The 72,089-nt window shown below is 43.4% G+C and overlaps 1 protein-coding gene across 1 annotated transcript; it reads right to left on the bottom strand.

Annotated features, from left to right (window-relative positions):
* Nucleotides 1-29,161: 29,161 nt before the first annotated feature.
* Nucleotides 29,162-66,371, bottom strand: LOC147701309 (von Willebrand factor-like). Its single transcript, XM_086930030.1, has 4 exons — nt 66,301-66,371; nt 51,010-51,094; nt 48,194-48,220; nt 29,162-31,539 (listed from the first exon to the last, which is right to left on the bottom strand). Exons 2-4 carry the CDS (start codon nt 51,050-51,052, stop codon nt 31,190-31,192), a joined length of 420 nt encoding a protein of 139 aa, XP_086786156.1. The 5' UTR covers nt 51,053-51,094; nt 66,301-66,371; the 3' UTR covers nt 29,162-31,189.
* Between the last annotated feature and the right edge of the window lie 5,718 nt (nt 66,372-72,089).

Raw genomic sequence — 72,089 nt, 5'->3', positions numbered from 1 at the left:
TCCTCTATTTCTCGGACCACCCGCTACGTCTCTGGGGTCCCTATTCCTATTCATATCCAACAGCACCGGACACTGGGATTTCCAGTGGCCGAATCCCTTGCAGAATGCACACTGGTCTTCGCTAATATCTTTCCGTCCAACATAGGTTGCGGGAGCACGGTCCTTAGGGGGTGGATTCCTAGGGGGATTCTAATGGTAATTCCCTTTGTACTGCTCTCGACCTGCAGTCACCCCTTGCAACTGTGCCATCATCACCCTCTCTTTCAGGTCCTTTTTCTTTTTCTCGGTCGCCCTATCATTTTCGTTTTTCTGATGCTCATAATATTGGGCCATCTGAAGGATAGCCGCAGGCTTGGAGGCTGCCCAACTACTCTCGCTGGCTTGCAGTTTCTGAGAGACCGCCTGCGACAGACCTTTGACAAATAGGTGGTGTCCGGTTGCTGAGGTCATGTCCTGGCCACTGTAATCGGAAAACACCGTCTCAAACCGGGAGAAATATTCTGAGATGTCTTCCTGGGGTTTCTGGCGACAGGCCGTCACTATCGACCAGTCTACTTTCTTTTCTGGGATCAGGGTTTTCAGTTTCTGTACAATTTTGTCTGGGAGTTCTAAAATGGATTTCAAAGGCTTCTGTCCAGGCTCTCGCTGTCTGTCTATGCCATCAAGTTGTGACCAGGTATGTCCGAACAGCTCAAGGTGGTCGACTTTCCGGATTTGCTTCCACACATCAGCTGGCAGACATAACCCGAAAAACAAGTCGATGTCAGCTAGGGTCATAATCGTTGAACCTAAGGCTGTCCCTAGTTCAGTGTAGAAGGCAGTGGGATTTTTCCGCAAATCGGGCAGAGAGTTTCGGAACATTAGGATGGCTTGCCGATCCCATGGTTGGTAAACCCAGTTATACATTACCCTCCCTCTTGCATCTTGGTGGTTAACATCATCGTGTGTTCCCTGACCTCGTGGCGGGACCCAGTAGGGAGCAGCCTACTCGTGGTTCGGTCGCTACAGGTGTCGTAGGTTTAGCTTCCAACCCCTGTTCAGTGAGGTAGCGGAAAACCTCGAGCGTTCGCACAAGGAGGTCCGTCACATCACTCTCACCATCACTCTCACCTTCATCCCCGATATCGACCTTTCTATATAGAGTCGTTAGGTTCTCAGGACCTTTGTCTCGATATCGGTCCTCATACGCATTTAGGGCATGATAACACAATCGTACACCAAAGTGTCGTCTGTGTCTCCCAGCATATTAGTTGAACATATCCATGACGTGTTCCTCACTCTCCTTTCGTTCTACTAGTGTCCTGACTACCTTGTCAATCCCTGCTCGCTCATCTTTGCTCAACCTGTTCGTTCTCGTGGAATCTATCTTTTGGGTCTCAGGATCATCTAACATGGTTGCTTGTGCTGTTTCTAGTACAATGGGTTCGGCCGGCGCGGAGGCCATGGGGACCGAGGTCCTGGTACTACTTTCATCTGTGCTTGGGGGCGGCGGGTGCCGCGCTAAAGGTTGGGAAGGGGCATATAGAGGGGGCATGTAGATGATCGGAGGACCTAATAAAAGGTCATCCTTGGCTCGCTGTTTCGAGGGTAATTCAGGGTAGAGCGTAGAGGGCGTTCTAACAGGACACTGACTCGATGTTTCGGATTCTTGTTTCCGTTTGGCTTCCTCTCTCTCCTTAATCTCTTCCTCTAGTCTTCTAGCAGCTAGGTGAGCTGCTTTCCGTAGTTCTTTCTCTAATATGATCTTGTTTCTTTTCTTGCGTTGTTCTGTTTCTTTACGCCACATGCCGAAGCTATCAAGCATAGTGGGCGTTGTCTTATTGTTACGAAGGGCTGTTTCTAGCGTGCTTATTTTATCTTCATCGAAGGATCCTATCAGTGGCCACTGACTTTCTCGATCCTTTTTGGTGTATTTATGCCACAGCCTACTATAGGCTAAAGCGACTAGTCCATGCTTTGTGTACATGTCCTTATTAGGGGTGCCTTCCAGTGGAGCCGGATGGTTCATCTCTAATAAGCGGTCCGGGCTGAACCAACTACCAATCAGTGGGGAGAAGATGGGCATGACGGGTTACAACGGGAGACAAAAGTCTGCACTACCTATCTTTTCACTGCTTACAAAGACTAGATAGAATATCTCTATTCCACGTTATTTGTAAGCAGAGAATACCTCCAAAGAACCAATATCGAACAATTCAATGTTCGGACAATCAAACAATCAATGGCGAGAAAGAGATAGGCACGACGGGTTACAACGGAAGACAAAAGTCTGCGTTACCTACCCTTCACTACCTGCAAAGGAGGATAGAATCTTTTTATTCTTCTCCGTTTGCAGACAGAGAATCTCCAAAAGGAACCAACAATTCAAAGAGTAATACTAGTATTTTCCAATCAAACAATCGTTTCGCAATTTGTCGTGTTACACGACCTTACCCGGACCGCATGGACAGTTTCTTGTCTTCCGAATCCAGCGCCCGATCGTCCTCTATCTTCTGTTGCGGCACTCCTGATGGTTCCCAGTCAGGACCGTAGATCACTCGAGAGAGGTCTGTTCGGAACCAGTGAAGTTCGGATGATCCGCTGTCAGACGAGGGTCTATCAGACAGGAGTTCTCCCGATCGTTGCAGTCGTTCACTCTGTCGTCAGGACCTCTCCCACTGGATCCCACTGGATCCACGTGTCGCTGATGGGCCCCACGTTTGGGACGCCAATTGTGTAAAGGTAGGGCCGATTTCGACCAAGAACCCTTCAGTATTTGCCCGGCGTTAGCCGCCTCTCATACCATTCAATATTACCAAACAAAGAGGCAGGCGCTGGAGACTGGAAGGCAGAAAACAGGAGTTTATTCCGACGGAGCAGAACACATCAAATCAGACAACAGGGTATCTTCTCGAGGTGCTCTAAATGCATCCTTGAGGCCTGGCCTCTTATACACAGTTTTATGGCTTTATTACATGAAACACATTCCTGTCAATGCTTTGATGTACGGAAAGGCGTCTTCGGAATCCCCACTTCAAGCCCGTTCCCACATACATTTACAGTAAAAGTCCCCACCCCGGCCACAGTAGGTGATGGCTAGTGCACAGCAGGACATTCCGTCGATTCCCGGAATGTGTGTGTCTGATCGGATCTCATGGGGTGGGGGGGCCTTGATCGGTCAGAGATCCTTTGAATTGGGGCAGCTGCTTACTGTAAGGGGGCCAATAAATGGCATCCGCAGGGCCAGGTGGCGGCCTGGGAACGGGCAGGACAATTGGGCACAGAGGAAAGGGGGTTTATCAAAGGATGAGGAGGTGTTGGCCGGGTGAGGAATGCGCTTCCGAGGTAGAGTCGCGCTGGAAGGGAGGTTTATGGTTCAGGCATGAGAGAGCGGGGGCTGTCAGCGCACGGGGGGATGCTTGCGAGGTCAGAGGGAGAGATGCGCTAGCTAGCGGCACTGGGCAGGGAGACCATGTTTTTCAAAATGGTTGCTGCTCGCGAGTGCCTACGAGCCTGAAAGGGGACAAGATGGTGCCGATAATGTTGACATTGAAAACCAGATTTTAACACTATTTGATACCAAGTTGTCATTTGAAGATCAAATCAATCACACCACTTCTTCTTGCTTGTTTTTTCTCAAAGTTCTAAGGAAGGTACTTCCTTTTATCTCAGTGTCACTGCACTAATTTCATCTAGGCTAGACTACTGTAATTCAATTCAATTCAAAAGTGCTTTATTCGAGTATTACTCATAAAAGCAGACAAACAAACACATAATAAAATACAATTAAATTACAAGATCGAATATGACTTAAGCACATTACACAATAAAAAGACAATTAGAATTACATTTCATCCTACTTTATACAATCCAAGGTGCAAAGTTCATATGATAAAAAACAGATTAAAAAAAAAGCAATCCAGTATCACTATTAAAAATCAATGTGATTTTTAAAATTATTCATCAGATAAGACACCTCGCGTGGGAACAGAGAATAGATAATCTAGCAGTCTCTGTTCAACTAAGCAGAGAGTAGTTACCCTACTAGCAATCTCTGCCTAATTACCCACGCCCACCCCAAATACTTTGCAGTCGCTATTATAATCCAGATTAAGGAGGTAGATTTTACAATGCGTAGAGCTACCATACTACTTTTAGTACCCAGGTTTCTACACATAGGAGCCAACCAAACACGTCTGGGAGCGGAATATGCATAACAAGAGAACAAAAAGTGACCCAACATTTCCTTTCCTTCCCCACAAACTGGGCAAATAGCTGGACCTCCATCTCTCCATTTTGATGTTAAGTTACGTAGAGGAAGAGAGCCAGCCCTCATTTGGAAAAACAGTTTCCTATCCATGGGTTTCGTTATGAAATCCCAATACATTTCATACGTAGGAAACAGCTTAGCTTCAAGGAAAGCAGTCATCATAGACCCATTGTTATTGCTAAGGAGACTCCTGTTTTCAACCTGTTCCCAGAAAAGATTTTTTATAAATAACTTGGATGGAAAGGATGACCCGGTTGGATCGGACCACAGTTCGTTTAACCCTAGTTCACATAATGCTAATTTTAATGATCTGAACCATCTGATTTTATGAAATCGGTCTGCTTTGATGACATCAGCAAACCCTGCTGCATAATGTGACAACTCAGGGGTGGTCCAGATTCTACGCCAATATAATATTGGACGAAGTTTGCACATTGCCGAGATTTCTTTCCTGCCAAGGTCATATCTGAGAGGCAAAAGGGGGCTGCTCTGTGGGGTGCCTGTTAGTTTCCGAAGGAAGTTATTCTCTGATGTCTGTAACTCCTGGAGGTTTTCTTGCCCCCACATCTCTGCCCCATACAATGCTGACCCTATTGCCTTTGCCTCATATATGATCAAAGGAGGTTTAATTGGTTTGGTCAAAGATTTACTATGCTCCTTAATGATGGTACCAGCCAATTGTTTGTGTCTTAGTACTGCAATGTTTAAATGTTGGTTCCATCTATTATCATTAGAAATGTGAATCCCCAGGTAAGTAAAAGAATTTACTACTTCGAGGTAACGCCCACTCATGGATATTTTAGATTTAAAATTTCTACAAGGATTAAAAACCATGGGGCAGATGTATCAAGAAACCATTTTGCACTTCTCTAACAGCGATTGTTAAGGAATCGCTATTTGAGAAGTGCAAAATGGTATGTATGTAGAATTTCGCTATTTTTTAGCGATTCCTTAAAATTCCTTAATTGCGATTAGCAAATTGCTAATCGCAATTAAGGAATCATTTTCCCATTCATTTCTATGGGCCAGGAGGCCCATAGGAATGATTGTGCAGTAATTCTCAAATTGCGAATTCGCAATTTGCTAATCGCAATTTGAGAATTATTTCAAGGGTGCAGGGGTGTCTCAAAGACACCCTGCTGCACCCCTCAAATCTACATGTGTGTGCATGTGGCACACATACATGCCCTATGGGCATGTATGAGTGTCACATGCCACCCTTACAAATGCCAATTAGGGCATTTTTGAAAAAAATCGCAATTTACCACCAACTACAAGTTGATGGTAAAATGCGATTTTTTAACACAAATTCGCACACCAAAAGTGTGTCATACATATCATTTAAGGAATCGCAAAATTTGCGATTCCTTAAATGCTATGCAAAAGAAGGAATCGCAAATAATTGCGATTAAATACATTGCGATTATTTCATACATGTGAAATATCGCAAAACGGCCGTTTGCGAGTCGCAAAGGCCGAAATTCTGCGATTTTCACCCTTTGCGAGTCACAAAAGCCTTGATACATCTGGCCCCATGAGTTTTGTTTTAGCTGCGTTTACCTCCAAGCCGTGGTCACTACAAAACTTGTCAAAAATTACCAGTGCCTTTTGCAGACCGCTAGGGGATTTCGATAAAATTAAGGTGTCGTCTGCGAACATTAAAATAGGAACTTTTACACCTGCAAGGGAGGGAGCATCCACAGACTGGGATTGCATGCGGGAAACAATTCCATTAATAAAAAGTGTAAACAGTGTTGGTGCCATTGAGCAACCCTGTCGAACCCCACGCTCAACAGGAAAATCGATAGTGTTGTTACCGTAGCCACCCCATTGAATTTTAGCATAAGTGCCCTCATGGAGTCTCATGATCAAGGTCAGAATGGTCATTGGGACCCCCAGAGCTGCCAGCACCTCCCACAATTTTGCCCTCGGCACCAGGTCGAATGCAGCCCGTAGGTCCACAAATGCTGCGTAAAGACTGCATCCACCCAGTACCACGGTCCTCCACTGTATCAATTAAAAACGGAAGACCTGGTCCACAGTGCTGGTTGCTCTGCGAAACCCAGCCTGAAAAGGAGATAAAACATTCTGCTCCTCTGCCCAATCAAGCAAGTTGTTAATGATTACACGCCCTACAACCTTTTGAACCGTGTCAATTAAGCTGATTGGGCGGTAATTGCAAGGTTGGGCACGGTCTCCCTTTTTATATACTGGGATAATAACAGCACCCCGCCAGGATACCGGAATTTCAGCGCCCCTAAAATCACACCACTTCTTCTTGCTTGTTTTTTCTCAAAGTTCTAAGGAAGGTACTTCCTTTTATCTCAGTGTCACTGCACTAATTTCATCTAGGCTAGACTACTGTAATGCATTATTTACTGGTGAAAACAAGCAAAGTATTCGTAAGCTCTAGATGACACAAATCGCAGAAACTCAAGTTTCTGCGATTTGATTTGATTCTGCCTCCAAGGCCCGGGTACAATTGCACTGGTTGCCAGTGGCGAAGAGTATTCAATTTAAAGCCTTATGCATAGCTTTTAAATCATTGCATGGACTTGGTCTGCTCACACTATTTGAAGCTTTATACCCCAACCAATCAGGGCAGCGGGCTGAGGGAACTTTATAACTCCCAGATCGTGTACAGTTAAATGGAGGTGGGGGAAAAGCTTCACTTACACCACAACTAGACTTTGGAATTCCCTACCAACAACTCAAAAAAAGAAACAAATCTGTTAAACTTCAGAAAGGGTCTGAAGACTTGATTTTTCAGATGGTGATTCCAAGCTAACCTTATATAAATTCAATTGTTTTGAAAGCAGTGCCTAGACACTTTTGGGTGTATGTAGCACTCTATAAAAGCCTAATTTGTTTTCATTTCATGTCACAAATTTCAGAATCAATGGGATCAGACAATTCAGCTGTTATAGCATGTAAAATAGCTCCACAACTGTTTCTAGGATGAAAGATAGATTCATCAGTATAACTAAGTCAATCTTTGTCCTGTAGCAAAGTCAAAACCTGAAATCTGTTAGACAAATCTATAGGTCAAGTATGCTGGGGATTACACCCAGACATCGGTTGGTTCAATCAATCAATCAGGGGTTTGTAAAGCGTACTACTCACCCGTGAGGGTCTCAAGGCGCTGGGGCAGGAAGGGCGGAGCTCCAGATCAGTTGAAGAGCCAGGTCTTGAGGACCCTTCTGAATGTGTGCAGGGTTGGGGAGTGTCTGATGTTCACAGGGAGCTTGTTCCAGGTCTTAGTTGCGGTGTGGGAGAAGGCTCTCCCACCTGTTCTGTTTCTTTGGGTGCAGGGGACCTCTGCCAGGGCGAGGTCGGCCGAGCGGAGATTCCTCTTGGGCACGTGGAAGGAGAATCTTGTTGAGGTATTTTGGTCCGATGTGGTTGAGGGATTTGTAGGCGTGGGTGATGAGTTTGAAGGTGACCCTCTTCTCGACAGGGAGCCTGTAAAGGTCTCATAGGTGTTGTGTCATGTCATGTGCTCGTGATGTGGAGCCTGGAGGACGAGTCTGGCAGCGGCATTCTGGATGGTCTGGAGCCTATGTGGGAGAGATCTGTTGTTTCTGGAATAAAGGGCGTTGCCGTAGTCCAGTCTGCTTGTTATGAGTGCATGGGTGACGATCTTTCTGTAGTGGGGGGGATCCATTTGAAGGTCTTGCAGATGATGCACAGCCAGTTGAAGCTGGTGGAGGCAAAGGCGTTGATCTGGTGGCTCATGGAGAGGAAAGCGTTGAGGAAGATACAGAGGTTTCATGCGTGATCTGTAGGCATGGGTGAGGAGTTTGAAGGTGACCCTTTTCTCAACAGGGAGCCAGTGGAGGTCTTGTAGGTGTTGGGTCATGTGCTTGTGGTGTGGAGTCCCGAGGATGAGTCTGGCAGCGGCATTCTGGATGGTCTGAAACCTGTGTAGGAGAGATCTGTTGGATCTGGCATACAGGGCATTGCTGTAGTCCAGTCTGCTTGTTATGAGCACCTGAGTGATGATCTTTCTGCAGTGGGGGGATCCATTTGAAGGTCTTGCAGAGGATGCACAGCCAGTTGAAGCTGGTGGAGGTGACGGTGTTGATCTGGCGGTTCATGGAGAGGGAAGAGTCGAGGATGATGCCGAGGTTTCATGTGTGATCTGTAGGGGTTAGGCGGAGTTGCAGGGTCCGGGGATGAGAACCTCGGTCTTCTTTGAGTTGAGCTTCAGGCAGCTGTCTTTCATCCAGGCTGCCAAGTTCTTTATTCCCTCCTGGAAGTAGAGTCTGGTGTCCTCTGGATTCTTCGTGAGTGAGAGGGTGAGCTGGGTGTTAACCGCTTATGAAACAATGCTGACTGAGCTCTTGCTGTCTGATGATGGCAGCGAGAGGGGCCATGTAGATGAGCGTGGGGCTGAGTTATGAGCCTTGGGGCACATCGCAGTTGATGTTGGTGTGTTCGGAGAGAATAGGAGAGAGTCTGATCCTCCTGGTTCTGCCGGAGAGAAATAATCTGATCAGTCAAGGGGGGCTCCTTGTATCCCAGCTTTGTGAAGTCTGGCTGTGAGGGTGCGATGAGAAACGATGTTGAAGGCTGCGGAGAGGTCTAGAAGGATGAGGGCCGCATTGTGCCCCTGTTCAAGTAGTATGCGGATGTCGTCTGTGGTGGCGAAGAGGGTGGTCTCGGTGCTGTGGTTACTGCGGAATTCAGACTGAGAGGCGTCTGGGATGGAGTTCTCTTTGATGAAGGTGGTCAGCTGAGCCTTCACAAGTCTCTCTGTGACTTTGGCTGCAAAAGGGAGGAGAGAGATGGGCCTGTAGTGTTTCAGGTCCGTTGGGTCGGACGTGGGCTTCTTGAGGAAGGGTTTCACCTCATCCCACTTCCACTTGTCTGGGAAGATGCCGGACGTGAAGAAGGAGTTGATGGTAAGTCCATGTTCTGGTACGATGGTGGCGGCGGCTCTGTGGAATATGTGCGGTGGCAGGGGTCCATAGGGGCTCCTGAGTGGGTTTCATTTATGGTAGTGGTGATGTGTTTGACGGTGGTGGGCTTCCAGGTCATGATGGTAGGCTTATCGGCCAAGATGGGGGGGGGTGATGTCCCACGTCGGTTCGTTGAAATATTCATAGAGGTCCTTGATCATCCAGTAGAAGTATGAGCTGAGCTTCCCTCAGAGTTGCTGAGAAGGTGTGACGTCCGTGGCTTCGCTGAGTGGTTTGGTGAGCTGCTGTATGAAGCTGAACAGTTCATTGGTGTTTGTCCCGTTGGTATGGACTTTGTCTCTTATGAAGGTCTGTTTGATGTCCCTTATGCGCTGGTGGTATTCCTTCAGGGCACTCCTATGGTTGTTCCATGCTTCCGTGGTTTTCTGGTTTCACCAGGCTTTCTCTAGGTGTCTGCAGGAGCGTCTGGCTTCCGGTAGCTCAGTGGTGAACCAGGCGGCTTTCAGTGGGCATTGATTGGTGGGGTACCGGAGGGGAGCATGTCAGCCGCTTCACGCAGCATTCCTTGGCCTCTTCACACCAGATGCTTGGATAGTGGATGTCTTGTCTTCTCCTTCTGCTTTCCGATTACTCACTTTTCAACTTTCTTTCTTCTCCCGTGAAGGAATCTAGCGATGTTGGGTTTGTTTGTGGCGTCTCTCCGCGTGATCGTCGCCAGTGAAACAAAGTAAAGGAGACACTAAGGTAAAGTCTAGGAGAGAATTTATTCAACAACCCCAGCCATCATAAAGCTGGGCCAACTGACAAACCTAGAATCCAGAGATGCCATGGTTCCACGTTAGAACATAGAGCATGGAGCCAGGCTATGTCACACCTTGCTCTAGTTTCTTTGATGCAATCATGGGGCGGGCTTGGAAGCGGTGGCGGTGTTGAAGGTGAAATGAATGCAGTGGTGGTCTGTCCAGGGCGGCTGGGTAATGTGGCTGAAACGGATGTTTGTTCCTCCCGCAAAGATGGGGTCTAAAGTGTGTCCAGCTCTGTGCGTGGGTGTTTTTACCAGCTGCCTCAGTCAGAGGTTGGCGAGGCTGTCGAGGATAGTGATGGAGTGGGGGTCCTTGCGGTTGTTGAGGTGGAAATTGAGGTCCCCGAGAAGAATGTAGTCCATGCCGGTGATTGCGTGGAGTGCGGTGAGCTCGGCGATAGTGGTTGCAGACTGGTTGTGAGGGCCCCGTGGTCTGTAGATGAGGGTGCCGCATAGCATGGTCCTGGGGCTGGTCTGAATCTGGAAGTGGAGGTGTTCTGCGTTGGAGTGGGGGTCACTCATGCTGGATGTGGAGAGTCGAGGGGGTCTTGTGTGCAATGGGGAGTCCTCCTCTAGGGCGATAGGGGCAGTCCTTTCTCTGGAACTTGTAGCCATCAGGGATGGCCATTGCAATGGCGGTGCCGGAGGTAGCGTTAGTCCAGGTTTCAATGAAGAAGGCGACGTCGGCGAGAGAGTATCAATCAGGTGCCAGATCTCTATGGCATGTCAGTGTAGGGAGCGCACATTGAGGAGGTGCGTGCGTCGGGCGGGCCTTCGGTGGTGGTGGGGGTATTGTCGATGGTGAAGGATCTGTGGTAAGCTCTGCACGCAAACTCCCCATGGGTGGTGTTCGGTGAGGCTCTTATGCAGTCGGTGTGCCTTCCGGGGTTGAGTGCGTTGAGGATGGTAGAATCCTAGCGGTTGGTCGTGGGTGAGCCAGGGTTTGGATCGCAGACGGGCTTGCCTTAGGCATGCCTTTAGCTCTGCATTTTGTAGGGGAGGGGCGGGACGCTTAGCTGGGAGGTGGAAAAACGGGCACGGGTAGAGGAGAGGGGCTGGGTGAGCAGTGGTGGGAAGCGTTGGATGGGGACAGAGTGAGGGGGCAAGAGCGGGTACTTTGGCACAAAATTAAAAAGACGGAGGCAAACATAACCAACAGTGACAAAAAAATACTGTAGCAATACAGGCAGGAGTAAATACAAATAAAAAAATTAACAATACCCTGAACAGCAGCAGCCTTGAACACACAAGACAGGGGGCTCAGCATCAGCAATGGATCGCAGGGGCTGTCGGGGAGAGTGCAGTCCTTTGACCGAAGTCCAGGTCCATGTCTTACCTTGGTTGGTTGATCAAATTACCATTGCCCAGTAAAACATTAACTCCTAAATGCTGATAGAAAAAACCCACAGGTAACAAAGCAATGTTCTTTACAGATGGTGCAATTGGCATTAATCTTGAGAAAGCCTCCTCTGCAAATATGGGATGCTTAAAATTGATAATAATGAAATCCCCCGAGTAAACTTTCCTTAGAGGGCCAATCTGCCAATCTATCCCACTCGCCTAGTCAACACAATTTGATCAGCCTTACTTACGGGGAATGTGTGTTTTGAATGCAACCAATTATTAACCTTATTCTTCAACAATTCCAGTGGTTCATATGTGCCGGAAGACAAAGCAGTGACATTAATCAAACCTGCTATACAATGACAATATGCTGGTGGTAAATTAATGGTTATTGGTGCGCAAAAGTCCTCAAAACTATTTCTCTTGGGTGTCAATGACATCATCTGATTAAAGGAAGGAGCTTCCTGAGATTGATAACCATTAGAGGCAGTCAGTGACTGAACTGGTAGTTGTGTACCGTCCGTAGTGTTCTTGCTTGTTGCACCATTGTGAGTTTTGGCATTAATGACTACGCTTGTTCCAGAACCTAAACCAGTATTCTGGGAGGGGGGAGTCTCGTACACATCACTACTGTGGCACTTGAGCCTCTACATCATCTACAGCATCATTACGCATGTCCCTTTGGTGAAGCAGCAGGTTTTCAATGTTCCTAGTCGCTCAGTGACAGGCAGTAACAAGTCATGCATCAATCTCCTGACACAAGGTTCTATTAGGAAATGACCAAAGTCTCCAAGTCAGTGGATGTAGGTGCAAGAGCAGGACAAACAGTATCTTCCATAGCATTGACAAAAGGTTGGAGCGCAGTTGAAGGGAGTCCCGTTTTTTTACCCCTGAATCCTTTTCCTCTTGGCTGTAGAGGCTCTTTCTGGAGGAGATGCTGCAAGATAAGAGCAATCCTGCTTTTGTTCATTCCGGCCGCCTAATGAGTGAAATCTCACCCAGCCGTGAAATAGCAGGTAAGTATAATGGGCCTCGGACATCCCAGCACTGGTAAATAATGAACCCTAGAGTATCAGTCTTTATTAGGTGCAATAAATATCACACGTGTATAGGGGTACTCACAGTCATGGCCTAAATGTGATTAAATTACACTATTTGCCTTAAACTTTTCACAAAATCCTTTTGAATACTGTACCATACGAAGGTGTTTTAAAATCCCATTGCGTTGTGTAGAATGTTATTGTTGGTTTCTTTTATTAGGTACTATTTTCATACTCTATTCCATCGGAAAGAAGAATGCCTAAATGTAAAAATATATTTATTTTTTAAAACCCCAACATGTTGCACTGGCATCTTTAAGCAGATTTGTGTGATGGGATTAGATATTATGTATGTTCTGCCACACACCATTTTATGCCACAGTAGCTTTTCACTTCCTTTGGCTTCATTACAAATGCATGTCAATTTGGAATGTAAGAATATGTTATACTTCTTTTTTTTCTCTGTATCGTGTGAAAACAATATTATGCAATACAAAGTTGTTGTATGAAATGTAACCTGCTTTCATGACCGGTACTACGCTCGTTTGTAGTTTATTTTTATTTCATGTTTTCCATGTCTGTGGAAAAAGGTAGGGCTATGACCTTTTTCAAGATTTGCCCGGCGCTAACCGCCCTCGTACCATTCAAATTACCAAGCAATGAGGCAGGCGCCGGAGACCAGAAGGCAGGAAACAGAAGTTTTATTCCGACGGAGCAGAACACATCAGATCGGACAACAAGGTATCGTCTCGAGGTGCTCTAACAGCCTCTCGGAGGCCTGGCCTCTTATACACCGGTTTATGGCATGTGACCTTTCTTTATTACAATCATAACATTGTGAAGCAAGGAAAAAGACATCCCCATAATCCTCGTGTCAATCCCACCCCCATATACCTTCAAAATAGAGGTCCTCAACCTGCTGATAAGAGGAGGGGGTCATCACGCAGCTGAGTGTTTCGCCAAGTCTTAGGATGTGTGCGCCTGATCATATCCCAGGGGGTGGGGAGGCCCTGATCAACAGTGTGTCCTTTGAAGAGGGGCGATTCCATACAATGAGGGGCAGTAAATGGTATCTCCCGGCTTAGGCAATGGCCTCGGACCTGTGTGGACAGTCGGACATGGGGTAAGAGGTCATCAAAGGAGTGGTATTCATGCCGCGTGGACAATCCAGCGCGGAGGGAAGGTTTATCAACAGAGAGGCATTCATGGGGGGAGAGGAGGTGCTGGTCAGGCGCTGGCGTGACTCCCAGGGACCGGGTCATGCAGAAGGGTTACGCTCATGAGGGGGAGGGAGGGGGAGCCAGGGTGCGCGGAGGATGCTTGCTGGGTCAGAGGGGCGTGCCGGCAATCGATCGTGGACAGGGAGACCATGATACCTAAAATGGCTGCCGTGCACGTCGTACGTGGGTGACAAGCTGGCGCAGATGATGTTTAGCTCGCAAACTAAAATTCCACAGTCCTCCCTTTTAACATGTCTCGCCAACTTGTCAGTTCGGATTTATCCCCATAAGGTCACGTATTTCTACTTCGTAGAGGGGACTCATGTGCTCAGTTCGGAAGTCCAAAGTCTTTGGGCACATACAGTTAGAAACAAGGCCGCACAAGGATGGCAGACATTGGATACCTAAGCAACACCCACATAATATTACAAAAGGTATCAGTATGAAGGAAAACAACCTCCAACCCCAGTTCCTCAAAGTGTCCCAAAACCAGCTTCCAAGCGACCATCCTTCTTGTTCTTGGTGAACCTCTGAGGAAAGTCTGTGGAGGTGTTCAATTGCCTTGTAGACGGAAGGCGAGTTGTCAGGCACGTAGGTGCAGCAGCTAGATCCGATGATGCGGCATGCTCCCCCTCGGTCGGCTAGGACCACGTCTAGGACAAGGCGGTTCTGAAGGGTCACAAGGCGGACCGCCTGAAGCTCCGCCGTGTTGTTAGCGAGGATGCCAGCCGTGATGTTGATTGTCGTTTCTACTGCCTGGGTCAGGTGTCGGATAGCGCGGCTGTTTGCCATTGGGCCCCACAGAGGAACAAATCCCTTTGCCGCATCCAAGAACTGAGCTCCAGTGGAGTCGGCTTGTTCCATGTCATCTGCACGCCTCTGCCGGTGATGGTTAGCAGGGGCTACATACGTGGGGGGGAGGATGAAGGCAATGTAGCAGATACCCTTCCAACCTTTCGGGAGCCAGGTGTAAGCTTTGGTGCCACACACAAAGTACATGTTTGGAGAAGCAACAAAAGAAGGGGGGTCAACTGAGTTCAATGTTCTGTTGATTCGGCAGGAACTGTGACCCACCAGCTGCGTTCCCTGGCCTTCGAGACACACAAGACCTGTGACATTGATGACTGAAAGAGCCACGGTCAGAGTGGCGGTAGCTTGTTTCTGCAGATGAGAGAACGTGGATCTAGCCGGATTGTGGAGTACCTGTACTTCAACACGTTCTTTGGCTGGAATGTCTTTAAGGAAGGTGGCGCCGGTGAGCGCAGGACACAAGGCAGCAGAGGTTTTTTCGGTTTTGTTCAGCCAGAAACCAGAGTAGAAGTGTGACACTGTCTGGCTGGAGGTGGCGTTGTCCTTGTGGCTCTCTTGCATGAGGATCAACCAGGCGAGGCAGGAGCCGTGAACTGAGAAAGGAGAAGGGATGAAGGGGATGGAGTGTCCAGTGGCATGCGGGAGCAACCCGCAGATCCAGCAGTTCGTGGCATTTGCAGCAAGGTTGTGTTGGTGCAGCAGTTGCACGAAGGAATTGTTCCAGAATTCCCTGCGCCTTTCTCGCAGCTGGGGCGACAGAGGGATTAGGTGATGCTCTTTCAGGGGTGTTGGTTGTGCAGTAGGTAGCAATGTCTCATGAGCCAGTGTGCTTTCCTCCAGAATCCAGAAGGAGGTCATGAGGAGGAGGCAGAAGAGGAAGGCAATAAAAAGGGCGATTGTCTTTGATTTGTGCAAATTGTCAGTCTTTGGGTTTCTATAGTGGGTATTTCCTGTTGCTTCCATCATCTTCTTATCTGGCGCTTCCATCATCTTCTTATCTGGCGCTTCCATCACCTTCAAGGGGCTCGGTAGTGGGCAGAACCACAGACTTCGTTTAGCTTCTCTCCCGGCAACCCTTGGTTGTGCTTAGGTCACCGTTCTGAGATTCAACTTAGTCCGTGGCCTACTTAGCCGAAGCTCCCTCCTTTCGACGCAGGAAATACCCTTCTTTGGATGGCACAGTGGGATCAGAGAATTTTGCAAGTTCAAGTGCCCCAGTATCGGGATAACAGTTCAATGTCGGTCGGTCCTTGTTCAGGAGCTCTTCTTGGGTGTTGACGTTTTCTGTCGTGGCCAAATTCGCAGAGACCTTCCGGCAATGATGTGCGTGCAGCCAGTGCTTCTTCCCCTCCACTCGAAGCGCCGTTCGTGTGGTGATCAGCACCTGCCAGGGGCCCGTCCACCGGGGTTCCAGACTCTTGGTCCGCTGGAAATTTTGTATTAGAACGAAATCTCCCGGTTGGATGTTGTGGCCGGGGCCCCTGGAAGCATCGGGGATGGCCTGCTGCACCTGTTGATGAATGACAGACAACGTTTTAGTTAATTTGCACAAATAATCAGACAGTAGGACGTCCGGGACGTCATGAATGGAGGTCGGCTTGGGAGCGGTCCAGAGGTTCATCGGTCGCCCGAATACAACCTCGTAGGGGGTCAAATGATGCTTGGTGGGAGTGGAGCGCATCAATAGCAGGGCCAGAGGGAGAGCGTCTGGCCATCTAAGTCCGGTGGTTGCCACTATTTTTGACAATTTCAGCTTCAGTGTGGCATTATGGCGTTCCACCAGGCCGGCGGATTGGGGGTGGAAGACCGCATGGAATCTCTGTTTCACCCCCAACCCCTTTAGGATTAGTTGGATAACCTCAGCTATGAAGTGGGGGCCATTGTCGCTCCATAAAATTCGACAAAGGCCATAGCGAGGGAAGAATTCTTTCAGTAGTACTTTGGCAGTGGTCATGGCAGTGTTGTCACGGGTTGGATAGGCCTCTACCCATTTGCTGAAGGCACATACGATGACTAGTACATACTTCAAGCTTTGGCATCTCTCTAGTTGGATGTAGTCCATCTGAAGGACCTCAAAGGGGTGATTGGGGGTCCCAAACCCTCCCCGGGGTACCACAGTTCCTTTCCCGGGGTTGTGTTGCAGACAGATGAGGCACTGCTGGACTAGGCGTCTGGCTGAGTCGGGGATTTTGTCGTTGTGCCAGACTGTGGAGATGAGTTCGATGATGGGTGCAGATCCTATGTGTGCGGGGGAATGAGCCATAGTCAGTATGGGGATCAGGTATGAGTCAGGCAGTAACCATTTGTCTGCATCTCTTGTTCGCCAGCAGCCCTCATCATCCTTCAAACCCACTCCTGCCCACTTAGTCAGTTCGTGGGGGGTGCTGGCCGACTGGATGTCTCTGATCATTTCCCTTGCGTCAGTCCATTTCTCTGCTTGTGACCTGACTGACTGACTGACTGAAGTACTTGTAAAGCGCTCGAATGCCGCGGCGTCTTGGCGCTGAGTGACTAGGGAGCAGTGTGAGCCAGTCTTAATACGAGGAGAAAAGCCAGGTTTTCAGTGCTTTTCTGAAACAAAGTTTGGATTTTTGTGAGCGCAGTGCAGGGGGTCCTGGTCACATACATGCGTGTCACCGCCCTATTCTCAGCTGTTGTTCGTGCAGTGATGTCGGCTAGTGCATTCCCTTGTCCGACTAAGTCTGTCACCCTCTTGTGTGCCTGGCATTTGATCACTGCTAGTCGTTTGGGGAGGAGAACAGCTTCAATCAGGGCAGAAACCAAATCTCCGTGAAGGATGGGGGTGCCGTGGGACGTCAGGAATCCCCTTTCCCTCCACAGGAGTCCAAAATGGTGGACCACCCCGAAGGCATACTGGCTGTCCGTATATACGTTCGCGGTGGTCCCTGTGGCTATGATGCATGCTCGCGTGAGGGCTATCAGCTCTGCCGCCTGGGCAGACCGTTGTGTGAGGCAGGCTGTTTCAACTACTGTTCGGGCTGTAGTTACTGCGTAGGCAGCTGAAGTGGTGCCATCTGGGAGTTTGATGCATGAGCCGTCTACCCATAGCTCTCCATCGGGGTCAGTGAAAGCAGTGTCTCGGAGGTCAATTCTACTCCTAGTTTGTTCGTCCGTGAGGGTCACACAGTCGTGTATGGGAGGAACGTCAGGGTCATTTTCAGGCAGGGGCAGTAATGTGGCAGGATTCAAAGTCGTGCATCTCTTTAGTGTGATGTGGGGCGCAAGCAGCGTCAGTTCATACCCTGTCAGTCGTGCGCTAGTCAAATGTTGAGTCTTGGTTTGGTTCAGAAGGGTGTCGACTGCATGGGGTACTAACACGGTGAGGGAGTTTGAAAGTACGATTCCCCCACTCTGACGGATAGAGACAGCAGCGGCAGCTACTGCTCGAAGGCAGGCAGGTAAAGCTCTGGCTACAGGATCAAGAGTGGCGGAGAAGTAGGCACAAGGGCGCTGCTTAGGACCAATTGACTGAGTTAGGACAGACAATGCACACCCCTCCCTTTCGTGAGTGAAGAGGGAGAAAGGTTTGGAGTAATCCGGGGTTCCTTGGACGGGTGCTGAGCAGAGCGCATCCCGTAATTCCTTAAAGGAGGCTTGACACTCAGTGGTCCAAGGAAGCGGGAAGGGGACATCTTTGGTCAACAGGGCAAGTAGTGGTTTCACAATGAGGCTGTAATTAGGTAACCACTGTCTGCAAAAAGAAGTTAGGCCGACCAAAGAGCGGACTTGCTTTTGTGTTTTTGGGATGGGGGTGTCTAGGATGGTTTGGATTCGGTCGGGTGTAAGTTTCCTTCCTTCTTTGGACAGGAGATGGCCTAGGTATGTCACTTGTGGCTGGCAGAACTGTAATTTCTTTTTGGAAACTTTATGGCCATTCTCTGCAAGAAAGTGTAGGAGTTGGACAGAGGCTGTGGTTGCGAGGGGGGTGGTGTCTGCCGCCAAAAGGATATCATCAACATATTGGATCAACACCACTCCATCTGGTAGCTGGAAGGCATCCAGCTGTCTTTTGAGGGCCTGGCTGTAAATGCTCGGGCTTTCAGTGTACCCCTGGGGGGCTCTACAGAATCGGTACGAGCGGGATTTTAAAGTGAAGCCGAAGAGATAACGGCTGTCTGGATGGATGGGGATAGAGAAAAACGCATTCTTAAGGTCGATAACAGTGAAGGTGGTGGCAGTGGGCGGGATGAGGGTCAGAATGGTGGTGATGTCCGAGACCACGGGGTATTGGGGTACAACCACTTTGTTAATCTCCCGCAGGTCGATGATGAAGCGATACGCTTTCTCATCTCCTTCACCTTGTTTCTTAACAATAGGTAGGATTGGGCTGTTGCAGACGTTGCTAACCACTTCTTCAACCACTCCTGCATTTACCAGAGACTGAATGATCGCTACCAGTGCCTTCTCGCCCTCGGGGGATATCCGATATTGTGGGAGTTTCGGGAGCATGGCGTCCTGTCTTACAGTTATGTGAATGGGGTCAATCATCATCCGTCCCACATCAGAGTCATTTTTGGCCCATAGGTACGGGGGCAGGGTGTCAAGTAAAGACAGGTCAGCGTCAGTTATGGAGCACATGTGTCGTGCAGGGCAAGATTTGGGTGTGTCCGGATTGTCGTACAGGATGACTCGGATTCCATCCGGGGAACATCTAATGGTGGCTCGAAAATGTTTCAGTAAGTCAATACCCATAATGGCGTCAGGGGAGTTGGAGGAGAGCAGAAATGTTGTGTCAGTGGTGTTGCTTTCTAGGTCGAAGGTGATAGGTACGGACAGGGGGTTAGTGGAGGGCGTCCCATCGAAACCTATCGATGTAATGTGTGAGCCAGACAAGGGTGCCCTTGGAATCAGTCGTTTCGATAACACACTACGTGTCGCCCCAGTGTCTACCAAAAATGGAGACTCTGTACCCAGGACCTTAGCGGTGACGTAAGGACCTTGCTGGTCGACACAGAGCTCGACTGGATCCCTCCCTTGCCCCTGGCAGTCCTATGCAAAGTCGGGGGTATTTTCACCTTCGGACAGCTGATATTGGTTCTGCCGAGGACGGTCAAATGTGTTCAATCTCCCTGATCTGTCATTGTTGGTGTCGTTAGTGTGCCCTCGTCCTTGTACTCTATTTCTCGGCCCTCCTGCCACATCCCTGGAGTCCCTATTTCTATTCATCTCTAGCAGAACCGGACACTGGGATTTCCAATGGCCGAACCCTTTGCAGAAGGCGCATTGGTCATTGCTAATGTCTCTACGTCCAGTGTGGGGTGTTGGGGTGTGATCTTTAGGAGGTAGATTTCTGGGGGTGGTCGATTGGTAGTTCCCCCTGTTGGGTTCCCGTCCGACCGCTATACCTTGTATCTGGGCTATCATCACTCTTTCTTTCAAATCTTTCTTCTTTTTCTCGGATGCCCTATCATTCTCATTCTTCTGGTGCTCGTAATACTGAGCCATCTGAAGGATAGCTGCGGGTTTGGAGGCCCCCCAACTACTCTCACTCGTCTGCAGTTTTTGGGAGACCTCTTGTGATAGGCCCTTTACATAATTTTGCACAAACAGGTGTTGTCCGGTTGCGGTGGTCATGTCTTGGCCACTGTAGTCGGAGAACACTGTCTCGAATCGGGAGAAGTATTCTGACACATCTTCCTGGGGTTTCTGTCGACAGGCCGTGACTATCGACCAGTCTACCTTTCTTTCTGGGATCAGCGTCTTTAACTTCTGAACTAGTTTGTCTGGAAGTTCTAGTATGTCCTTTACTGGTTTCCTTCCTGGCTCTCGCTGTCTATCTAGTTTACCGAGTTGGTCCCAGGTATGTCCAAACAGATCCGTGTGGTCAGCCTTCCGGATTTGCTTCCACACGTCAGCTGGCAGGCATAACCCGAAGAACAAGTCAATGTCCGCTAAAGTCATTATCGTCGAACCCAAGGCTGTGCCTAATTCAGTATAAAATGCTGTCGGGTTCTTTCTTAAATCGGGCAGAGTTTGTTTAAAGGTTAGGATATCTTGTCGGTCCCATGGTTGGTAAACCCAATTGTACACAACTCTCCCTTTTGCATCTGCATCGTTAATATCATCGCTTGTTCCCTGGCCACGTGGTGGGATCCAATAAGGGGCCGCCTCTCTGATGGGCATCATAGTATTGGCTACTTCTACTGAGGTCGTTTCAGGGACTGTAACCTTGGTTTCAGGTTTTTGCTCCATGAGGTGGCGGAAGACCTCAAGCATCTGCATGAAGAGCTCCGTCGCCTCACATTCAGTCCCATCTCCAACATCAATCTTCCTATACAGCTTTGTTAGTTTAGCGGGGCCCTTACTCTGATACCTATCTTCATATGCGTTCAGGGTGTGGTAGCTGAATCGCAAAATGAAATGCCGTCTGTGGCTGTCGGCATGTGAATTATATATGCTCATTGTATATTCTTCGCTTTCCCTTCGTTCTACTAAGGTTTTTGCTATTTTGTCGATCCCATCCCGCTCATCTTTGCTCAACCTATTTGGTCTGGCTGGTGGTTGTTTGCTAGCCTCAGGGTCGTCTGACGATGTTGTTAATGTGGCTGGTGCAGAGGCCGTGACGGCTGTGCACTAGCACTAAGGTCACTTTCGCTCGCACCCGGGGCTTGCAAACTTTGTTGGCAGGGGGCATATGGAGGGGGCATGTAGATGATTGGGGGACCTAGCAGTAACTCATCGTTCGCCCGTTGTTTGGAGGGCACTTCAGGGTAGAGCGCAGAGGGGGTCCTAACAGGACATTGACCTGTCGACCCTAGTTCGTGGTTTTGTGTAGCTTTCTTTCTTTCTTTTATTTCTTCTTCTAGTTGCTTAGCGGCTAGGTGGGCTGCCTTTCGTAATTCTTTCCCTATTTTTGCCTCTTCTCTTTTCTTTCGTTGTTCCGTTTCCTTGCGCCACATGCCGATACTGTCGAGCATAGTGGGCGTGGTCTTATTTTTCTGAAGCGCTATTTCTAATGCTTTTATTTTATGATCGTCAAAGGAACCTATCAGTGGCCACTGACTTTCAGGGTTCTTCTTTGTATATTTATGGCATAACTTAGTATAAGCTATAGCGACTAGTCCATGCTTAGTGAACATGTCCTTATTCGGGGTGCCCTCCAGTGGAGCTGGATGGTTCATCTCTAATAAGCGGTCCGGGCTGTACAGGCTACCAACCAGTGGGGAGAAGATAGGCATGACAGGTTACAACGGGGACAAAGGTCTGCACTACCTATCTTATCACGGCGGACAAAGACTAGACAGAATTTTCTATTCTACGTTGTTTGTAGGCCGTGAATACCTCAAAAGAACCAATACCGAACACTTAATGTACGGTCAATCAAACAATCAGTGGGGAGAATAAGTGGGTACGGAAAGTTTGCGTTACCCACCCTTTCTCTACCTGCAAAGAGAGACCTTGTTCTTCCCTGTTTGCAGACAAAGAATCTCCAGACAATAATCCCCGAACGACAGTTCGGGAAAACAGTGGGGGAGGAAGATAGGCACGACGGATTACAATGGGGACAAAAGTCTGCGTTACCTATCCTTCACTGCTTGCAAAGAGAGAGCCTGTTGTTTTCTTCGTTTGCAGACGGTGAATCTCCAGAGGGTTCAACAAAGCGTAATACTAGTATTATCCAAACAAAACAATTATTCCTCAGTTCGTCGTGTTTACACGACCTTACCCGGACCGCATGGACGGTTTCCTGTCTTCTGAATCCAGCGCCTGATCGTCCTCTCTTCTTCGTGAAGTCCGTGGCACTCCTGATGGTTCCCAGTCAGGACCGTAGATCACTCGAGAGAGGTCTGTTCGGAACTAGTGAAGGTCGGATGATCGGCTGTCAGACGAGGGTCTATCGGACACGAGCTCTTCCCGATCGTTGCAGTCGTTCACTCTGTCGTCGGGACCTCTCCCACTGGATCCACGTGTCGCTGATGGGCCCCACGCTTTGGGACGCCAATTGTGGAAAAAGGTAGGGCTATGACCTTTTTCAAGATTTGCCCGGCGCTAACCGCCCTCGTACCATTCAAATTACCAAGCAATGAGGCAGGCGCCGGAGACCAGAAGGCAGGAAACAGAAGTTTTATTCCGACGGAGCAGAACACATCAGATCGGACAACAAGGTATCGTCTCGAGGTGCTCTAACAGCCTCTCGGAGGCCTGGCCTCTTATACACCGGTTTATGGCATGTGACCTTTACAATCATAACATTGTGAAGCAAGGAAAAAGACATCCCCATAATCCTCGTGTCAATCCCACCCCCATATACCTTCACAATAGAGGTCCTCAACCTGCTGCTAAGAGGAGGGGGTCATCACGCAGCTGAGTGTTTCGCCAAGTCTTAGGATGTGTGCGCCTGATCATATCCCAGGGGGTGGGGAGGCCCTGATCAACAGTGTGTCCTTTGAAGAGGGGCGATTCCATACAATGAGGGGCAGTAAATGGTATCTCCCGGCTTAGGCAATGGCCTCGGACCTGTGTGGACAGTCGGACATGGGGTAAGAGGTCATCAAAGGAGTGGTATTCATGCCGCGTGGACAATCCAGCGCGGAGGGAAGGTTTATCAACAGAGAGGCATTCATGGGGGGAGAGGAGGTGCTGGTCAGGCGCTGGCGTGACTCCCAAGGACAGGGTCATGCAGAAGGGTTACGCTCATGAGGGGGAGGGAGGGGGAGCCAGGGTGCGCGGAGGATGCTTGCTGGGTCAGAGGGGCGTGCCGGCGATCGATCGTGGACAGGGAGACCATGATACCTAAAATGGCTGCCGTGCACGTCGTACGTGGGTGACAAGATGGCGCAGATGATGTTTAGCTCGCAAACTAAAATTCCACATGTCTATGTAGTTTCCTGCCAGGACACAGTTTAGTTGTTCTCAGTGTAACCATACACTGTGCACCCACCCACCACAGACGTCACTGGGTCAGGTGACGCTGCTAATAAAAGACCCCGAGCGCACGTGCTCGAGGCCAGAATTAATATCCATAAGCTGGTGTCTGTGTCACACCTATTTACACCATGCGGATTACAGGATCAAGATTTGTTTAACAAATATGTTTTGAAAAGTCAGGACATGCGTATTAGGTTAATTCTGGGCATCCACTGGATTTGGTTTGGCATGTGAAAATTCATACTGGACTTAGACTGTATTTTGGTATTTGAGACTATGATTATGTCAATAGTAAGGTATGATGTCTGAGCCAGGATATTTGAGTGTGTACCTGAGCATTTTAAACTAGTTTAAAGAGGATGAGGATTGCAGCTTGCCTATGAAACGTTTGTTTGTATGTGTCTGTGCGTTACTGCTCGGAATGTGCACCTGTGATCATATTATGAGCAGGCATGTATGAAAGTGTGCACATAAGAGGTGCACACAGTATTAGGTTGTGAGAGAAGGGTGCCCACATTTCAAATGAATCTACATCCAAAGAGGTGAGAGGGCCTGATCTATATAAGTGAGACAGAAATCAGTGTACAGAAGTAGGGAAGACATTACTGCAAAAATGTTAGGGTAGGTTATCTGACAATATATTTTTGGATACTAGATGTCTGGGGCTAGGTGACGTCATTTCTACAGCCTCCAATGGATGCTTCCGTTCCTGTTGGTTGAGAAGTTGTCTCTGCTCCAGAGGTACGGGCACCAGCAGTGATCATGTATTAGGGGCACAAACAGCGAATGTCAGAGACCAGGGCGCAGTAATCATAAGCCAGCTACAATCTTCATCCTTTTAAACAAGTTTATAATGCTCAGGTACACACTCAAATTTCCCTGCTCAGACATCATACCCTACTATAGAATTAGCCCTGGTCTCTGACATTCGCTGTTTGTGGTTGTGCCCCTAATACATGATCACTGCTGTTTATTTTTAATTTCAAAATTGCCACTTTTGTTAATGTCATCAGGGTCAATGATGTGTGACATTCCATCCTGATTTGCTACCAAGGACAAAGATAATATATAGTAATATTATATATTGTCAAATCCTCTCATGGAATGGGTTAATGGGCATGCAATGTCACTTCCTCTAATGGATATTGTCTGTCCACCAAAGCTACAGATGACTCAAGCATGGTTTATGAACCAAAAAATGGCACACATCCATGATTGTTCTGCTTTTCTAAACGCTGGACAAGATCACCTCTCTCCTGAATAAAAAAAAGTCTGCTAAGGTGTGCGTGAGATTGAATGAGCACAGATTATTGTATTCTTCTAGTGAGTAATGACAGAGACTGAGGGCCTCAAGAGGCCCTACCGCCCTGCCAGAACGTCACTTTTTTGTTCCAGTGCTGCAATGTGCCACTGCATATTTATAATGCCACGTAAAGCCATGTTACATGGCTTTCCATGACCTTATAAATATGTGCCCCTTTCACTCACAAAACTGCATGAAAGGGTAATTCCATAGGTGTTGGTGGGGGGGTTCTCAGCAACATCTATGGCTTTTTGACACTGCCCCATATTTACCACAAATCGTATGTCTGAGGCAGTGCCAAAAACGTATGGTGTAACAGACTCGCTAGAGGCACTCTGGTTTTCATGAACTAGTACACTTTGTACTGTAACTACTAAAGTCCTCAAGTAACGGGCCTAACTGCTTAGGCTTAAACCTGCTAATTTTAAAACTGTGTGTTGTGTGATTTTAGCCCCCACATTACTCACGTAATACTTTGGTATAGCATTTGTCTTTTAGCAAAAAGCATTTTTTAACTTTTTACTCGGTGTGTGGCTTCAACAGTATTGTCCCGTTTTTCTGGAGGAAGTTGGCGCTAGCTGAGAAAGCCCTGATGCACTTTCTGTAATTTACCGCAACTGAGGTTAGCGCTCTAGTGGCCCACCTCATTATTTAACCGGATACCTGGACTGTCACGCAGCAGACGTGCTCAACTGTCGTACCGCAGACATGCCGAATAAGGCAAGCTTGTCTCCGCCCGTCCGCACCTGTTCGTCGCCAGGAGCCAGAGATTCTGCCCATTTGGCGGTAGCTTCCACTCCCAGGCTCTTCTACATGTTCTCTCAACTTTTACAGCTGAGACACGTCCTGGTTCCATGCTCGTATACACCTTTAATGATTCATCCTGAAGGTCCCTTTGCCTGTTTTTATTGTCACTTTAACTGCTATAACAATACGTTGGATACACAAGATAACAATGCTTGCAGTGAAAGTCCGACAGAGGGGGTTACACTTAGTCAAGATAGTCCCCACTTTTCTAATTAACTGCGTTCCTGGAAGGGTTTCCTGGCTAACGTACGCTCGTTACCTAAACATGCTACCGAACTCTGGGATCTGGTCAGTTCAAAAGCCCCAGATCTAGGTTTCCTTACAGAGACATGGTTAAAACCCACCTCCATGCCTGATATTGCTCTAATCCTCCCAGAGAACTATTGGATTCTTAAGTTGGACAGAGCAGAGAAAGTGGGTGGTGGGGTGCTATAATCTACAGAAAGGCACTGCAAGTTACAGTGATTGACTCCATCCCAGAAAACACTATGGAAATGTGTATATTTAAAATTGTGCTGACACCCCAGGAAAATTTAAAGGGCGCTCTCATCTATCAGCCTCCTGGGCCACTAAAAGATTTCAATTCGAAATTAGTGGAGAAAATTGCCCCTCACATTATCACTTCCAAACCCTTCCTGTTACTTGGAGATTTCAATATCCATAATGAAGAGAAGGAGAATATAGAGGTGGCGAATTTCTTAGCCGACATTTCCACTCTAGGCTTAGGTATGATAAACTCTGGGGCTACACACTCAGCTGGTCACACACTGGACATTATATTCACTAATTCTTCCCTTATTGTTGCTGATACCGACTGCCCGTTGATGTGGCCAGACCACTGTATTATTCCTGTTCGGATGAACAGCTGCCTTAAATACCTAGTTAGTGCACGTCTCCTGATCAGTTTTCAAAGGCACTGGCATATAGTCGCGTGTGAGTCTTGTAGTAAAGTATACGTCTCACCACTTTTTAATGAATATATGAATGTCACCAGGAAACTTAGGGCCTTTAGCGATACCCTGAGTGAGGTGATAGATAGGTTGGCTCCTGTGACATACCAGCTTAGTAACTCTTGGAAAAAAAGTGAAGACTGGTACACTGTTGACTTACGCAGTTAAAAATTTAGTTGTAAATAGAAAAATCTTGGCGTAAATCTCAACCAGAAAGTGAAAGGCTTAAATTTAAACTGTCCCTCTCCACCTACCATAAGAATTTGAAAAAAGCATGTAAAGCTCACATTATAACTAAACTAAATCAGGCAGGAAATTCATCAAAGGTTCTCTATAAAGTTCTGAACTCCTTCACCAATCTCACTGCATGCGCCCAACAGGTTATCCCCTCACAGGAACTGTGTGACAGTATAGCGGTGTACTTTGACGACAAAATCAACCTAATTTACATTCAATTTCCCCAAAACACTGATCATGTGCTGCCTTTTCATCCTGTATATGAACCGATTGAAAGCTTAGGTGGAGGCCTGAATCAATTTAATCCTATTCAGGTCTCGCAGGTGGAAGCCATGTTAAAAATGGCTAAATCTGGATCTCCTCTGGATGTTATGCCCACTCACAAATATGCTCTCCTTGCCTCTTTCCTGGCCGCCCCTATTGCTGAGATCCTGAACAGTGAAGGTAGTCTGCCTCAGGATTGGAAGGCCACCCATGCGCTTCCTATTAAGAAAAAAGATCAGATGCTGGCCGAAGTACTCTACAATTACCGACCCATCTCGCTCCTTCCACTAATGAGCAAGATGGCGGAGAGTCATGTTAATACCAAAATAATGAACTATCTTGATGGCAACTGCATCTTTGATGCCTCGAGGTCTGCGTTCAGATCCAACCATTCCACAGAGACAACTCTCATCTGGGTCACTGATTATATCAAACTGGCCTTGGAAGATAATAAAGCAGTGCTGTTGGTACTGATATTGTGATAAAGAGGCCGGTCTGCAGGGACAAGCTCTTGACTGGTTTTTAAGCTTCTTAGACCAGCGTTCTCAGACCATCAACCTAGGCCCTTTCTGATCCCAAACCTTGAAGCTCACTAAGGGGATGACCCAGGGCTCCTGTGTGAGCCGGCCCTGTTTAACATCTATGTGGCCGCCCTTGCTAAAGTCATCCGGGAGAACGGCTTTACTACATTCTCCAATGCGCACGATACGCAACTACTCCTGTCCTTTGACAAAGACATGGAGTTAGGTGATCAGCGCTTTGCTAGGGGAATGTTAGCCATATCAGAGTAGATGACTGAACATTTATTACAACAAAATGCATAAAAACTGAAATGTTGCTATTTGGCACTGCACAACCCGCCTGGTCCCCTGAGTGGTGGCCAACAGTGCTGGGCCCTCCTCCCTCTCCAACCTCTGTGTCAAACAATTTAGGGGTCCGTCTGGATGCACAATTATCTATGAAGGATCACATTTTGGCCATCGTAGGGACCTTCTACCATACGCTGAGCCTTCTGCATAGAGTGTTCTTATGGCTGCCCCTTTTTGTACGCAGAACTTTAATTCAGGGTCTGATTATTGGTCACCATGACTACTGCAATGCTTTATTGGTAGCTGCAAACTTATCACTGCTTAGCAGATTGCAAATTGTCCAGAATGTGGCTGCATGCCTGGCCCTTAAAGAAGCACCTTTCACCTCACCTAGACCATTGTTGAAACTTCTCCCTTGGCTCCCTATACGCCAGATAATTAAATTTAAGCTATGCTGTCTCACCCATAAAGCTTTATATGGTGCGAGCCCAAGCTATCTGGCAGACAAGTTCAAACTTTACTGTCCAAATCTTCGTCTCAGGTCGGAAGGCAAGGGGCTGTAAGTGGTCCCAAGCTTTAGGAAAATCCAATCAGGACGCAAAACTGTGGCCTATCTGGCTTCGAAATACTGGATCACCCTACCGGAGGACCTACGCAAACGCCCCAGCCACATCCCCTTCAGGAAACTCCTGAAGAAGGAATTATTCAAAGTCTAAGCTGTGCTAGTCTATGCTTGTTTGACTCTCGCTCTTCGGCAGCGCGGAGATCCCCCCTCGGGAGTGATTCCTGTGCTTTTTAAAATCTGCTACATACATACATACATACACAACGTGGAGTTGTATCTTTATTTCTCCTCGTTTTTCCTCTTTCTCTGTGTGCTGCATTCGGCAGTACACATAGAAAGAGGAAAAAGGCTATTCTAATAGGTTTTGTGCAGGTAGGGAAACCTTCCTGCACAAAAAGAATCATCTCCTCAACCCAGGCACTTGTGCACCTTGGTTAAAAGGTGCCAGCGTTGCCCACCACAGCCCATTGAGCAGCAGCACAGGGGAAATCGAAAGGAATCTGCCATATCTAACAGATACAGTGCCATCCTGCCCTTTTTATTTGCCATAGGGCAGTGCAGCAGGAAGGCCTGCTGCCCTGCGAAACCCATAAATGAGGCCCTGAATTTCATAAACAGTCTTCTCCAAACAACAGTAATAGTTCAACATGAGCACCAATCAGAAGAGTTGGGTTGTCTGTCATCGATGCACCCAGAGCCTCACTGAGTTCACAGTCTTGATGAGCTGGTCCAGCAGGCCACGCCCCTTGAATTGTACTTGGGTCATGACAGCAAGAGATGCCACATATGGCAAACGTTGACACAAATTATCTTTTTGCTGATGTAATGATATCCCTTGCATAATTCCTGACCCATTTCTCTGCAGTTTCGGGACAAACCTTATTTTATTGATGGCTGCAAGAATCTCATTTAAATCTGGGGAACATTACAACAAGAACATTTTAGACATCTTGATTAATATGCAATCTTTATTGATGTTAGTGCTTTGAAGCAGAGCAAATGTTTACAAATTCTGATAATAAACCCATTCCATTTGAACATTCAAAAGTGGAATAATGTGGATTTTGATATTCTTTTCTCATTAGGAGAGATTCTCGTGTGAACAAGATTGTTAAGTTTGTATGGTTACCTAGAGCTAGATGTACAACCATTACATTTTCTGAGTACCAATTTGCAATTTTTTGAGACTCGCAAGTAGAGATTCGCAAAATAAAGTGGGCTATAGGGCTAAATGTATGAAAATTTCATTTTGAGAGCCCCGAATTATGATTCTCTGCGACTTAAAATTAGGGACGCACAAAATGAAATGTACAAATGTGTCTCAGAAACATTTAGCGATTCCCAATGTGACCGCAATTTACCTGCCTCATTAATATTCATGAGACAGGTCAAAATTTGAGATCCATTAAGAATGGCATGGGGGCAGCTGGGGTAGGCAGACTACCATGCCTGGGATTGATTTTTAAATAAGCATTTTTTTTTTCAAATGCAGCCCGTTTTCCTCAAAGAAAAACGGGATAGATTTCAAAAATAAAAATTAGAAGCTAACTTTTCATTTTTTTAAGATCAGGCAGTGGCCGCTGGGACCACTGCTGGCTAAATGTTGGTGCCCATAGTTACAAAGAGAAAGGTGTGTCTCGGGGACCCCTTCCCGCTCACAAATGGGTTATCACCTCTTTCACTGAGTCAGTAATATATGAATGTTTTGCGACCCCATTCCGGTCGCAGAAGATTCATACATGACCATGTGCCTGGCTATTAGAAAGAGATGCACTTTATGGAGCAAGGTTTCGTATGAAAAGAGACCCTCATCCGAATACCAACTCACAAACCCTATTTTGAAAGTCAGTGATAGGTTACTGAATTGCAAAATAGGGTTGGTACATGCTGACAGCCGATTTAGCGGTTGCACACAGCCTGATTATCAGCTTTTGATTGCTAAAATTAGTCTGGTAAATTTTGATGCCCCCTTTAGGTGGGTGCAGAGGCCATAACCAGTTTCTTGTCTGTAACTCATATTTGATTACTGTTACCATTAGTTCAGAAAGTTGATATGAGATTAATTTAAACATAATGCATTCAAATAATTTAGCTATACAATAAAATTGTTAGAATAGTGAATGGGGTCGAGTTTGGAAGAACACATTGAAACATAAACAACTTCAAAGATAATAATACACTTTTATCGGGGCTCTAACCAAATTGAGGGCAGGAAGAAATTTAGGGTCAAAGTGGGCATTGTATTGGTTCACATTAATCGAACTGTCAGTAGAAAAAGCAAATTCCATTCAAGTAACTTGATTAAAACAAATAGCAATTAAAACACTATTGGTGCAAACTATTAGCAGGGAACCACTACAGTACATCTGGATTGCTAGCAACAGTTTGGTGCCTGGAGATGATAGAGGGAGCAATCTCTATTCTGTTGAAATGTTTAAACATTGCCCATGGCCACCTATCCAAGGTTTGCACAGGAATCATCATTGTGGTCAGTGTGGCAATTACCATATAAAGTATTTGTCCAGAGTGTACTTTTTTCTACAGTACCACCATTTTTCCATTACAGATTTCATCAAGAAAATCATAATAAAATCTAACAAGGGAAAATAACAAGACTCATGTCATAATCTCTGCTTTAAATACTGAGTTCCAATTGTGTGGATATTGCATAGCAATTCTTAACCAGAAGGAGTATACGACACTCTGTAATTTGCACACCCTTGCCTATAAGACAGTGCACCCCATTCAAAGGACTGACACTCATAATTTGGGCCCGACTCTAGCGATTCCCTGTATGGTGATAGTGGTCGCACCAGCTCTAGGGAGTTATATGCGCAGAAGAAGCTGCTAGACAGGCTACATAAACGTGAAAGATAAGGCGCTAGATGTGCAGCTTGGTTTTTGCTCTCGGAAACCTAAAAAATCAGGGGTAATGTGCTTCCTTCTTTCACTAACCGAGCTCTCTGTAGGAATATTGTCTACTCACACTCACTTTCGGGAATACACTTGTCATTATGCAAGACAAATCCTTTCGCACAAACACAACCAGGAGCACACATCATGACGCAGGCAATATGTTCTTGTTTGTAGTTCTTGCAGGTTCTCTGGCACTTCTTCCCACAGGGACTGAAATAGGTATTTTCTGGACAGGATTCACAATCCTGTTTCCGAACACAGTTGTGAGAACCTTTATGCTCCAGAATGTATCCGTCATCACAGACACAGCCAGGGACGCACATCCTGTTACATGGCTCATTCTTATTTCGCTTTTCACAGGGTATTTGACAACCAGCCCCACAATCTGACATATGTTGGTTCTCAGGGCATTCTGTGGAAGAAGATAATACACGTTATTGGAACACATATAAATACATTGAAATCCTTTAAGACAACAACAATTACAACAACACAAACACATTTGAATCATGGAAACATTAGGAGCAAAATCTCTTCCAAATTCAGGATTAATGGAATCCCAGAAGTGCTTTTTATTGTTATGAACATATGATATCAATAATAACAGTAAATGTAACACATATGGTACAGTGATGTTAAATCTCTTTGACCAGGTCCCTAGGTGCTTCTGAAGAGAGAAATGCATCTTCCCACATCATTTCGCAGGCATTCTTTGAACAAGAACATCCACATCAAAATTGACGAAATGTATGTTCTAATTTCAATCCATACAGCATGCTGGATGTAAAGGATTTTGCGATGGTAAACCTACTGAACTAACAGTATCATTTGGTTTTCGAAATGTATTTTTGTAATGTACGAAAGCTACTTTACAATTTGCAAAAGTCAGAAAATGAGATCTTATGAACTACAATAAATTTGGAAGCGGAGCAATAGGATCATTCTTTCCCAATTTCACCTTACAGTGCAATACTTCAGTGGTTTGCAGCTGCAGTTCTACTCTCAAGCCATTGTGCCGTTACTAACACGTGAGATGAGGTAATAGCTGACTTACAAATGTGGAGTGAGAATCATGGTTGCAGCCTCAAGGGTAGTAGACCAAGAAATCCACTCATATTGTTCTATATAGAATTGTTCTTATTTTTTTTTAAATAGCTGAGGTTACTAAAACATGGGCTGCTTTGATGTCTTCATCATTTATGTAGGAGCTAACAGAAATGTTATTCACCCTTGAATAGACTTAATTTTTATAGGCCAGCTGATGAGAAGCTTTACACAATATATCTTATTTTGTATTCACTATCTAACCTACGAGTGTTGGTTATCATTTCCCTTTCTTGGTCTACTAGCTGATTAACTTCAATTGGTTGATAAAACACAACACTAAGACTGCATCTCAACAGCAGACTATATTTACCAGAGCCTGAGCGAACAATTTATCTTGATGCTGTCTGCCACGCTCTTGACTGATTCTTCTCTATCCCACATCATACATAAATGCAGGCTTTGAACATCACTCTTAAAGCATGACTGACTGAGGGGCATATTATCAACGATTTGCGATAATTATCGCAAAGCGCGCTTAGCACAGTTTTTTTAATTGTTTCCTATGGCTGGATTTCATCGCCGAGATAGCGCTTTATTATGAACGCTTATCTCAGAGGCAATGCAAAAGCAAGTGATAGTGGCGAAATCTACCAATAGTGTGAGAAAACAAGCACTATTTTCACTGCGCTATTGCAAAGCTTGCTAATAGGCAAGTGCAGACTCAGCCTGACAATCCACCTCCCATTGACAAGATGGGTAAGTTAGGTTTTAGACAGGCAATAATAACCAGCGATGATCGCGGTTAGCTCAACTTTTGATATCGCTACGCGGGTCCGGGGCCAGATTCATAATAGAGGGAAGTTGTGTTAGCAACAGTATTCATGTCATTTTAGTGAGGAGCGCCCACTTTGAATGTCGTTAGCGATAAATATCGCGGACATGCAAAGTGGAGAAAAGACGATAGCTACCTCAAGGAAACACCCGTTAGCGTGTTCTTGATAATAGAGCAATATATAAATCACTTTTCGTCCCAAAACGGTCGCTAAAGCGGCAAAATTGGGCTTGATAATAAGCCCCTGAATCTCTTTGAGGTATTGCAAATCTAAAGCCAATCCACAGTACAGGTTCTCTTCATTTAGTACCCAGGTTTTCTATGAAACTTGTGGCCACTATGTTTGAATGTAAAAAGAAGACAGTAGTGTAGTTTGAGTGGGTACTAAAATGTAACTTTAAAGCGTATCTGTTTAGTGTCCCTTCAGAACTATAACACTAATATTAGAATCACCATAGGGGACCTGTATTGAAAATACATGTCCTCGTCCTATAGTTAAACTAAGGAGATCCTCCATACAGTTGACTGCTTGCCAGATACTGACATGTACAAGCTCTGTGAATCCTGATTTGATCTCTCGTTCAGAGGTTATCCCATTTTATTATGTTGCATTGGTAGACATTAGATTGATTGTTCTATCTCCAATCAAACACAGTTTGCTTTTTCACTTGTGGTATAGCAAAAGGATTAATCCAATCCATCAAATTAGAATTGCATTGTGAATTATGTTTGGATTTGATATTAAATCTGGGGTTAGACAAGTTCTGTCCTGGAATCAGCATAATTTATAATTTCTCTTTTTTACCCACCCAAGTGTTAATGTCCTGAAAATATACAGTGGTTTACTCGAGTAAAGAAGTGAATGTAATAATCACTGCTTTTCATGAATGGAATTTCATACTAGATACAACTTATTCTAGTTTTAGGCCATTCCACTGTTTTAAAATCAACTTTGAAATTAGTAGTGAATGAACTACACTGGGTGCTTGAGGAAGGCAGCAGAGCTGCTTTGTTTCTCCTTTATATCTCTACTGCATTTGACACCATCTCCCATGACATTTTATAGTCCCAGCTTTATAGTATTGAGATTGTGGATCCTAACTTCTACTGGATTACCTCTTACCATCAAGGTCATACCCAACCTCTGAAGATTTCTTATTTTTACTCAAGAACTAAACTAGTGCCTCACAGACATCCCTTCTTTGATGCAGAACTTGGTTGATACCCACATTACGCCTCTGGCTGACCTCATTAGGACATATGGCTTCCTGTTTATGACCTACATGGATGACATTCAATAATCATATGCTTAGTCGATCCAGTGCAGCAGAATTATGAGCGATTCAAATGTAAATGTATGTAAATGTATTGGCATTTATATAGCGCACTACTTACCCGTAGGGTCCCAAGGCGCTTCGACCGCTGCGAAACCCTTCCTGGCTTCCCTGAGAGATGGTCCCTTAATGGGTATCTCCAGGGTGAGACCAGGCATCCCCGGCGGTCTGGTGGGGCCGTTAGTGAAGATGAGGCAAGCTAATGCCCAGAGTTGCCGAGTGTGATCGCTGATCAGAGTGGGCACCGAGGCGAGAGAATTATCGAGTCCGCTGACCCTGGTCCAGAAACCTGCCGCGCCGGGAATTGAACCCTGGTCCCGGGCCGTCCTCTGCTCTCGGGTCTGCCGCCTCTAACCAGTGAGCCACACTACTTCACTCGAGCCACACTACTTCATTTCTAATTCAAGAACTGTCTTACACCACTGGCTTTCTATATGTAAGACAATGACTTAAAGTATGATACTGAGAAGACCCTAGTCCTCATCTTTGGATGCTCCAAGGAGATTTAGTCAAAGGGGTCACAGTGATAATTTTTTGGCCATCAGAGACACATTCATCTCTTTATGTTTAGAATTCAGCTTCACTAGCTGCCTGAAGAATTCTTTTAAAAGCCATTTGCCTTGTTCATCACCCTTCTGTTATGTTGGCCCCAGTTATAATCAAGATACAGTCCAACCTTGCCACCCTTCTATGCTAATTTGCTCTATAGTCACTGCATATCTTACTGTTCCCCACTAAAGAAAGGAAAATACTGGAAGTTGCCAGTTTGCAGTGTAAGCACCCTGGAAGGTAATACACCCCCGCTTCCTCTTATGCTGATCTCAAACGATCTGTGTTTCATAAAAACGGTGATGGCACACTTTCTTCAATAGGGCTCTTTTTTTCTAGAACACTTTCAGGTATCTTATTTTACTCAATATTATATTTAAACATAACTGTGTGGCATAATTCAAATGTGCGATCACATGTGTCTAGTACCAAGGTGTGGCTCACAATATAAAGTGAATTCGAAAACATATGTAAGTAGTTGAAACATTGCACAAGCTGAATCAAATTATAGAGAAGAGTAAAATGTATTAACTGTTCGTCAAGTCTCTTACTATGAGATACCACCGTTTAAATGTGTTAGCATGAATGTCATAGATTTTTTCGTTTCAGTATGGGATTCCATGTTAATTTTTCAGGACTCCATATAGCTAATCTAAGATCGAATCGAAGATGTGACTTACTATTTTTAAAACTCTGCCTGAAACAATCAGGAGGACAAATGGGGCTGACTCCAAGTCTATTCTTCATGTGTTATACAAAAGAGAACTCACACATAGGTAAAGTTGTCAAGCCAGATCTAAAGAGTGGGGGCTGAAACAAGCCACTGCTACTCCCTCGGCCATATTTCTTGTCATTTATGCTCACTGCACCAATACTAAGCTGGGCCATACAAAAACAAGTCACCTCTAAATTTTTCTAAAACGTCACTGGCTATCCTAAAAAACTTAGCATTATGGTCTCCTATTTCTGAACACATGATATAACTGACATTATTCAGTTTTATCAGGCATAGATTGTGCCTACAGCGCACAGAAAACTACAGGTCCCATATCTGAGCATACACATGCCTCGCAAGTAGCCCACTGAAAAAACGGATAGATGGGCTGCTTGAAACATTTGTAGTCCAATGCAGATTTAAATGTGTTAGATCTTGAAAACATATTAATAACCAGAACAAAATATATACTGTGAACAGTATTAATAAAGTATATAAGAATTCGATTTCAACTTAAAATAATATAAACATGTTTCACATGAACAGAGGCTACAAATGAACAACTTGGAGGATTTTGGACACACAGTCTTAATGACTTTTTTAAATGTTGCTTTTTTATCATAGACCCCAATGATGCCAACTATATGACAAAACAATCCACATTGGAGGTTCTGGATGTTTGTTGAATACCTCAGGTCTGAACAGGTGTTCATTGGAAAAATGTCAAGAAGCGAAGGCATTCAAAAGGGACAGGGACACTATGAAAATGTGTGGAGGTACAACAGGACCCCCTACTCCTGCATTTTATCAGTGTCAGCTATCAAGTGCTGATTGAACAGGTTCAGTCTTCTGGTATACAGCCAGCACTTTATAGCAACTTACTTTGAAGCTTCCTTCACTCTCCTAACTGCAGTTGCAAATAAGAATTTGGGCAACAAATTGCAGCACGTTGTTTTATGACCATAAATCACGGACTAATACATAGGTTCCTTAAAATCCAAATCACTGATGATGTATGATCCTTTGCCATAACAGGGGTGGTAGCCTGCTGGGGCAGCATACCACTATATCAGTGATTGCCTTTAAGTAAAGAAATCATATGTTTTTTAGATAAACCTCATTTTACTTAAAGAAAAATAGGATGTGCTTAAAAAAAAAAAAGTTTCACAAATATTTTTGGGGAGTAAGCAATTGTCCCATGGACTTTTTTGTCAGCATTCACAAAGGTAACTGTTCACCTGTGGACCCCTCCAACTTTGGGAATGGATTACCATTACATATGTGTAGTAGGTAAAATATTAATGTTTTGCCACCGGATTTTGGTTGCAAATATTAATGCATGCCATAATGAATCAGCACTTGAAAGGGACGTTTTAAAAACGCCTCAAAAAATGTTTTCCAAATTGGTCAATGGACTTAGAGGTCTATTATATGGAGAGTGGATAGCTGCCACTGAACAGGCGTTGGCAACCACCGTACAGGCAGCGGCCATCCGCCTGCGGTCATAAACCCGGAAAACCGCTGGTCTAATTAGCATTGCGGTTGTGACCACAGCGGTGTGATTTTCCACCCGCCACTTTTCCACCGGTTGCAGTCTGCCCGCTTGCCTGGCGGGCAGAGATGTAAGGCTACAATTGTGGTGAATCAAGGCCAAGCACCGCTAGCACGAATATGATGCCGGCGGTTGCCAGTCTTTCCGCAGCGGTGGAACCACCATGGAAAGGCATGCGGAGACATGTTCCAGGGGCCCATTGTGGGCCCCAAATGTGTTGTTGGGGAGAGTGTGCACTGGGGGTCTACCCATGGTATCCCTACATTTCCCTGTGCCAGGTGGCAGGCACTGTGCAGTGCCTGGCTGCAGCGACCACCGCGATGTTAATAGCCTAAATCCGACCGCCGCAGTCGGATTTCGACTGCAGAGCATCCTAATTGGACTGGCGGTTATGTCGCAGTCCTTGCAGGCAGTCTTTTACCGCTACCATGGCGGTCAGGGAGGTTTTGCGACCGCCATGCTAATAGATCCCAAAATACATATGAATAAGGGTTTAGGCATCCAAAATCCCCTGATTTACCGAATAGGAGGCTTGGCAATGCTAAAACCTTTTGTACACCTGGTTCTTTATTTCTTAAAGCCCCCCCCCCCTTCATTGTCTCCTGTTTTGGGTCTGACAGCTTTAGGATTATGTTCATAATGTCACTGTGTGTGCTTCTCCCTTAAACTGGTTTCATCTAATTGACTTAGTTAATAATCCTCAAAGGTTATGATAAGGTGGAACATGAATAGCAGATTAGCAGTTTGGTTACAGTACATACATTTATCCCCAAAGTGCATTGTCCTAGAGAGCAGTTGTGCTGACGGTGGACTGCAGTTTAAAAGCACGGCATTATTGAACGGAGAAAACAAGGGAAAGAGTGATACAGTGGGTGCAGGTCTTTACCCGCTTTTATACACAGTTGAGAAGAATGACCTAGATGGAGTGGAAACAGGAACTAGGACTCAGATGCCACAATTCTGAATTGTTTTTTTCAAAGAAAGAGCAGGAGTGAAATATCATTAGTCCTATTTCAAATTCTAAGACTGAATTTCCTGAACAAAGTCTTGTGACAAAAAATCAATACTATTTCGAATTCAGCATGTGAATCTGTTTGAGACAAGCTCAGTGCCATGATTGCAGCATTCTAGCAAGACAGTGGTAAGGAAACATATATCTTTCTTTAATACAAGTCTTATCATATTCAAATTGCGACTGTAATAATGTAAAGTGTAAATGTTTCCTACTTTCCTAGCTATGTTGTGATGTCACCCACCAAATCCTCCAGGTAAGAGGCACTATTTGGAATACTGTGTCCCCTGTTAGAAGGTTCTGGTTCCTCAGGATGAAGTACATTAATCGTTCTGATTATTTTTTGGTATGTATTGAATAGTAGTGTACCCAATCCCAACTGCCTTCCTTCCCAAACAATTAGTAATGTAGGATTGACTAGCCTGTTAACTAAAGAACTTAAGGCAAAGATTAGAGGTTTGTATGGAAATAGGAAGTTTTAACGGAGTGAATCAAATGTGCTCAAACTTTTGATGAGGTGGATCATTTCCTCTGCGTCTTTTGGCCTCTTCCCCTGCTATTTTGTTCTTTTCTCTGGAGAATGGGAAATTAGGATTTCATGATTTTTTTGTAAAAATAGAATAGTTTTTTTACTGCTAAAAAAAGATCACCTTCAGAGAGTGAAAATGTGATAACATTCTAGGATGATAGTGTTGTGGTGCATTTCGGTGTCATTGTATGCATATTCAACTGTAGGACGCAAGGTCCTTCAATTAGATTGAAATGCATTGGCATAGCAAAACGCCTAACCTTGAAGTGTTTGATTCAATTTTTCTGTGAACAGGTCTCTTCAATTGCTTGTATTGTTCTGTTTAAGCAGCTGACAGCAGTGGAGGTGTCAGGGTGACGCTGCGACTTATGAGTGACTTATCATGGTCATCATTCAAAATTAAGAATAGTTGAATCCACCTTCACGAAGCATGATTATTATTTGACTAAGTCTTTCCTTTCTTACTCTCAACCATTGCTCTGGATGTCACTTCATGCTCTTCAAGATTATACACCAGTGAACCTAACTATAAAGATTGTGTCCTTAAGATATATCTCTTCTAGGACTGATATTACTGGTGTGACCATAGAACTTGGCTTCATCTGCTTTTGACAACAAGATTCGTGGTGTTCAATACCAGTGCTTTATTTCCGTCTTCTTGGCCTTGAAAAAGTCTCCAAAGAGACAAAACACGTGTCGGCAGGACAAGCTGGAAACAATTCTAATGATTATGAAATAAAAGATTTGAAGTCTAACACCTGGCTCTGGATCCGTATTTTGGAAGTCTTTCTCCTATCAATGAACTGTTTTCTATAAACTTATGATAATTACTTGGATATCTTGTGAGGGTGCTTGATTAATGCCTGTTTTTTCTTTGGTATTTAACATTAGCAAAAAAAACCTTTTTGCTAATTTAACACTCCAGGTGGTGGGTGTTTGACAGGACAACAGTGCACCTCACATTAGGAACTGTATATAAGTGACAATACACGTATACGTGTTTAGAGAATTGTATTGCTCATATGTGCGGACGCTTTCTCATCCTTGAGAAACACTACCACCACAATCCTGTACTGCTCATTGTATGCATATTCAACTGTAGGACGCAAGGTCTTTCAATTAGATTGAAATGCATTGGCATAGCAAAACGCTTAACCTTGAAGGGTTTGATTCAGTTTTTTCTGTGAACAGGTCTCTTCAATTGCTTGTATTGTTCTGTTTAAGCATTTTGGTGCCCTTTATCTGATTCTATATATTTTTTACTAAACATTTTTTCATTGATGATTTTGTCGTACAGAGACTACACAAAGGGCCATTATACCTGAGGCGCAACAAGGCAAAAGCATTACATTATGCTGACAGACAGCACCAAAGATGTGAAATCCATTACTTACATCATGTATAATAGTAAGGCGACCATGAAGTATGTTAGAATAAAAATGTTCATATTTGCGCATTACCCAGTGTAAGTTAGCATTCGCTGTGCCGTTTTCTTTGCAGGTACCATTTTATACAGTTCAAAACTAAATTAGTTTAAGTCTGAGAAATGTTCTAGTCTAAGTTTCGTTTTTGCCATGTAGTAGGCCTGTTCCCGTAATAAGTACACTGTTCCTATTAGGGCATATCTTTCTCAATAGATAGAGGCCTACTCCCACTTTTCTGGTAACCGGGCCCGACTAAAACAACCTTGGACTTTGAGACTTTGTGTAAGATACGAGTGCTGAGACGTTTTTTTTGTCTTCCATTGCTTAGCAGAACCTGCTTGGAAAATTCCACTATGGGCGTCTTTTATCCCAGTAATGAAACATACATAATGTATCTCTATGCTTGTCAATTTCAGTCCCTCTGCAGCACTCCTAGTGACTGGGCACCGCTCTGAGTGTATGTAATAAACAGTTATTGGTTTGTATTCTCTACTTTCTGACTGACTCTTTATTTGGAATGGAAGGCTTAGAGGTGGTCATTAGTGACCCGAGTGACCCTAAACAGGCCACTTCCTTCAAGTATAGCAAAAGTGGAAGAATACAATTTCAGCATATTTAGAGTCTCCCCAAACACCTTTTCAAAAGACACAGGATGAAAAAACAAAGACATGCTTAAAAGAGAAGCGCGTCATTCTAGGCTGAAAACAACCATCTATTACACTCAAATATTCATGGAAGGCCCTAGTAGTAGAGTAAGGGGGAGGGGAAAGTGGCCAAGGGTTTAGACTAGAAGTGAGAGCTCAGAAGAGATGGATTGCTTTATGTCTATGCAGAGAAAGGCAGGAGTATTCCAGCAGGAGTATTCCAGCCGGTATTTTTGACCTCATCCTTACACACAAATTTGATATTGCTATCCTCACAGATCATCTCACCCTATCATGGACCTACAAGTCCCCCCAGTCATGAGATCATTTGACTAAATACATCCAAGAAATCTGGTGGGGAATAGCTTCCATATTCCACAACACTCTTGCAGTGTCTCAGGCAGGAACCTTCATCCTGCCTTAATGCGATTATCTGGGCATCAACATCAATAGCAATAATAAGCTCAGTTGTAAGCTACACGCCTTTCATCACCCTCCTGATGACAATCTGCTGTTCATCCCACAAATCATGGAGATCATAACAACCAATGATATCTCTCAGGTTTTCTAGATTTTCGTCAGAGACTTTAACCCACACTGGAGCAACCTGAAGGACCAGGCAGTGAACAGCTTGAAGTCTTTTATGTCAGACCATGAGTTGATCCAAACCTGCGACAGCCCAACTCACATCAAGGGCGAGATCCTGGATCCTATAAACTGAAAGAGAGATAACATCACATTGGAATCCATTAGCCCCCGTGATTGGATCAACCATTATCAAATCACCTTCCACATTGAACTAAGGGTGACCCAGAATAGAGTACAACCAAAGAAAATACAACAATAGAATAGAAATCTACAAGTCATAAGCCTCACCGACTTAGCTAACCACTTCAACATCACTTTGATCCCTCAGGCTGACATGGATGATACCCATGACCTCACAGACTTCTACACCATAGTGGAAGCTTTTGACTCGTTTCACCCCCTCCAACAAAAGAAAGTATCCACAAAAGAATCCAAGTCCCAGTTCAATGACAACTTGAACTCAGAAAGACACATCCTAAGATCAGCTGAATGAGCTTGGAGATCCTCTCCCTCCTTGGAACTCCAAAAAAGCTTAAAATCAGCAAGGAACACCTACAACAGAAGAATAAGAAAAACAAAAGGTAACTTTTTTAAACCTCAACATCACCATGCAAAAAACGACCCAAAAACTATTTGAAATCCTCAAAAACACCAATCACTCAATGTATCAGAGGCATCCCTCTCCCAAGCTGTGAAGAATTGGCTGCCTTCTTCCTATGCAAAACTACAAATATCAAGAATGAACTTCAATTAGCAAACAAACTAGTTCTGGCTACCCCATTAATCTTTCCACACTACACCTATCCTGGTGAATGGAGTGATCCTCCCAGGCAGGTCCCCAAAAAGGCCTCCTGGTATACTTTCACATCAATCAATGATAATGATATCTTAAACCTCCTTTCATCCATAAACTCATCTAATCACTTCATTGACCCTCTACCTCCGACTAGCTTCAAAAAGATTAAAGCCATGATCCCCTCCTTTGGTCGAAGATTGAAAATGCCTCTCGACGTCAGGGCACCATACCTGGCGGTCTAAAAGTAGGTAATTCCCAATTTTAAAAAAAAAACGCTGATTGCTCAGAACCTATCAACTACCGTCCTATCTCCAACATCCTCTCTCTAGTGAAATTCCTGGAAAAATATCTACATATTCAACGCTGTAATCACATAGACAATTCCCAACTTTTCAACCAATGCCAGTCAGGCTTCTGTCATGGTCACAGCACTGAATCAGCACTCACTCATGTGGTGGATGACATACTAAAAATGTTGGATTCTAAGGAATCATGCCTTCTGATACTAGTTGACCTATCATCTGCCTTTGACACTATTAAACATGATAGTTTATTGACCATACTTAAAGGAAGGATGTGCATATCAGGGGTTGTATTGCAATGGTTGACATCATTCCACCACAGCAGATCCCAAAGAGTCAAGATGAACCAATCCATATCGAAGCCTTCCACAGTCACACTGGGTGTTCCACATGGATCTACACTCTCTCACCTATTCTCTTCAATTGATTCTTGGAACGACTTGCAGATTCCTTAAAATCTGCTCCCAATTATTATAACATGTATGCTGATGACACGCAATTGTATATCAAAATCTGTTCCCCAGATGACTCTATTCTACGTGCTACTCATCTTTGGCTCACTTCCACCTAAACCGAATTCCCACTCATATCTCCTCTAAACAGCATTCCCAAAATTGAACTCTAGATGAAACATCTTACTCAACTGTTCTCCACATCATAGATTCTGCTAGGTTGTTGGAAATTACATTAGACAAACACTTGAATATGCAGGATCACATTAGAACATTCATCAAAGGAGCAAATTGTCAGATGAGTATCTAATAGAAACTTAAACATTTCCTCCCACAGGAGGAATTCAAGCATGTGGTTCACGCTCTTGTGTTGCCCAGATTAGACTATTGTAGTGCCACCTTATGTGGCCTACCTAGACAGAAACTGGCCCCTCTAAGAGCCTCACGTAATGCGGCCGCCACACTTGTCTCTGATACAAAACGAAACAAACACATCTCCCTCACCATAAAATCCCTGAATGGCTCCCTTACAAGGCAAGAATTCAACGAAAGATAAAGCAATGACACACAAAGCCCTACATTTCAACACCCCCAGATGTTTGGCCCAAAAACTCGAAAAATCAGAGGGTTGCGGACAATTGCGAAGTACGAGAGGTTTGCTATTGGAACTACAGCACTTCAATAAAAAAAACGCTGGATACAGAGCGTTCTCAGGTGTCACACCTAAGATATGTAACTCTTTGCCAATGGTTGCCTCAAGGATGCTCGCTTAATTTCATCTACCGCTTCATTCAAAAAAAGAAGTAAAATCATTTCTGATGAACATATTCTTACCCTAAGCTATCTCCTTTGTGTATATTGGGTGTATCCCTAACTGTAACTCTACTCTATGATGAGCCTGGATTTTCCTTGATGACTATCTTTAAGAACAAGTATAGTATGGTATGTATGCTCAATGCTTTTTACCTCCATTTATACAGGTGATCATGTTAGATATTCAGTTATACTCATGCAAAGAGCTATGATACCCACTAGGGTCATGTTCACGCTATCCAAAACTTAATAAATACATAAACTAAATAAATTCCAAATTGGACAAGTATTGTTTGAGGGTGCTGCCAAATGGGGGTGAACTTCCTCTCCGCATGAGTTATTTTATGAGAAAGCAATTTGATATCTAAGACGTGCTACGGTCACATGAACAATTGGGCTATGGGGGAGCAAAAGGTTTCTTCCAAGGTAGGGTTATCATTTGCTTGGCAGCCCTGAACATGTGGGTGTTTTTAAGTGCCATTCAACATGCGTCATGGCCTGCATGTTTAGTGGTCAGATACCAACAATGGTTGTTGGGTAGGAATCTGAAAGAGGGGAAACAATAGTTCCTCCTAATTAGGCTAAGAATGTCTTTATAAAACGTGGTAATGCTTGGGCAAGACCACCATATTGTGTAAAATGTCTCCTGGTACTGAATTACAGCCCCAGCAAAGTGGAGATATCAGCGATGCAATACTTTGTACGCTGTCTTGTGTTGGTCTAAGCTTTTAGAAATCCACAGGATGCAAATAAGTCTTTCCCAATGTCAATGTGCCTTTGTGGTTGATAAAGATGTAGACAGATAGGGGTGAATTATTAGAGGGCCTTGTGTGTGTGCGAGATGATCCCACAAGTCCCGTCAAATGATCAAAGCAGGGTCTTAAAAGCTGTTGGTCGGTGAGTAGTCCCCATGCCTTGGGGACGGGGAAAGTCCAGTGGCACTGTTGATGATATTGTAGTCTAGTGGACTCAGGGAAACATAACTCCTGTCGTCACTGATCAAATGTCTTCAGGGAATCACCATCAAAGTGATGACATAGTGTGTGACAGTCAGTTATTTTTCAGAGAAGACCATGCAATTAAAAAATATTAGCCAAAAATATTTGCCATTAAATTGGCTGATGATATTTTAGGCAACAGAGGAAAATAATTTCTTTTAGTACAAGTGTTGACACACCACAAGTAATTCCATGATCAAGATTAATTAGATCAAGTTCAAGAGCATCTAATGGGTGTGATAAACTGACACTACTGGACCAGAATTAAACAGAGAATTCAGCCTGTTTACTACCCCTGACACTACTTCTGAAAAGAACTATAAACTCAACAATTGCAGGTTTAGTTGAGTTGAAATGTGATGGAGCTTCTAAATATCTATCTCATAAATACATTACGGATTAATGACCCGGATCTCCTACAAGAATGTTTCAATTTAAAGCAAAGCACTGAATCCAAAGAACTAATGGGATGACACAAAGTTAATCATAAGAGGGGTAGCAAAATCATTGCTGAAAGTTTTAAGCCTCATATATGAATGCAAATTGCATACCATTTGCAATTAGTTTTACAAGCATAACAGACACCTTTGAAGTATGAAGTGTTTGAAAATGTAAGTGTTTGAAAATATAGGCGTGCTATAATTGCATAGCAATCTATTTCCCTATTTCTCACTTTCTAGTTGCTTTTTGCCTTTATTAAATTGTAAAACTCAAATTACTCACAATTTCACAATTTGAGAATGGCCAAAAAAACAAAAAGTTGCATATATAATTTAACAGTACTTGCACCAAGTAGGGACAAAACACTTAGGCCTCGATTACGAAGCTGATTGGATACGAGTCCCACCAACATCTTCTCAGAATGGAAACCGACTGACTTGTTGTCAGCAGCCATCTGACAATTTAGGATGCAACAGCCCATGAGGCCATCAGAAACATACATTTTTCCATTGCAGTTTGTACTGTGGAAATTGGCCACAGCCCATGCCGCATTGGAAACATTGATGTTTGCAAACATCCATGCACAGTGTGCCATGCACATGTGGAGCCTGGCACATGGGGTATGGATGTTTTGGGGGCACCACAGTTGCTCACCAGGCCTCATACAGATGCTGCAGAGGGACAGGGGCCCTTTTAAGGGCTTCCACATTCAGTTTCCGACAGCCTTTCAATGGCGGTCATAACACATTGAAAAGCTGTGTGAAAGGGACATCGTAATCCCTACGAAGATCTCTCTTCACTTTCTTGTTAGATCTATTAGGAACATTAGGTGATTGTGTTTCTTCAAGGATATATTTCAATTGCGCCATACACCTGGCTACTATTCTTTTAATGCTTTTCAGGTACCAGATTGAATTATGTTATTGCACTCAGAGATGGTTTTGTTCATTTTGTTATTGCTTCAACTAAACATACAGGTTTCTTTATGTTGTTTGTATTGAATTGAAAAACAAAAGCATTAAAATCAGATGCACAGGGCTCCTATTGGTATGTTTTCAACACATGTAGATTCTGCCTGTATAGAGGCCCTGCCCTGTCTCAGTACAGGCAGCTGTCCAGATGTACAGGATTCAAGCAAGCCGGGCCGAAGACGGCTGGAATGCCAGAAACCGGTCCCCGGTAGCTTGTCTCCTTTCTGGTGAAGAATTGGCTTGGTAGTTTAGTCTGCCATGTTCCCATGATGCACTGGGCCAGGGACAGACTGATTTGCATATAGCCAGGTTCTGAGCTGGGATGGTGCAGTGATATAAATAACGGTGATGTATCAAGCCCTGATCTTTGGACTGGGTAAGAGTGGTCTGCTTAATTCAGACACTGTTCATCACCACCCCCTTTTCTGAATCAGATGTACATCAAGCACCTTCTATAGGAAATATATTAACAACATTAGACATATCAATTTCACCTACTACCTGCTAATTACTAGTAGTTAGCATAGTGTCCTCCACTCTGTCCATCATCACTGGTTGTAAGTGAAGTTTAACATCCCAATCTTCTATGTCTATGTTTCTTTTACTGTATGTGTATGTGTGATCTAGGAAGGTTGATCAATTTTGGGACAAGTGACATGTATGCATAGTATGTTTAGTGTTATTGGTAACACACATATACAGTTTTCCTATTATAATATTGAATTACATTCTAATTTCAATATTACATAAAAAATATATTATATATTTTTTGCTTGTTTCATTTATCCATCCCCAAATTAATTTTGACCCAAACCCATGCCTAGGTCATAAACAGCAATAAACGTTTACTTTCCATTGACACTTTGTGCTTTCTTTTGCTTCTTTCCCCAAAAATGAAAACATCCATATCCAGTCAAATATTTCCTGTCTTTTTGTTTATCACGTTGGTAGGAAAACTTTATTGTGGTGTGTTTATTTGGTACTGCTCGACCCTTGCACACACTCTTCCCTATTCTTTTGATATTAGTGATTCTCTTAAGAACTGCATTTGTGATATAACAGGATCATGTTTACTAAGGGTAGCAGTCACAAAAAAATAATTACACTTCTAACAGATTCGGTACTATTCAAATAGTATCTGTCACATAAACTTACACAAGCCAAAAGGACTAGTTGTACCTAAAAATGCTACTCATCCCTACTGAGTTTGACAATGCTTTTTATGGTATCTAGTACTACTACTGTTTATAGCCCGAAACATGACCATAGTATATATTAACCTTCCATAATAAACAATGTTGTGCAAAGAAATAATGCACATAATTGACCATTGGCACAGGATATCCTCACTAATACCAGTGTGGAATGATGCATGCAGACCAAAGTCTATGTGATATTACATGCTCTGCTTCAAAAAATATTTAGAGATCCCTTTCTTCCTACATCACTAAAATAGTCACAAATTGCACCAATGAGAAACTAACAGGATAAATGTGTAAAGCTAGCTGCTACAGTGACCTACAGACTCAAGATGTGTCTGATCTTGATATTTTGTCATGAAAATGCGTGAGGGCTGTATCTTTGTACTGCAGTTTGTAGTACTGTGAATTGGTGGTACTATTTTTACCAGTACTTTGAGAAAACTTTATATCCTCCTATTTGCTGGATATCGGTAGACACGTTTGATTTCCTGTATCTTATGATTCTTGTTAAAAAATGTCCATTATTACTTATTTGGATCTGCATGATGAATCCATTCATTCTCATATAAAAAACGACAAACATAAATGGCTTTAGTATCAACTAATTCCAAGTGGAGAACTGCAATTTGCACGAGGGGGGCCCAACTAAGGGGAATTATTACAATCACCAAAATACTAATCTACTACAAATTGGCATATCTATAATCTCAAATTTAAAATGTTAGAGATGCTAAATTACAAACCTACATAAAAACTATGCTCTAAATTGTTATTTTGTTTTCAGATGATATTTAGCCATAGTTTCAAATTATATTCAGGTTTGAACAGCCATAAAAGTAGAGGGTTTCTTTTTAGAAATTCTTACCTCCGTTCACCCACATCAAGGAAATATCTGTGAATAGAAAGCACAAGAAATCCTGTCAGTCCATCAATGGCAAGTCAGTGAGGCTGTGCGTGGAATGCATTAACATAATCTTGAGATAATGAGAGCAACACCAAGACATTTACATCAATTATGTCATGCACTCATGTTATATTCTGCAGGGTGTTATTGTGATATGATTTTCAAGCATATGTTATGTTCTGACAGGATTCATATTATTAGGGGCTTCACTGGCTCCCAAAAGATATACCCGCTGAACCTGCAGTGAGTAAATCAAATTGAGGTTTGATATACAGACAGTACAGTTAGTTAGCATGGTTTGCCACGTCCTGTTTCTGAGCAATGCTCTCTAAAATAATGCACTACCCTGGAATACTACAGGCTACATGAATCCACTATAGAAGGCACATACCTAAAAGCACTGGGCTCTGCACTGAGTCAGCACAGCCTATCGTGTTACAGCATTAAATAGCATATCTAAAATAATATAGGTCCTGAAGTGAGGACGCTATTGGCAGCAGTTAATTGAATTATATTATATGTACGTATTGAGGCATAAATGAATTATAATGCAATACTTAATTCCATTTGAATGTAACCTAGTATCTATCTAACTATCTGTCTATCTGCCTGTCTGTCTGTCTGTCTGTCTGTCTGTCTGTCTACCTATGTATCCATCTATACAAAAACCTAAAGGTTAAAGTAACATTGTAAGTAACTATAAAAACAAGCTCTGTTTTTGCTTTCTTTATTTAGAAACCTTAAAAATTCATTGAAAAGTAACATTATAATTAGGTGAATACATAAGTGGTAACATTAAAGATTTGAACAAAATAAAACACAGATATTCACCAGTATTATTTAGTAGCACCATCCCCCAGGGCCGTTGTTTTGAAAGGAGAGGGGTCCCCGGGTGCCACGCCCTAGTTGTTATCAGCCCCTGGGATCACATCCCGAGAGCCACTTATTTAAATATTAGGGAGGGGGGGCCTAATAAGCCCTGCGGACCTCATCCTCCAGGGTCACTCTTTTGAAAAAGGATCGAGGGGGTGTGGGACTACCCTCCCTGCGATGGTTACAGTCTCGGGGACCCCAAATGCTGTGGTCCTCCATTAATGTTAGAGGAAGGGGCATTTAGCCTCTCCAGTCGATTGCAGCCCAGCGTCCCCATTCCCCAATGTACAACACTATTTTAACAAGGAGGAGCAAGCGTGTGATCTACTGGGCCGATTTGATCCCCGGTGACACCATCCCTGTGGCAATCACCAATTAAAAGGTGGGCATGTAGCCCTCCTCCCCGGCCTGATTTCAATCCTGGAGACCCATGCCCCACGGCCAGGAAAACCAAATGTTGGTGCCCTGGTGCCCATCCAGAGCACACACCATACTATTGTTGGGGGCTGTGGGGGGAGCCCCAGCCTGCTCTCTGCATCTGTCAGGAGCCGATATGGCTTCCACACAATGGGAGCAGGTGATGATGCTGCTTCCTCCAGGCAGGAGCAATATTTAGGTCTTTTTCTCTGCTCGCATCACTGCGGTCAGAGAAACAGATCTGAAGTCAGCTCCCAGTTAGGGGGAGCATTTTTGAAGCTCCATCCAGTTGGGAGCAAACATCATGTTTGCTGCTGCTTGGCAAAAGAGTTAAAAAGGCTCTACATATTCTCATTGCGTGCCAAATACTTTCAGTTAAGTTATATGCATATGTGCTGATTCTTGAATCACAATATTATAACCAAGTGGAAAATACACTATATTCACATGTTTTCTACACAGTTACACATATCATCATTGTCTGCTAAACACTACCATGTAATATGTATGCATGTGTATTGAAGCTAACAAAAGGCATAGCATTATACCCAAGTGTGCAATACTATACACAGAAATCATTTCATTACATTGCAGCTGTAATATTGAGTGTCCCCAGCTGTGCCATTTCTTAACGCACTTCGACCCACGTGAACTAATCATGAACATTTCTGATCAAATTCTGCACTGTACTAGCTCTCCCTTCACAATATTGTGCCCCAATTGGCAATAATGTAATATTTTCTACATGCCTCCTGTGCTTTATTCATGTATATGAGTTGATAAAATGTTTAAAGTTATGCAGGCTCATTCCAGACATATTTACAATTTCATTATCCTTTAGCCAATAATCACATTTAACCTACCCATCTCCCAACAATGCAGACCTAATGAAAAATGAAAGGATCTCAAAAAAAGAGAAGAGAAATTATAGAAAAAGATATCTCAGCTCTGTTGTTTTTTTCAGCCCAGAAGACAGTCTTGCCAGATGGCTTAGGGTGGGGCTCGGCCCTGCCCCATTTAAAGTTTAAACAAATTGTCTCCAGCACACAAAGAAACCTGAGTCTAGCCTCTTGTCACCTCAGCATTGACAGAGGAAGGGAAGAACTTTAAAGAATCGCATGCATAGGGAATCCCCCCCATCTCAAAGTTTGACACCAGGAATGAATGATGGACCTCCTGATCACCTCATCAGTATTCTCCTGGAGTTCTGTGGCCTATTCTGTAATACCAAAGGGCCTCAGAATGGTAAAAGCATATGTGCACATCTACTTCACCTATGAGCACCAGTGCAACATATATCACTTCCTTCATATTCCAATAATTGTTATCAAACAGGTGCACAAATGATAGGGTAAATAAAAACAGAGCTCATTTTCATCCTCTTTCATATCCTCGCCTTTTTCTTAGCACTTAAACACCCTCATTATACAAAGTATGCTGCTTGCTCTTACAACTCATTGAATGTTTTAGTATTTTTGTGCACTCACCAAGGACGAGGAGAAGAAAGAAGAGCTGCATTTTCATCATCATGAAATTCTGCTGCTTTGGTGGATCACAGGAAGAAATCTGAATCTTAATCAAATAGAGAAAGTTTCATTATTCAATTGATCACCTGTTCCAGTGTTGATTGAAATTGGTTTTAAAGTTCAAACACAGCTTTAAACATTAACTCATTTGACCAATAACATGTGTGAAGAACAGTATGGATGGTAATTAACTGACATTTACCCAGTGGTCCTTAACCCGTAGTCTAGGGACAACTAGGGACTGTCTGTGACGCTTACCCCAGGGTTTCTGGGACTGGTTAGAAAATGAAATAATAAAAAACTAATTACTGAAGTGTTACCCATTACAAAACCAGCATTAAGCTAAAGATACAACCATCACTGAGACCTCTTAACAAGTGTGGTCAGTAATAAGAAAATGTGTTTAGTTTGCTACCACATACAACACTCCTGTTGCAAATAAGTGCAATTAAGACGTTGCCAAAGGCAATGACCTACAAAAACATACAATGAATGCCTAGCACAACACACTTTAAGCTAGTAAGGTCACAATTTACTATAATGAGAAAATAACTTTTGATTAGTAATGATATTTTATCTTAAATATGTCAAGATAAATTTCACAAATAGATGCAATTGATTGGTATTCAATATAATTCACATATGAACACTGCATATGTATTAAAGCAACATACAGTACAAATTGGACACGTCTGCCAAACAGGAAGCAGTCAGGCTCTCTTGAGCCAATCACAATGCTGCGATGCAGCATTGTGATGTGTCTGAGATTTGCAATCAGTACTGAGGACTCGGGCCTGGGCATGTTCTCCACCCAGGCTGTAATGACTGTTTGGCTGGCCCAAGACAGCCGGCCCAAGCTAGCCGGCCAAAGTCCATACACACTGCAGTGTGCCCACTACTTCTCCCATGCCCTGCTTTGTGAGCAGCTTTGTCCCGTGCTGACACTGCAGGAATAAATAAAGTGATAACATCATGATATTTCCAAGTTATTTCTTTCCATCATTGCTGCAACGCAGTGGGGTGGCACTCCTCTGCCTTAGCGTAGGAGTGGCCACTGGTATAAGTGTGTCTATATGTGTATGTGATAGGATATGAGAGTCTCTATATGGGTTTGTGAAAGAGTTTCCGTATTGGGATGTGAATGGCTCTCACTGTCTACATTCGTATATGGATGAAAATAAAGAAGGGCTGACTGGGTATGTGACAAGCTGTGGCAGTTTATATATGGGTATGCGAGAGGGTGGGGGAGTCTCTCTATTGGCATGTGACAGGATGCCAGAGTCTCTGTGGCAGGATGCAAATGAGTACAATAATGTCTGTATGGGTATGTAAGAGTGTTTAAGAGTCTTTGTATGAATATGTGAATGGGTATCACACTGTCTGTATAAGTATGGGAATTTGAATCATAATGTGAAAGGGTATCCGAGTCTCTGTATGGGTATGTGAATGGGTACAAAGGTGTCTTTATTAATATGTGTGAGACTGTGAGATAATCCATATAGGTATGTGATCGGGTATAAGGGTGCCTGTAAGGATATGAAACAGGATCTGACAGTTTATGTATGAGTATGTGAGAGGGTGTAGGAGTATGTGTATGGGTATGTAAATCCATATACCCATGTCTTCATGAGTATGTGACTCTCTGTATGAGGATGTAAATGGTTCTCACACTGTCTGTATGAGTACGTAAGAGAGTGTGACATTCTATGTATGGGAATCTGAGAGTGTATAAGAGTTTGTTTATTGGTATATACATGGATATAAAGGGACCTTGAATGGGTATGTGACAGTAGGTGACATTCAATCTATGGGTATGTGAATGGCTATAAGGGTATTTACATGGTAAATCGATTGGATATGAGAGTGTCTTTATAGGTATGTCAACGGGTATAGATGTGTCTACATGGGTATGTGAGAGGGTGTGGGAGTCTCTGTATGGATATGTGAATGAGTATAAGGGTGCATATAGGGATATGTGAGAGGGTGTCAAAGTACCTGTATAGGTATGTTAATGGATATATTGATGTTGATATGGGTATATAACAGGGTCTAACAGTCTACGAATGGGTATGTGAGAGGATGTGAAAGTTATTTGAATCGATATGATGATGTTGACAGGATTATGTGAGCGTGTGTAAGAGTCTCTGCATAAGTATGTCATTGGTTATAACTCTATATGGCTATGTGAGATGATGGGACAGTTCATGGATGGGTATCTAAGAGGATGTGAGTCTCTCTATGGTTATGTGAGAGGATGCCAGAATCACAGTATCAGAATGGAAATGGGTATTACAGTGTCTTTATTGAGTTGTGAGAGGGTGTAAGAGTCTAAGTATGTGTATCTGTATGGATATGTGAATGAGTATAAGGGTGCATATAGGGATATGTGAGAGGGTGTCAAAGTACCTGTATAGGTATGTTAATGGATATATTGATGTTGATATGGGTATATAACAGGGTCTAACAGTCTACGAATGGGTATGTGAGAGGATGTGAAAGTTATTTGAATCGATATGATGATGTTGACAGGATTATGTGAGCGTGTGTAAGAGTCTCTGCATAAGTATGTCATTGGTTATAACTCTATATGGCTATGTGAGATGATGGGACAGTTCATGGATGGGTATCTAAGAGGATGTGAGTCTCTCTATGGTTATGTGAGAGGATGCCAGAATCACAGTATCAGAATGGAAATGGGTATTACAGTGTCTTTATTGAGTTGTGAGAGGGTGTAAGAGTCTAAGTATGTGTATCTGAATGGGTATCACACTGTCTTGATAAGATTGTGAATCAGAATAAAAGAGGCTTGTATGAGTCTCTGAAAGGATTTTAGAGTCTGTCTACAGCTAAATGAATGAGTATAAGGATGCCTGTATCTACATACTTCTATCACTGGGTATACGGGTGTCTGTGTAAGTATGTAACAGAGTGTGACAGTGTATGTATAGGTATGCGGGAGGCTGTGACAGTAGATATCTGGTTATGTGAGAGGGTGGGTGAGTATGTGTGTGGGTATGTGAATGGGTATAAGTGTGTCTACGTGGATGTTTGAGTTAATGGAGGAATTTCTGGAGTCAGGACATATGCTCAGCCCTCTTTTATAACATGTACAAGGGGTCAGAAAACATCTAACCTGACCCTTTTATTCAATTTGCAAACTTATTTTTAGCCCCAGAGACCTTTTCCCCAACAAACAGAATGGCAGCCACAACTTTTCTGTGAAGGCGTGGCCAGTCAATCAGGAGTTAGCTGGTGTGGGTGAATCCACGGACACATTTAATTTTCAGGTAATATCTCTAAAAATACTGAAGGTATTTACACCAAATCTTTAAAAGCACGATCTGCTTACCACCATCTAGCTTCCTGAAAAAGTTGGTGTAATTCTGTACAGCGATTGGGGCTTTAGACTTGTTCAAAGTTTCTCTAGGAATTAACATGGGGAAAACGCATTTTGGGAACCCCATTTTTTCTCAGTATGCATACATATAGATTTGGCACTTATAGTTACCTAAGCTAACTAAAACTTACACCCTCACAATACGCTGCTTATGAACTCATATATTATGTCATTCATGGTATGTTTTATGACATCGCTGATGATATCTCAAAGGCCAGTGACATTTTTTCAAGCCTTCTGTGATGGAATCGAAATTGATAATGTCTAGCAGCATTCTGGCGGCTGCATTTTGTGCTTGCTGAAGTTTGCCATTGTGCTGTTGAAGGCCTAGGTATGGGGCATTCCCATAGTCCAATCTAGTCATGGCTACGACCGTCACTAGGGTTTTACTGCTTCAGGGGGAATGAAGAAGCGCACTTGGCGGATTGATTTTAATGTGAGAAACACCGAAGGGATGACTTTGCTGACCTGGTATTGAAAGGTCATCAAAAATAACACCCAGGATCCTCACTTTATGGACTGGGGTAGGGTGAGCACCCATATTGGAAGGCCACCAGTTCTGTGACCAGAAGGATGTATCAAAACCCAGTAGGAGGACCTCTGTTTTTGTTTCATTAAGCTTTAAACAGTCTGTCTCCATCCATTGGTTTATGTGGGACATGCATTAGTTAAAGCAATCAGCTGTTTCCTCTGGCCTTCTAGAGATGGACACCACAATTTGGTTGTCATCAGCGTAAGATATAAGTGTGAAGCCGAATGGCCTGATGATATTAGCTGATGGGGTCACATACAGGTTAAACAGGGTGGGGCTTAGAGAAGAGCCCTACAGCACCCCATTGGCAGCATGAACTATTCTGAGCAGGAGTCCCCAATCTTAACATATTTCTATCTGTCGATCAGCTTTTGAGTGGACTTCTTGACTTCCACCTCTTGGAGCCTTCTGATTAGAATGTCATGTTTCACGGTGTCAAAAGCCACCGACTGATCCAACAGGATCAAGGCGGCCTTGGCACCCGTGTCCAGTATTGCACAGATCTCTCTGCTGTGATGATCAGTGCGGTTTCAGTGCCATGTCAGAAACCGTACTGAGAGGAGTCCAGCAGGTCTGCCAAGGAAATGAAGGTCGTAAGTTGTGAGTTAAGAATTTTTTCCAGGCCATTGGCTGGGAAGGGTATCCTTGCTATTGGTCTTTAACTGCGTCTGGAAAGACACCTGAGAAGAATATTTCTTTGAAAAGTGTATTAAGTTGTTCACTGATTTTATATGGTGCCATATGAAATATGTTGGGAGGACAGGGGTCTAAGGGTGCTCCGAAATGTATTGATTTAATTACCTGCTCTACCTGTTCTATGTTTGGAGGCACAAAGGAGTCTGAAGCATTGATGGGACATACAGGGATTGTGCCGGGAGTGACTAGCGTGGGTTCATCCCAGTCTGAGAGGGATTTGAAAATGGTTTGTACTTTGTCCTTTAAATAACCAGCTAGTTGGTTGCAGAAAGCACTAGCTTCATAACTGATGACATCATCAAGTGAGTGTAAGTGTTTTCAAGAGTTTATGTGTGTTAAACATATATACTAATCTACTACCAAAGTTACATTAGTATAATAGATGCACTACTACTGAGTAATAATACTTCTCACATGTATGTGACTGTGTGACTGCATGGGTGAATAAGTGTTTGTGGGTGAGTGAGATTTTGTGTGAGTGGCTATATTGGTAAATGAGTGGATGTGTCAGGAGCTGTATGGGTGAGTGAGTGAGTAGCCATGTGATTGGCTCTATGGGTGGGTAACTGTGTTTGTAGTGACTGTATGGGTGAGTGAATGGGTGTCTGAATGGCTGTATATGTAGTTGACTGGATGTGTAAGTTGCTGTAGGGTTGAATGAATGGCTGTTTGAGGAGGTGTTTGGTTAAATGAGTTAGAGTGTGAGTGACTATTGGAGAATGAGTGGTGTCTGTGTGAATGGCTTTATGAGTGAGTGAGCATATGTAAGAGTGCCTGCTTGGTTGTATGTGTTGTTATGTTAGAGATTGTATAGGTGTGTGAGTGCTTGTGTGTATGGGTGAGTGAGTGGTTGTGCAGAGGGCTGCATGGGTGAGTGAATGGGTATGAGAGTAACTGATTCCATCAATAGATGTATTGGTGAGTGAATGGTTATGTGAGAGGCTGTACCGGTGAGTGAGTGAGTATGAGAGGAACTCTATGGATGAGTGAGTGGTTGTACTGCCTGAATGAGTATGCGAATGAGTATGTTTGTTTTGTGGCTGTGTGAGTGGTTCCATGAGAGCTTGTATGAGGGTATAAGCGAGTGTGTGAGCCATTCTCTGGATGTTGTGATAAGTGATATCATTTGAGATATCATCGGTGATATCACTGACCAGGTCATAAGCAGTTCTTTGCAGGGAGCATAGGTCATAGTTAGCTCAGGGGAACAATACAGTCACTGGCTCACCTGTACAGATACTCACACACCTACTTATTCACCCATGCAGCCTCCCACACATCTACTCACACACCCTTATAGCCACTCTGACACCCACACCACACTGAAACAGTATCACTCATTAGAATTACAAAAAGTATAGTACTTTAACTTATGCAGTAACTTGGTATGTATTGTTAACTCTTGGAAATGTTTACAACATCACTGATGATACCACTAATGATATCTCAAACGATATCACAGATTTGATTTGGTTGTCGAATTTATATAGCGCACAAATGCCCAGGTGCATCTAGGAGCACTGCGGAGGAAATTGCGGGAGATGGGATATTTTATTTTGAAAAAAGCCATGTCTGTACTAGTTTTCTGAAACCGAGCAATATTGGGAAGCTTTTGGTATTTACCGATAGCGAGTTCTACAGTCTCACTGTACCCATGACAAAGCTCCTTCCTCCCCAGCAAGCTTTTCTATATTTTGGTGTCTGGAGGAGCTTTCTCTGTGCTGCGCATAGGTGTCTTGAGGATGGTACCATGTGAGGTGTTTCTTAAAGAATTCTGTCCTTTACCGTGGGCAGCTTTATACGCTAGACACAGGGATTTGAAATCTATTCTTTTATTCATAGGAAGCCAGTGACATTTTTTCAAGCCTTCTGTGATGGAATGGAATTTGATAACGTCTAGCAGCATTCTGGCGGCTGCATTTTGTGCTTGCTGAAGTTTGCCATTGTGCTGTGGAAGGCCTAGGTATGGGGCATTTCCATAGTCCAATATAGTCATGGCTACGACTGTCACTAGGGTTTTACTGCTTCAGGGGGAATGAAGAATCGCACTTGGCGGATTGATTTTATTGTGAGAAACACCGAAGGGATGACTTTGCTGACCTGGTATTGAAAGGTCATCAAAAATGACACCCAGGATGCTCACTTTATGGACTGGGGTAGGGTGAGCACCCATACACCAGTTCTGTGACCAGAAGGGTGTATCAAAACCCAGTAGGAGGACCTCTGTTTTTGTTTCTTTAAGCTTTAAACAGTCTGTCTCCATCCATTGGTTTATGTGGGACATGCATTGGTTAAAGCAATCAGCTGTTTCCTCTGGCCTTCTAGAGATGGACACCACAATTTGGGTGTCATCAGCGTAAGATATAAGTGTGAAGCCGAATGGCCTGATGATATTAGCTGATGGGGTCACATACAGGTTAAACAGGGTGGGGCTTAGAGAAGAGCCCTACAGCACCCCACTTGGCAGCATGAACTATTCTGAGCAGGTGTCCCCAATCTTAACATATTTCTATCTGTCGATCAGCTTTTAAGTGGACTTCTTGACTTCCACCTCTTGGATCCTTCTGATTAGAATGTCATGGTTCACGGTGTCAAAAGCCACCGACTGATCCAACAGGATCAAGGCGGCCTTGGCGCCCGTGTCCAGTATTGCACAGATCTCTCTGCTGCCATGATCAATGCGGTTTCAGTGCCATGTCAGAAACCGTACTGAGAGGAGTCCAGCAGGTCTGCCAAGGAAATGAAGGTCGTAAGTTGTGAGTTAAGAATTTTTTCCAGGACAATAGCTGGGAAGGGGATCCTTGCTATTTGTCTTTAACTGTGTCTGGAAAGACACCTGAGATGAATATTTCTTTGAAAAGTGTATTAAGTTGTTCACTGATTTTATCTGGTGCCATATGAAATATGTTGGGAGGACAGGGGTCTGAGGGTGCTCCGAAATATATTGATTTAATTACCTGCTCTACCTGTTCTATGTTTGGAGGCACAAAGGAGTCTGAAGCATTGATGGGACATACAGGGATTTTGGCGGGAGTGACTAGCGTGGGGTCATCCCAGTCTGAGAGGGATTTGAAAATGGTTTGTACTTTGTCCTTAAAATAACCAGCGAGTTGGTTGCAGAAAGCACATCATCACGTGAGTGTAAGTGTTTTCAAGAGTTTATGTGTGTTAAACATATATACTAATCTACTACCAAAGTTACATTAGTATAATAGATGCACCACTACTGAGTGATAATACTTCTCACATGTATGTGACTGTGTGACTGCATGGGTGTATAAGTGTTTGTGGGTGAGTGAGATTTTGTGTGAGTGGCTATATTGGTGAGTGAGTGGATGTGTCAGGAGCTGTATGGGTGAGTGAGTAGCCATGTGAGTGGCTCTATGGGTGGGTAACTGGGTTTGTAGTGACTGTATGGGTGAGTGAATGGGTGTCTGAATGGCTGTATATGTAGTTGACTGGATGTGTAAGTTGCAGTAGGGTTGAATGAATAGCTGTTTGAGGAGGTGATTGGTTAAATGAGTTAGAGTGTGAGTGACTATTGGAGAATGAGTGGTGTCTGTGTGAATGGCTTTGTGAGTGAGTGAGCATATGTAAGAGTGCCTGCTTGGTTGTGTGAGTTGTTATGTTAGAGATTGTATAGGTGTGTGAGTGCTTGTGTGTATGGGCGAGTGAGTGGTTGTGCAGAGGGCTGCATGGGTGAGTGAATGGGCATGAGAGTAACTGATTGCATCAATAGATGTATTGGTGAGTGTATGGTTATGTGAGTGGCTGTACCGGTGAGTGAGTGAGTATGAGAGGAACTCTATGGATGAGTGAGTGGTTGTACTGCCTGAATGAATATGCGAATCAGTATGTTTGTTTTGTGGCTGTGTGAGTGGTTCCATGAGACCTTTTAAGCGGGTGTGTGAGCCATTTTCTGGATGTTGTGATTAGTGATATCATTTGAGATATCATCAGTGATATCACTGACCAGGTCATAATCAGTTCTTTGCAGGGAGCATAGGTCATAGTTAGCTCAGGGGAACAATAATTGCTAAATTTAACTTTTTTGTACATTTGTAATCTGAGCATAACTATATATATATAACCTTTGTTTTCTTGAATGTAAAAGGTTTTTCAAGAATTATTTTCATAAATGTAACCTGTAATATTTTGAAGTGGATATTTGAGCACCTGTGTGGGTCACTTAGTCCCTGATTATGAGTCTGGCACATGGGGGTGTGGTGGTAGTGGTGTCCCAACTTCCCTATTATGAGTTGGGTAGAGGGCACACCAAAGCTGCACTGCAGCTGCCAGGAAACCGCCATTCCCTGGCAGTGTTGCGGTGTTCAGGGAGCAGTGATATGCTTGGCCAGATCAGTGTATGCCCACTAAGCATATTGCAAGTTTTCTCTCCACCACAGTTTTCATGGCAGTTCCACAGTCATGAAAACTGTACCAGAGACTAAACGAAGGGGGCCCTACTGGTCTCCATGGTGCCTAATGGCCTGTGGGTGCATACAGGGGGCACAACATGCATCCCCCTGTGTGCAGGCACACCAGTTCCTGCACAGCATGATTTACAGCACCTTGAGACCCTAGTAGGTGAGTAGCGAGCTCTACAAATGTATTTATTGATTGATTGATTGACAGTACATGCTGTGCAGGAACTATTTTTGGCATTACCATTGCAGTGCCCATTTTCAGGGCACTGCTGTTGGAAAATCAGAAACAAAGATTGTCAGAAAGAAAAAAAATACAAATCTGGCAAGCAGTCTGACCACTGCTTTGGTGGTGCAGTGGCGGCGGACCCAGCGTCCCATGACCAAAGTTTTAACCAAGCCCTTTGTTTGTGGGAGAATGAGTGTGTATGGGGGACTGTGAGTGTTAGTGTCTCAGTAGCTATGTGAGGTTGTATATGAGTGCATGAGTGGGTCTATAAGAGACTGTGTGAGTGCTTGTGTGGGTGAGTCACTGGTTGTGTCAGAGCCTGTGTGTGTCTGGGAGTGGCAGTGTGAGAGCTGCTATGGATATGTGGGTGGGTATGTTAGTGTGTGCTGTGATTTGGGGATTTCCATACCAGCTGTATTTAATTGAGAGAACCATGCACTCTGCTCTTCCAAGGAGATGTCATTAAGGAATGTATTCCACACACTGAAGTTCAGATTTTCTTCCAATATATTTACGATGCATTCACTCCAGCTAACACTTTCAGATCATTTTTCCATATGGAATATTAGAGGAAATGTTTTTGCTCTCTATTTTCATTTAACTCAAGGGGACCTTTATGTGAGGCCCATTAAGATTTCATTTATCTGAAATGAACATGTATTTCTCTGTGTCAGTCCTTGTTGTTTGTTTCAATGGGTTATTAACTGTTTTTTTTTCTCAAATATTTCTTTGTCACAAATTCATATTCAATTCTTGTGATATGTATGTTCCTGTTTCATGGAAAAGACACTGGTTTTTGAAAAAGTGTAAAACACATATATTGTAATTAATGTTTGAAAAGAGCTGTTCAATGTTTCTAATTGTTTTTAATATAAAGCACTTTTAAATTGTATTACATATCTTCTCGACAACACCAGTATTTGTGATGATGTCCGCATTTGTGAATATAATGTGACTATGTAAGAAAGAGATTTGACTGGAAAAGACAGTTTCATTAATCATCAAAGGTAGTTTCAGCCCATTTCTCTCTTCTTTCATCTTCCAATTGATATCTGAATCATTCTTTGGAGTTCGAGTAGTTCTGTACTAGTAGTGTAGAACTCTGCTTAGGGCATTTCTTTGTCATTTTTTTACATCAAAAATGGCAACAGGAGGCAGAGACCAGCAGGAGGTGGCACAGCAAACCAAAGGAGCACGAGGAATAACTTAAAGATTGTGAAGATGAAGGACCAGCCCTGAAAGCCAAAGTATTGACGGGATTTCTTTACAATTCCTTTCCAGAATCTAAAACAGTTGCAAAGTTTATGGATTGCAACTTCCGGAATGAGACCCTTTCCAGAGGAAAAGCCCAAAAATACTGGAGACGGGCCATCGGCATCCAGGGCTGCACCAACTGTGGAGAGACAACAACCATGTCTGCAACACTATGCTCACAGCTGGTGAACAGTCTGTCAATGTCATGGTCGAGTCAGCAAGGCAACATACTTGTTAATTTTTTATTTATTTGGTCCAGTTTTTTCCACAGCTTATGTGTTTCTGGATTGACCCCTCACCCCCCATTTTTTGCTATTTTGTTTGATAAAAAATACAAAAATTCCAAATGTTAGAAATAAAACTGTTCCAGAAAAAAGGAAGAAATAAAGGTTCTTGTCAGAACAGCCCTTTATGGTTAAAAAAAAGATAAGCTGTATGTATGTGTGTATATATAAAGTGTGTGGCTGTGTCTTAGTGGCTGCTTGGGTGACTGACTAAATGTGTGAGTGCCTGTATATGGGAGTGACTGGCTGTATGAGTGACTGACTGGGTAGATGAGAACCTGTATTAGTGTGTGAGAGACCATATGAGTAAGTGAGTGAGTGTATGAATGGGTTTATGAGTGAGCAAGTGGGTGAGTGAGTTGTTGTATATGTGAGTGACATAATGAGTGTTTAAGTGGCAGTATGAGTGTGTGAGTGACTATGTGAGTACGTGTACGGTTGAGTGAGATGAATGCATGACTGCCTCTATGGGTTAGTGAGTGACTGTGTGAGTGACTGCAAGCGTAAGTCAGTGTATGTGTCAGTGACTGTATGAGTGAGTGACTGGGTGAGTGAGTGGGTGTGTGAGAAATTGGGCATCTGTTGTGGTACTCCCCAACCTTTTGCCTGGTGTTTGATGCAGCTTTGACTGAGGTTTACTGGGTCACTGCCAACTAGCCTCCCAGTAGCAGTGGTCTTTCCCTAAAACTATACCACCATTGGCACACCTTCAGAAACCCCTACAAGTCCATATGAATGGTACCACTGGTATCTAGGGCATTGGGACTGAAGATGATCTACTGGGGCTGCTGCAGAGGTTGTGCTTCCTACGGACCCCTCACCAAGACCATGGAAACTGTTATTGTAGGCTGGTGTTTTGGTGCAGATAATACTGAAAAGTTGCAATGGCACATAGTGCTGTATGCCATGCCATCATGCACTGCATGAGGTATAGGTAAGTCACCCTTACAGCAGACCGTTGAGCCATAAAGCAGGCTGCACTGTATTCCATGTGTGAACATATGTGTATGATCAGTTATGACCCTGTAATATCAACTCCATTCTTGGATATTCTAAGTCCAGAGGGAAGTCGTAGAGAGTACATGGGCTGGTATACTTTTCATTACTAGTTTCTTAGCTCTGTGATTGCTTCACTGCACCCTAATATGTTTGGGCAAGTCAAAAAAATCTTCCCTGTGGAAACATGGTCATAACTATAACTAGCTACTGGCAACTACCACCTGGATCTTTATACATACTGGTTTGGGCTTTGTGTTGGCAGGAAATGAAACATTCTGTATACAACATGCACTCTTTGGTAGCAGACCTTATTAAGTGTATGTGAGGGTACCAAGATACTACCATTTTACATCAGGTGAAATTCTTCATCTCAGGTGAGTCTGTTATACATTAGGCAAAGCCGTTTATGATTAGGAACACAGTCTCATTAGGTGATGTTTTCTTATACCAAGGTATAATTACACGTTTAGGTATTAACATCATTTTGTCAAAAAAGTGATTCAGACCAACACGAAATGTTTCTGAGCACTTTTCCTCTGAGTGCAAAAACATGTTTTGCGCTGGTAAGTAGTCTGAAATCAATGCAAACCAGTGCAGAGCACTGCTTTTCATTTCTTAGTATCAAGGGGGCGTTCCATGGTTTTTACATAGGCATTCCCATGCAAACATCCATGATTTTTGACACAAAGCCCTATCTACTAATATTAGTAAACAGACACCACTTGAAAGCAGCAGTTAAAAGATGAAATGTTTTAAAGTCTTCGAATCTGCTTTTCTGCTGCATTGCACAGTACACACACAATGTAGGAAAAGTTGTAAAAGTCTAAGCATAGTATTATGTACTGGAATCAAACACTTCCAGTACAAAGCCTATGCTAGAGTCAAGATCACACCCTTGCACTGTGGTGCAGAGCGGTGTGTATTGCACTCAGCACCAACATTCTGTGTGAGCAGTGCTAGGGACAGTGGAGGAGAGTGCCATATCTCTTTAGATATGGTGCATTCGTGCTCTCTCCAGCTCACACAACGTAGCGTAGCATTTATAGTTGCTGCATTGAGTGACTCTTTCTTAAACCTGGCCCCGGGTGTCTAGTTTCAGACATCATTGACCAGGTCAATGTTTAGGTGATGTGGTAATTTCAATAAACAGACTTGAGAAATCAGTGAATTACATACTTACTCACTCATTCTCTCACTCACTCAGTGTATTCTTCGCTTATTTTCACTTAACTGTTCATCAGGTTCTGTATATTTCATGATGCATTAGAATGGTTTCAATGCCACTTTAAAACCACGGATGAACACAATTATAATAATGTTGGTTTGATGGAATAAAATTAATCAGTTTCTTTTTCATGAGTTAAAAAAAAATCTGTTTTACCCCTCTGACTGTCAGCATTCTCTGGCTTTTGAAGGAAAACCTTCCTGAAAATTCAAACTGCTAGCTACTTATTTTAGCTAAATATTCTGCCAAAAGTCAGCACCATGTCAAATGCTACTTATTCCACTAGAATTTTTTGCAGACGTTTTAAACAATTTGACGATTTCATGAAATTTTCAAAGTGTTTTCATGAAATTTCACAATACATTGAGAAGCTACATTTTACAATTTCACAGGAGCCCAATAAAAATCACCGTAATCTCCCGTGATTCATTTATATTAATACATAAGTGGCATCGGTTAGTGAAGGATGGTTTTAAGCATGAGAAGCAGAGGAAAGAACCATTCTGAAGCTAAGTAATATCGAATATGAAAAACGACTGCTCATATTGCATTTAGCCTGAATGGTTATGCCGATACCTGAGTCTGTGCTTTCTGAAATGTCCGCACAGAACTTTTAATAATAAAATACAAAGTGTCCTCACTTCTCGGTGCTTTCAACGTGTGCTTATGAGATGGTTTTCCATAGATGCATATGGGCTTCATGAATTCAGGGTTCCATACTCGGTGAATCATGAGTGCTGCATTCACTAACCTACTGCAGGCTGCTGCATAGCTATCAATCGTGCAGCATGTACAGTGGCACCGGGGCACAGGCTCCATCCGAAGTATGCCTCTTCTTTACTAACAAATGGATATCAGGGGTGCATTATGTGTGCTTGAATTAGGCCTATTGCGCCATTGCTACACTCCTAGTCATAGGCTTGTTACAAATCTTTCCATTTCCAGGGACTTATCTCCCAGGGTAAATACTGCTGGCTTTAACCCTTGGATTGAAGTATTGTTAGACATTTCAGGTGTCTGGTTCTGAGTTTTTGAGGTGTTGAACGTTTATTTTGTTCGAGGTTGTTTGACCTGTTCGATGGTGTATTGATCTATACCCAATGCAATGTCCAGATGCGATTTATCAAGGACCTGCTAGTCTCATGCTTTCCACCCTCTCATTGCCCCAGGTCTTAATTGCCACAATCTTACAACTTTCACAACCCGAGTCCTGCGATATGGCGCCTGAAACGTTTCCTGGTTTCACTGTGAATGATGCATCAACTTTGCCTTTGTGGACTGTGGGGCATATTATCAAGGGATATATCTCCGCTTTTTTGGCTTTAAAAGCCAAGAAAGCGGAGATAAAATTATCTCACTATCAGCAACAGGGTGCTAACACGCAAATTCGCATGTTGTTAAGCGACATTTCTCCTATTATCAAGGATTTCGCTAACCCTGTTAGTGATAAAAAAAAGCAGCGCTAACCGCAGTTAGCACTGCTTTTTTTACAGCTGGTATTTTTCTGACTTAGCCATGATATCCTATTGAAGGTGGATATCATGGCTAAGTTTGTGAGCCCCTATCATCAAGCTAACGCCAATCTTCTAGAGATTATCGTTGGTTTTCCAGTGATAATCTCTCAATTGGCAGTTAGCGCGAGGATTTTTATCACTTCTGAGATAAACCTTGCTAATAGCAAGTTATCTCTGCGATAATTTCCGGTAATGCTTAGCGTTAAAAAATTCGCGGTAAATATCGCTAAACGTTGGTAATATGCCCCTTCGTTTGTTATTACTTGATAGCTGTAATATTTAATAAATGAAAGATCTCCTAAGATTTTTTTTTTAAAAGCAAGAACAAATGGAGATGTTTTGTTTCCAGCAACAGAAAACACTGTCTCAAAATGGACTGATATTTCTAAAGATAAGAGAAACCTACTTATTCCTCTAAATGCACACGACACAAATACCACATGTTAGACTATTATACAGGTACACCGATGCAGTAGTGTCACAGTTGACAGTAAGTGCAGAGACTAATGGGGTACGCGCCGTTTACACATTATCTGTTTAAATATATGCTATTATTTATTTTGTTGTCCTTACTGACATTACATAAAGTTAAGAGATAGTTTTTCAAGACTGAATAAACCATTGAATTGAAGACAGTGAAGCTGCTCTAGTAAGCAAAAAAACATATAAAAAATAAATATTTGGTAGATACAACTCACCTCAGCTGTTTTAGCTCCGAGAAGTACTACTGCCTGAAACCTGTTGCTGCCAGGAGGTTTGTCAAGGTTATATAGCCAATGATGATTTTAAGGCATTGCCATAGTAAATATAGCGTGATGTGCTTCTGCCAATAGCAGCACTGCCAAAATGTATATTTGCAAAAACATCTTACGGGGTGATTCTTTAGCAGACACACACATATGTCTCATGATTAGCAAGAACACATCTACAAGGATACATACAAGGATGCATGCATCATAAGTCTCATGGTTAGTCTGAGAACATTCCCCTCTTCCCTAGTCACTCACATTTTTGTGAGCTGATGCATCTGCTATTTTATTGACCGGGCCTCAATGCATGTTCTCTGACCACTAAACCAGGTCAAAATTGCCTAAAGCCATAACTGGCATATTTAACTTTCTCCTAAGCCGTGATATATAGTGCCTAACATACACCCATGACATGAACATTTAAATGTCCCCTATTGACTAATGCGCCAACCATCCAGTTTTGTGACAGCACAAACATGACTCAAGTCCTACCATAGAAGCCTGGATGCTGCAAGTTTAAAGCTGCAAAACCATTCAAAATGAATCCTTTTGAGGGGAGAAAACCTATCCTTTAAATATAAGAAAAAGATAGGGGGTGGGATTGCTATCATTTTTAACAGAGAATTCAAATGCACTTTGGAATCTGTATCAATTCCAGACTGTGAAGCGGGTCTTTTCAAAATCTCTTTGAACCCCAATTTTACAATGTCAGGCCTTCTGATTTATCGACCTCCAGGCAACCCTTCTCAATGTGTATCAAACTTTGCAAATTTTATTACTCCCTACTTTATGTCATCAAGCAATTTTTCCCTGCTGGGTGATCTAAACCTACACCTAGAAGATCCCACCATCCCCTCATGCTCTAATCTGTTGGAAGACCTAGCTGCACTAAATTTGTCTATAATAAATTCCAGCCCTACTCACATAGCGGGCCATTTGTTGGACCCCATAATATCCAACATCAGGGAACTTACGTACATCGCCACCGTACCTTCTGGCTGGTCCGACCACCATCTCATTAATTTTAGCATTACTTTTCCACCCTCCCCCAGTTTGGAACAAAACACTGATGCCACTTACAGGAAAAATTGGAAGTCAGTCGACATTGATGCTTTAAATGCGGCACTAAATCATAACCCTCCAAGCCTAAACTCCAACATGGACCGCGTAGCAATTGAAACACAAAACTGGCTAACAAATGCAGCAAATAATTGTCTGCCCTCTACTCGCACCAAAGGGAGTAGGCATCGTCCTCCGGCCCCATGGTTTACCGACAGCCTTAAAATTGAAAAATCAAAATGCAAAGTACTAGAACGCAAATGGCGTAAAAAGTACGACCCCAATGCCAAAAGAAGCTATCATGAAGCCAGAAATCATTATCATGCTGCCTGTACAAAAGCGAGAGCTGCTTTTGTCTCTAAAACAATTATCGAAGCAACTAACATGCCTAAAACTCTTTTTTCCAAAGTCAAGGAATTGGCGGGCGCACATACCACACCTGTTGCACCCCCACTAAGCACACAACAATGCCAGGCGTTAGCTTGTTTCTTTACTGAGAAAATCGATAAAATTATCTCAGACATCAAGACAAAAAATTCTGATCCTGACCCTCCCCCTCTTTCTGACCCAATTTTGCCTCAACCCATTGCTCTGGGTGAAAATTTACTGGAAGCCTGGCCGACTCTTTCATTAGAGAAATTGAAAGGAATCCTAAAAACTGTTAAATCCGGCTCCCCTAGGGACCCCATCCCTATTAAAATTATTAAAAAATTGGATGACCAGCCTTTGGAAATCATTGCCAATCTCTTAAACTCATCCCTCGATCTCGCCACTGTCCCAGCCTTATGGAAGCATGCCATGGTGACACCCCTTTTGAAAAAGCCAACTGCAAACCCAGAAATACTGGCCAAATATAGACCTATATCTCTGCTCCCTGCTTTTTCTAAATGTCTTGAGAGACACGTACACTCTACTTTAGCCACTTTTGCAGAAGAAAATTCCCTACTCCATCCTTCGCAATCTGGCTTCAGGGCTGGTTTCTCGACTGAAACCGCCCTGTTAGGTGTCACTGAACACATCAGAAAACTTCTTGACCAAGGCCAGACGGTCGCACTTGTGTTATTGGACCTAAGTGCGGCGTTCGACACCATCTCTCATGAAACGCTTATTAAAGAGCTATATACAAATGGTGTAAGAGGAAAGGCTCTGGATTGGATCAAATCCTTCCTGGCAAATAGAACCTTTCAGATCGCATCTGCACAAGCCGTGTCAGACACCCTACCTGCGTCACATGGAGTGCCTCAGGGGTCCATCCTGAGCCCTCTGTTTTTTAATATCTATCTTAAACCTCTGGCAGAACTTGTTGAAAAGTTAGGTCTAACGCTTATGAATTATGCCGACGACACCCAAATCATTTTTCCCTATCTGAATCTTGTCCCCACTCCCCGTCGTTACTCAAGGAAGGACTATTAAAAATATTGAACTGGATGACAACAAACCAGTTAAAACTGAACGGCGACAAGACGGAAATACTGATTTTGGGTAAGGATCAAGTTCTCTGGAACCCTGCACATTGGCCGGACCAGATGGGCACTTTTCCTACCCCGGGGTCCCATGCTCGAAATCTGGGCTTTATATTGGACAATGCCTTATCCATGGACAAACAGGCCAGTAAAGTAACCGGCCTTTGTCTCACCATAGCTAAATGGTTGAGGAAGATCCTGTGGATGTTGCCGGTGTCAACGCAAAAGACCGTAGTCAATGCCCTTATCACATCAAGGCTTGACTACGGCAACATCCTCTATCTGGGCGCAAACAAATCTGTGATCGGACGACTACAGGTAGCGCAAAACGCTGCGGTCAGACTCCTTTGCAATATTCCGAAGAACTCTGGAGTCTCGAACCATCGTCGGAATCTTCATTGGCTCAGGATAGAGAGCAGAATCCGCTTCAAGGCCCTGAACTACATGTTCAGAATAAAAGCAGGAATAGCACCAAAATATCTCCAATCTCTTGCCTGCCTCTATACGCCCAAGAGAAACCTCCGGTCACAGACAGCAGCCTGTTTCTGCATACCAAGGTTTAAACGTGCAAGAACAGGTGGCAGATCTTTTGCCTATCTGGGACCCTCCCTGTGGAACACGCTTCCCCCCGGTATCCGGAAGGAAGAAAACTACTGTAGGTTCAGAAAGCTTGTAAAGACCTGGCTGTATGAACAATAACCACTTAACAGTCACCTCCTTCTCTGTCCTCAATCTAGCTGTGTCTAGGCGCCGGGAAACCCTTTTTGGGTAGCTGTTGCGCCCTATAAATTGATAATATAAATAAATAAATAAATAAATAAATAAATAAATAAATAAATAAAACCACCTATAAGAATGCATTGTAGCACAAAAGGCAGGGTACATAGAATTTAAATGTAGAAATATTAAATCAACATGTTATTACAGTGACTGGCCCCCAAAAGCAATTTACACCTTAAACACGCTGGTTGGTCATTAGAGAAACACTGGAAGCAATATTACATTAACTCTGCTATTTCAGACTAAGGGCTCACTAGAAAAATAATGCAAAGACTGTGTTTAATATGTATTAAAAAATCAAACATTAAGGGAAAGGGACTTTTAGAAAGTTACTCTTTCCCTCCCTGTAGCTCCTGGAGGCTAATTTACATCAGATGTTATCTCTCAGGAAGATTATGATGAGAAGGGCTACTCTTCTGGGGCATGCCTGCCCTAAGGTGCAATATTATCACAGTAGCAGCACTGAAAGGGAAGAGATGGAGTTAAGAGAAGGGGCCTGCACTGTGAGAGGATCTTGTGGTGTTGGTGTGTGACCTGGTGTCCGGGTCAGGCAGTCTGTGCCACAGCAGCCTATCCCCCTCTGCCCCATCTGCGCTATGATAGACCACAGAGCTTAGGTGTCATACTTGACAAAAGACTCAACCTAATCTCACACATTAATTCCATGGCCAAGAGCGCACGTTATCAGCTGCGCCTTTTATGGGGGATTTGTCGGTTCTTCCCGTAGAATGACCTACAAACCTTGGTCCAATCGCTAGTTCTCTCTAGACTGGATTATTGTAATTCTCTTCTGACTGGCCTTCCCAAATCTCACCTCTCCCCCCTCAAATCCGTCCTCCATTCAGCAGCTCGCTTCATTTCAGGGTCCAAACGAAGTGACCACATCACTCCTATCCTGTCTTCTCTCCTATGGCTTCCTATGGCTTCCCATCGAGGCTAGAGCTGTCTACAAAACAGCGTGCATCACCCACAAAGTTTTGCACTCTTACTCCCCTCGCTATCTGGCGAAGAAACTGAAATTATCTGGAGGCTCAAGACCTTCTCGTAATGCAGAAAAGTTCCTTCTTGAACACCCCTCCTTCAAAAGGGAAAAATTGTTGGCACAATGGTTCTCAGGTAATGCGGTGAGAATCTGGAACTCGCTTCCAGCTTCGCTCCATGCCATCACTTCCATCCAGATCTTCAAAGAGGTGTTAAATATCGATGTTAGTTATATCGATGTTAATAATTTCGATGTTACTAATATCGATTTTTAAATTATTTTTGTGTATATTATTATATATTTATTATGTTTTTAATTTATATTTATGTAATTTTGTATTTTAGTACTGTAGCGGGTAGTGGGTTTATAGGGAAATAGGGTGGGAAGATATTTAATTATGTTAAATTAATTATTACTTAGTAGGAATTATACATTAATTTTAATCAATTGGTAGTTATTTTTAATTATTTGGTAATTAATTTTAATTAATCGATTAATTGATAATTATGTTCTGTAGCGGGTTGTGGGTTTACAGGGGAATAGGGTGGAGAGTAATTTGATTATGTGAAATTAATTATTAATTAGTAGGAAATATAAATTAATTTTAATTAATTGATAATTATTTTTAAATAATTGGTAATTTGTTTTAATTAATTGAATAATTATTAATTATGTTCTGTAGCGGGTTGTCGGTTTATAGGGGAATAGGGTGGGAAGTAATTTAAATGTATTTAGGTTAAAATGTTTTTTAATAAATTGTTTTGGTAATTATATAATTGTTAATTAATTATTATTTGGTAATTAAATATTATTAAATGGTATTTTTTAGAAAAAATGTTAGTTAAATATATTTTGCTAATCATGTTTTTAATAATTATGTATTGGTATTTGTAAATGGTTTATATTTATTTAATAGTTAAGTTTTTTATTATTTAAAAAAAATACATTTATTTATAAGTATGTTATTTTTACCTCTACTCTATCCAACACTTTCCCTACTGTTGCACTCTCTGGAGTTGGAATAGTAATTGTTACCCCTGTGCTATCCAACACTTTCCCTACTGTTTCACTTTCTGGAGTTGGAATAGTAAGTGTTACCCTTACGCTATCCAACACTTTCAGTACTGTTGCACTCTCTGGAGTTGGAATAGTAATTTTTACCACTACGCTATCCAACACTTTCCCTACTGTTACACTCTCTGGAGTTGGAATAGTAATTGTTACCCCTACGCTATCCAACACTTTCCCTACTGTTGAACTCCCTGGAGTGGGAAAAGTAATTGTTACCCCGGTGCTATCCAACACTTTCCCTACTGTAGCACTCTCTGGAGTTGGAATAGTAATTTTTACCCCTATGCTATCCAACACTTTCCCTACTCTTGCACTCCCTGGAGTGGGAATAGTAATTGTAACCCCTACGCTATCCAACACTTTCCCTACTGTTGCACTCTCTG

Source organism: Lissotriton vulgaris, chromosome 7 (assembly GCF_964263255.1).
Source record: "Lissotriton vulgaris chromosome 7, aLisVul1.2, whole genome shotgun sequence".
NCBI lineage: Eukaryota > Metazoa > Chordata > Amphibia > Caudata > Salamandridae > Lissotriton > Lissotriton vulgaris.
This window is presented reverse-complemented; position numbering and strand designations above follow the sequence as displayed.

Excerpts from the sequence above, each read along its gene's own strand:
- LOC147701309 (XM_086930030.1), bottom strand. The coding sequence starts at position 51,052 with ATGATGATGAAAATGCAGCTCTTCTTTCTTCTCCTCGTCCTTG. Across the intron at positions 48,221-51,009 it reads CTTTCTTCTCCTCGTCCTTG|ATATTTCCTTGATGTGGGTG; the intron begins GTGAGTGCACAA and ends TTCTATTCACAG. Across the intron at positions 31,540-48,193 it reads CTTGATGTGGGTGAACGGAG|AATGCCCTGAGAACCAACAT; the intron begins GTAAGAATTTCT and ends CTTCTTCCACAG.